This window comes from Rattus norvegicus, chromosome 1, assembly GCF_036323735.1.
Source record: "Rattus norvegicus strain BN/NHsdMcwi chromosome 1, GRCr8, whole genome shotgun sequence".
Classification (NCBI taxonomy): domain Eukaryota; kingdom Metazoa; phylum Chordata; class Mammalia; order Rodentia; family Muridae; genus Rattus; species Rattus norvegicus.
In genome coordinates this window covers 75,180,850-75,252,938 of record NC_086019.1, presented here as the reverse complement: position 1 = coordinate 75,252,938, position 72,089 = coordinate 75,180,850, and the positions used below count along the sequence as shown (strand labels likewise).

At 39.4% G+C, this 72,089-nt stretch overlaps 1 protein-coding gene and 2 pseudogenes across 3 annotated transcripts; all 3 read left to right on the top strand.

The window, feature by feature from the left end:
- On the top strand, positions 13,741–14,287 carry Vom1r-ps41 (vomeronasal 1 receptor pseudogene 41; annotated as a pseudogene).
- Vom1r-ps40 (vomeronasal 1 receptor pseudogene 40) lies at positions 15,153–15,487 on the top strand (annotated as a pseudogene).
- On the top strand, positions 43,227–64,479 carry Nlrp4f (NLR family, pyrin domain containing 4F). 3 transcript variants are annotated; one of them, XM_039095958.1, is made up of 8 exons: positions 43,227–43,503; positions 47,359–48,931; positions 49,983–50,141; positions 50,571–50,735; positions 53,366–53,533; positions 56,226–56,396; positions 58,602–58,772; positions 59,964–60,102. In XM_039095958.1, the coding sequence occupies exons 1-8, from the start codon at positions 43,227–43,229 to the stop codon at positions 60,100–60,102; spliced, it is 2,823 nt and encodes a 940-aa protein (XP_038951886.1). The 3 variants fall into 3 exon arrangements, with proteins under 3 accessions (XP_038951886.1, XP_038951893.1, XP_038951895.1); XM_039095965.1 differs by lacking the exons at positions 53,366–53,533; positions 59,964–60,102 and adding an exon at positions 64,473–64,479 and having other exon boundaries at positions 47,359–48,925; XM_039095967.1 differs by lacking the exons at positions 53,366–53,533; positions 56,226–56,396; positions 58,602–58,772; positions 59,964–60,102 and having other exon boundaries at positions 47,320–48,931; positions 50,571–50,739.
- Positions 64,480–72,089: the final 7,610 nt, after the last annotated feature.

Here is a 72,089-nt window from a genome sequence, read left to right as displayed (position 1 = left end):
AGAAACAACTAATGGTCCCCTCATATGTAATTCTCCCTCAATTGCTCTTTCTAACAAGACCGAGTTCTGGGTTCCAGACATTCTAGTTAGCAGCTGAAACTCATTAATGAACTCCAGAAACTATCCTGCTTTGACTCTTTCCTCTCAACAAAGTTTGGAGACTTTCTGAAAACAAGTGTTGCTCTTTAGACCACTTCTGTCACATGTTTTTATGTATAATTCTCCTAACTTATAATACTTATAAACACGACAATTCTCAGGAGGTTTTGCTTTAAACTTTTTGCTGTTTTTCCTTTGGTCTGAAACCCCAATATTTCAGGTTTCTCTTTGGGAAACACCTGTAAATGTCTGCCCTTACTTCTGTACCAGAGTCATCTGATATGACCAAGAGAAATTGAATCGGGTTGGTTGGAGTGGCCACAGCACAACTGAGGCAGTTACAGGTTTATTAAGAGCAAGTACATTACTTATATATTTACCAGAAACAGAATATATTGGCAATTGCCAGAATAAATACAACTAAAGTGGCAAGGATGCAAAGGTATTTGTAAGTATATAAAGTACACAGACTCATGTTTAAGGACATTTGTCTGTTCAAGCCTTGATGCTTCTATGACTACTAGGGGAACACATAGAGAAATTCACAGTGATCATAATGCTTTACTGCCTAATATTTGTTTCTCAGGAATAGAAAGAAATATTGAGCAAATGTTCGACATCCTTAGTCATGTGGGAAATGCAAATCAAAACAACCCTGAGATTCCACTTCACACCAGTAAGAATGGCTATGATCATAATCTCAGTTGACAACAGATGCTGGAGAGGATGTGGAAAAAGAGAAACACTCCACCATTGTTTGTGGGATTCCAAGCTGGTACGACCACTCTGGAAATCAGTCTGGAGGTTCCTCAGAAAATTGGACATAGTACTACCTGAAGACCCAGCTATACCACTTTTCACATACAGAAAAGATGCTCAACCATTTAACAAGGACAAATGTTCCACTACATTCATAGTAACCTTATTTATAATAGTCCAAAGCCAGAAAGAACCCAGATGATTTCATGAAATTCATAGGTAAATGGATGGAACTAGAAAATGCCACCTTGACTGAAGTAACCCAATCACAAAAAAACCCCTATGGTATGCACTAACTGATAAGTGGATATTAGCCCAAAAACTTGATTTACCCAAGATACAATCCACAGACCACCTGAAGCTGAAGAAGGACGATCAAAGTGAAGATGCTTCAGTATTTCTTAAAAGGGGGAACAAACATATTCACAGGAGGAGATATGGAAGTTTGGAAAGTCTGTCCATTCAGAGCCTTCCATACCTGTTGATCCAGCCCATATATATACAGCCACCAAACTTATACAATATTGGTGAAGCCAAGAAGTGCATGCTGACAGGAGCATGATATATCTATCTCCTGAGAGACTCAGCTAGAACATGACAAATACAGAGGTAAATGCTACCAGCAAACCCTGAAATGAGAACATGGTCCCTATTGGAGGAATTAGAAAAAGGATTGAAGGATCTGAAGGGACTTGCAACACCATAAAAACAACAATACCAACAAACCAGAGCATTGTCTTACTGTCTGTGACAGTGGCTTGACCCTCCTGTAGGCCTGTGTGTTAGCATTCCTGTAGACCTGTTTTCTTTCAGACAGATCTGGGAACAGAGAGCTCTGCTCTCAGGTATGTAGGCACTCCTGGCAACTGGCTTTAAGCTCTCAACGCATACAGAAACCCAAAGGGTCCTGCCCCTGACTGCTTCTAGGTCTCTGTGCCCAGGGGCCACTGATCACACTAGGTGATTTCCTCTTGGGTCAGGAATGTGGGCAGAAAGTAGTTGTCTCCTCTAAGTTCTCAGGAGTGTCCACACTTCTGAGGGTCCAACTCTCTCCCCCATGGGATTTAGACTTCCTGTTAATTTAGCATAAATATGTGGGAATAATTAGACACTTGGGATTCAAATTTCAGTAGCTTCTAATGAGGTTTCTTTGGCCAATTTCAATATCACTTAGTCAGGGCTGATTATTTATGTCTGTGCTGCTGTGGTTTCTACCTTGATCAGCATCTTCTCCTTTGGACCAATGTATTTATACATCACTTATGTTCTCTGACTCAGAGAAAATATTTTCCACTGTGTTTACAGACACACAAAAATTTTTATTTGCCTTATCTTAACACAACTATAATAGAATAATAACTGCATCATTAGTGTTAATTTTTGCCTTAATAAATGAATAAAGTTATCATTGTTGTCATCCCAGTATTGAATGAACATTTTACATTTTTCTCATTTTTCTTTCATTTTCTCCCTCCATCTTTATTAACTTGAGTATTTCTTATTTACATTTCGAGTGTTATTCCCCTTCCCGGTTTCCAGGCCAACATTCCCCTAACCCCTTCCCCTCCCCTTTTTTATGAGTTTTCCCCTCCCCATCCTCCCCCCATTACCACCCTCCCCCCAACAATCACATTCACTGGGGATTCAGTCTTGGCAGGACAAAGGGCTTACCCTTCCACTGGTGTGCTTACTAGGCTATTAATTGCTTCCTATGCAGTTGGAGCCCAGGGTCAGTCAATGTATAGTCTTTGGGTAGTGGTTTAGGCCCTGGATGCTCTGGTTGATTGGCATTGTTGTCGTTATGGGTTTGCAAGCCCCTTTAGCTCTTTCAGTCCTTTCTCTAATTCCCCCATCAGAGGTCCCATGCTAAGTTCAGTGGTTTGCTGCTAGCATTCACTTATGTATTTGACTTGTTATGGCTGTGTCTCACAGGAGAGATCTATATCCAGTTCCTGTCAGCATGCACTTCTTAGCTTCATCAATCTTATCTGGTTTTGGTGGCTGTATATATATGGGCCATATGTGAGACAGGCTCTGAATGGCTGTTCCTTCAGTCTCTGCTCTAAACTTTGCCTCCCTATATACTTCTATTGATAGTTTTCTTCCCCTTTTTTAAAAAGGAGTGAGGAATCCTCATTTTGGTCATCCTTGAGTTTCATGTAGACTGTGCATTCCATCTTGGTTAATTAGAGCTTTTGGGCTTATAGCCACTTATCAGTGAGTGTATACCATGTGTGATTTTCTGTGATTGGGTTGCCTCACTCAGGATGATATTTTCTCATTCCATCCATTTGCCTATTAATTTCATGAGGTCACTGGTTTTGATAGCTGAGTATTACTCCATTGTGTAGATGTTCCACATTTTCTGTATCCATGCCTCTGTTGAAGGGCATCTGGGTTATTTCTAGCTTCTGGCTATTATAAGGCTGCTATCAACATAGTGGAACATGTGTCTTTGTTGTATGTTGGAGCATCTATTGAGTATATGCCCAGGAGAGGTATAGCTGGGTCCTCAGGTAGCTCAATGTCCAATTTTCTGAGGAACTGATTTGCAGAGAGGTCACACCAGTTTGCAATCCCACCAACAATGGAGGAGTGTTCCTATTTCTCCACATCCTCACCAGCATCTGCTGTTGCCTGAGTTTTTTATCTTAGCCATTCTGACTGGTGTGAGGTGGAATCTCAGGGTTGTTTTGACTTGCATTTCCCTGATGACTAAGGATGTTGAACATTTCTTTGGGTGCTTCAAAGTCATTTGATATTCCTCAGCTGTGAATTTTTGTTTTGCTCTAAACCCCATTTTAATAGGGTTATTTGACTCTCTGGAGTCTAACTTCTTGAGTTCTTTATATATTTTGGATATTAGCTCTCTATCAGATGTAGGATTGGTAAAGGTCTTTTCCCAATCTGTTGGTTGCCATTTTGTCCTCATGACTGTGTCCTTTGCCTTACAGAAGCTTTGCAGTTTTATTAGGTTCCATTTGTCAATTCTTATTTTAGAGCATTGGTGTTCTGTTCAGAAAGTTTTCCCCAGTGCCCATGTGTTTGAGACTCTTTCCCACTTTTTCTTCTATTAGTTTGAGTGTATCTGGTTTGATGTGGAGTTCCTTGATCCTCTTGGAATTAAGCTTTGTACACAGAGATAAGAATGGATTGATTTGCATTCTCCTACATGCTGACCTCCAGTTGAACCAGCACTATTTGTTGAAAATGCTATCATTTTTCCATTGGATAAGGTTTTGGCTCCTTTGTCAAAGATCAAGTGAACATATGTGTGTGGGTTGAGAATACTATCAGACATTCATAGAAGACCTCATACCACAATACTGTCCAAACTATTCCACAATATTGAAACAGACAGAGCACTACCAAATTAATTCTGTGAACTCACAATTACTCTTATATGTAAACCATGCAAAGACCCAACAAAAAAGAGAACTTCAGACCAATTTCCATTATGAATATCAACACAAAAGTACTCAATAAAATTCTTCCAAACTGAATCCAAGAACACATCAAAACGACCATCCATCATGATCAAGTAGGCTTCATCCCAGGTATGCAGGGATAGTTCAATATAGGGAAATACATCCAATTAATGCACTATATAAACAATCTCAATGATAAAAACCACATGATCATTTCATTAGATGCTGAGAAAGCATTTGACAAAATTCAACACCCCTTCATGATAAAAGTCCTAGAACGGACAGGCCCATACCTAAACATAGTAAAACTCATATACAGTAAACCAGTAGCTAACATTAAACTAAAATGGAGAGAAAGTTGAAGCAATCCCACTAATACCAGGGACTAGACAAGGCTGACCACCCCCACCCTACTTATTCAATATAGTTCTTGAAGTCCTAGCCAAAGCAATCAGACAGCAAAAGGAAGCCAAAGGGATACAGATTGGAAAGAAAGAAGTCAAAATATCACTATTTGCAGATGATATGATGGTATATTTAAGTGATCCCAAAAGTTCCACCAGAGAACTACTAAGCCTGATAAACAACTTCAGTAAAGTGACTGGATATAAAATTAACTCAAACAAATCAGTAGCCTTCCTCTACTCAAAGGATAAACAGGCTGAAAAAGAAATTTACTAACAACACCTTTCATAATAGTGCCAAATAATATAAAATACCTCGGTGTGACTTTAACCAAGCAAGTAAAAGATCAGTATGATAAGAACTCCAAGCCTCTGAAGAAAGAAATTGAAGAAGATCTCAGAAGATGGAAAAATTTCCCATGCTCATGGATTGGCAGGATTAATATAGTAAAAATGGCCATTTTGCCAAAAGCAATCTGCAGATTCAATGCAATCCCCATCAAAATTCCAGTTCAATTCTTCATAAAGTTAGGACAATTTGCAAATTCATATGGAATAACAAAAAATCCAGGATAGCTAATTGTATCCTCAACAATAAAAGGACTTCTGGGGGAATCACCATCCTTGATCTCAAGCAGTATTACAGAGCAATAGTGATTAAAAAAAACTGTATGGTATTGGTACAAAGACAGGCAGATAGATCAATAGAATAGAATTGAAGACCCAGAGAATTGTTTATTATAGACTTGACCTACATTTGTTTTACTGTTTAAACTTCCCTTTTAACTCTGGTTTCCAGAAGAGTTCAATGATTTCATTTCCTAGGGCAAAATCAGTGCATAAAAAAAAAACATTTAAGGGGTTGGGGATTTAGCTCAGTGGTAGAGCGCTTGCCTAGGAAGCGCAAGGCCCTGGGTTCGGTCCCCAGCTCCGAAAAAAAGAACAAAAAAAAAAACATTTAAAAAAACATGGGTCTTTTGTAGTTGGAAATAACAATATTGAGATTCTAATATCTTACTTTTGTGTAAAAAGTATAGAACACGGAGAGAGAGACCCAACCGCCTGGTCAGGTGGGCACTCCTGAGGCTGCAGAGCGGAAGAGACCACCAACACTGCTCACACCTGCCCACATCCCTGGCCCAAGAGGAAACTGTATAAGGCCTCTGGGCTCCCGTGGGGGAGGGCCCAGGAGCGGCAGGACTTCTGCGCCTGAGACACCGCCGGAACCTGAAAGAAACAGACTGGATAAACAGTTCTCTGCACCCAAATCCCGTGGGAGGGAGAGCTAAACCTTCAGAGAGGCAGACAAGCCTGGGAAACCAGAAGAGACTGCTCCCTGCACACACATCTCGGACGCCAGAGGAAAAAGCCAAAGACCATCTGGAACCCTGGTGCACTGAAGCTCCCGGAAGGGGCGGCACAGGTCTTCCTGGTTGCTGCCGCTGCAGAGAGCCCCTGGGCAGCACCCCACGAGCGAACCTGAGCCTCGGGACCACAGGTAAGACCAAATTTTCTGCTGCAAGAAAGCTGCCTGGTGAACTCAAGACACAGGCCCACAAGAACAGCTGAAGACCTGTAGAGAGGAAAAACTACACGCCGGAAAGCAGAACACACTGTCCCCATAACTGACTGAAAGAGAGGAAAACAGGTCTACAGCACTCCTGACACACAGGCTTATAGGTCAGTCTAGCCACTGTCAGAAATAGCAGAACAAAGTAACACTAGAGATAATCTGATGGCGAGAGGCAAGCGCAGGAACCCAAGCAACAGAAACCAAGACTGCATGCCAACATCGGAGCCCAATTCTCCCGCCAAAACAAACATGGAATATCCAAACACACCAGAAAAGCAAGATCTAGTTTCAAAATCATATTTGATCATGATGCTGGAGGACTTCAAGAAAGACATGAACACACTTAGGGAAACACAGGAAATCATTAATAAACAAGTAGAGGCCTACAGAGAGGAATGGCAAAAATCCCTGAAAGAATTCCAGGAAAACACAATCAAACAGATGAAGGAATTAAAAATGGAAATAGAAGCAATCAAGAAAGAACACATGGAAACAACCCTGGATATAGAAAACCAAAAGAAGAGACAAGGAGCTGTAGATACAAGCTTCACCAACAGAATACAAGAGATGGAAGAGAGAATCTCAGGAGCGGAAGATTCCATAGAAATCAGTGACTCAACTGTCAAAGATAATGTAAAGCGGAAAAAGCTACTGGTCCAAAACATACAGGAAATCCAGGACTCAATGAGAAGATCAAACCTAAGGATAATAGGTATAGAAGAGAGTGAAGACTCCCAGCTCAAAGGACCAGTAAATATCTTCAACAAAATCATAGAAGAAAACTTCCCTAACCTAAAAAAAGAGATACCCATAGGCATACAAGAAGCCTACAGAACTCCAAATAGATTGGACCAGAAAAGAAACACCTCCCGTCACATAATTGTCAAAACACCAAACGCACAAAATAAAGAAAGAATATTAAAAGCAGTAAGGGAAAAAGGTCAAGTAACATATAAAGGGAGACCTATCAGAATCACACCAGACTTCTCGCCAGAAACTATGAAGGCCAGAAGATCCTGGACTGATGTCATACAGACCCTAAGAGAACACAAATGCCAGCCCAGGTTACTGTATCCAGCAAAACTCTCAATTAACATTGATGGAGAAACCAAGATATTCCATGACAAAACCAAATTTACACAATATCTTTCTACAAATCCAGCACTACAAAGGATAATAAATGGTAAAGCCCAACATAAGGAGGCAAGCTATACCCTAGAAGAAGCAAGAAACTAATCGTCTTGGCAACAAAACAAAGAGAATGAAAGCACACAAACATAACCTCACATCCAAATATGAATATAAAGGGAAACAATAATCACTATTCCTTAATATCTCTCAATATCAATGGCCTCAACTCCCCAATAAAAAGACATAGATTAACAAACTGGATACGCAACGAGGACCCTGCATTCTGCTGCCTACAGGAAACACACCTCAGAGACAAAGACAGACACTACCACAGAGTGAAAGGCTGGAAAACAACTTTCCAAGCAAATGGTCAGAAGAAGCAAGCTGGAGTAGCCATTCTAATATCAAATAAAATCAATTTCCAACTAAAAGTCATCAAAAAAGATAAGGAAGGACACTTCATATTCATCAAAGGAAAAATCCACCAAGATGAACTCTCAATCCTAAATATCTATGCCCCAAATACAAGGGCACCTACATACGTAAAAGAAACCTTACTAAAGCTCAAAACACACATTGCACCTCACACAATAATAGTGGGAGATTTCAACACCCCACTCTCATCAATGGACAGATCATGGAAACAGAAATTAAACAGTGATGTCGACAGACTAAGAGAAGTCATGAGCCAAATGGACTTAACGGATATTTATAGAACATTCTATCCTAAAGCAAAAGGATATACCTTCTTCTCAGCTCCTCATGGTACTTTCTCCAAAATTGACCATATAATTGGTCAAAAAACGGGCCTCAACAGGTACAGAAAGATAGAAATAATCCCATGCGTGCTATCGGACCACCACGGCCTAAAACTGGTCTTCAATAACAATAAGGGAAGAATGCCCACATATACGTGGAAATTGAACAATGCTCTACTCAATGATAACCTGGTCAAGGAAGAAATAAAGAAAGAAATTAAAAACTTCTTAGAATTTAATGAAAATGAAGATACAACATACTCAAACTTATGGGACACAATGAAAGCTGTGCTAAGAGGAAAACTCATAGCGCTGAGTGCCTGCAGAAAGAAACAGGAAAGAGCATATGTCAGCAGCTTGACAGCACACCTAAAAGCTCTAGAACAAAAAGAAGCAAATACACCCAGGAGGAGTAGAAGGCAGGAAATAATCAAACTCAGAGCTAAAATCAACCAAGTAGAAACAAAAAGGACCATAGAAAGAATCAACAGGACCAAAAGTTGGTTCTTTGAGAAAATCAACAAGATAGATAAACCCTTAGCCAGACTAACGAGAGGACACAGAGAGTGCGTCCAAATTAACAAAATCAGAAATGAAAAGGGAGACATAACTACAGATTCAGAGGAAATTCAAAAAATCATCAGATCTTACTATAAAAACCTATATTCAACAAAATTTGAAAATCTTCAGGAAATGGACTATTTCCTAGACAGATACCAGGTATCAAAGTTAAATCAGGAACAGATAAACCAGTTAAACAACCCCATAACTCCTAAGGAAATAGAAGCAGTCATTAAAGGTCTCCCAACCAAAGAGAGCCCAGGTCCAGATGGGTTTAGTGCAGAATTCTATCAAACCTTCATAGAAGACCTCATACCAATATTATCCAAACTATTCCACAAAATTGAAACAGATGGAGCCCTACCGAATTCCTTCTACGAATCTACAATTACTCTTATACCTAAACCACACAAAGACACAACAAAGAAAGAGAACTTCAGACCAATTTCCCTTATGAATATCGACGCAAAAATACTCAATAAAATTCTGGCAAACCGAATTCAAGAGCACATCAAAACAATCATCCACCATGATCAAGTAGGCTTCATCCCAGGCATGCAGGGATGGTTTAATATACGGAAAACCATCAACGTGATCCATTATATAAACAAACTGAAAGAACAGAACCACATGATCATTTCATTAGATGCTGAGAAAGCATTTGACAAAATTCAACACCCCTTCATGATAAAAGTCCTGGAAAGAATAGGAATTCAAGGCCCATACCTAAACATAGTAAAAGCCATATACAGCAAACCAGTTGCTAACATTAAACTAAATGGAGAGAAACTTGAAGCAATCCCACTAAAATCAGGGACTAGACAAGGCTGCCCACTCTCTCCCTATTTATTCAATATAGTTCTTGAAGTTCTAGCCAGAGCAATCAGACAACAAAAGGAGATCAAAGGGATACAGATCGGAAAAGAAGAGGTCAAAATATCACTATTTGCAGATGATATGATAGTATATTTAAGTGATCCCAAAAGTTCCACCAGAGAACTACTAAAGCTGATAAACAACTTCAGCAAAGTGGCTGGGTATAAAATTAACTCAAATAAATCAGTTGCCTTCCTCTATACAAAAGAGAAACAAGCCGAGAAAGAAATTAGGGAAACGACACCCTTCATAATAGACCCAAATAATATAAAGTACCTCGGTGTGACTTTAACCAAGCAAGTAAAAGATCTGTACAATAAGAACTTCAAGTCACTGAAGAAAGAAATTGAAGAAGACCTCAGAAGATGGAAAGATCTCCCATGCTCATGGATTGGCAGGATTAATATAGTAAAAATGGCCATTTTACCAAAAGCAATCTACAGATTCAATGCAATCCCCATCAAAATACCAATCCAATTCTTCAAAGAGTTAGAACAATTTGCAAATTCATCTGGAATAACAAAAAACCCAGGATAGCTAAAGCTATCCTCAACAATAAAAGGACTTCAGGGGGAATCACTATCCCTGAACTCAAGCAGTATTACAGAGCAATAGTGATAAAAACTGCATGGTATTGGTACAGAGACAGACAGATAGACCAATGGAATAGAATTGAAGACCCAGAAATGAACCCACACACCTATGGTCACTTGATTTTTGACAAAGGAGCCAAAACCATCCAATGGAAAAAAGATAGCATTTTCAGCAAATGGTGCTGGTTCAACTGGAGGGCAACATGTAGAAGAATGCAGATCGATCCATGCTTATCACCCTGTACAAAGCTTAAGTCCAAGTGGATCAAGGACCTCCACATCAAACCAGACACACTCAAACTAATAGAAGAAAAACTAGGGAAGCATCTGGAACACATGGGCACTGGAAAAAATTTCCTGAACAAAACACCAATGGCTTATGCTCTAAGATCAAGAATTGACAAATGGGATCTCATAAAACTGCAAAGCTTCTGTAAGGCAAAGGACACTGTGGTTAGGACAAAACGGCAACCAACAGATTGGGAAAAGATCTTTACCAACCCTACAACAGATAGAGGCCTTATATCCAAAATATACAAAGAACTCAAGAAGTTAGACCGCAGGGAAACAAATAACCCTATTAAAAAATGGGGTTCAGAGCTAAACAAAGAATTCACAGCTGAGGAATGCCGAATGGCTGAGAAACACCTAAAGAAATGTTCAACATCTTTAGTCATAAGGGAAATGCAAATCAAAACAACCCTGAGATTTCACCTCACACCAGTGCGATTGGCTAAGATCAAAAACTCAGGTGACAGCAGATGCTGGCGAGGTTGTGGAGAAAGAGGAACACTCCTCCATTGTTGGTGGGATTGCAGACTGGTAAAACCATTCTGGAAATCAGTCTGGAGGTTCCTCAGAAAATTGGACATTGAACTGCCTGAGGATCCAGCTATACCTCTCTTGGGCATATACCCAAAAGATGCCTCAACATATAAAAGAGACACGTGCTCCACTATGTTCATCGCAGCCTTATTTATAATAGCCAGAAAATGGAAAGAACCCAGATGCCCTTCAACAGAGGAATGGATACAGAAAATGTGGTACATCTACACAATGGAATACTACTCAGCTATCAAAAACAACGAGTTTATGAAATTCGTAGGCAAATGGTTGGAACTGGAAAATATCATCCTGAGTGAACTAACCCAATCACAGAAAGACATACATGGTATGCACTCATTGATAAGTGGCTATTAGCCCAAATGCTTGAATTACCCTAGATCCCTAGAACAAACGAAACTCAAGACGGATGATCAAAATGTGAATGCTTCACTCCTTCTTTAAATGAGGAAAAAGAATACCCTTGGCAGGGAAGGGAGAGGCAAAGATTAAAACAGAGACTGAAGGAACACCCATTCAGAGCCTGTCCCACATTTGGCCCATACATATACAGCCACCCAATTGGACTAGATGGATGAAGCAAAGAAGTGCAGACCGACAGGAGCCGGATGTAGATCGCTCCTGAGAGACACAGCCAGAATACAGCAAATACAGAGGCGAATGCCAGCAGCAAACCACTGAACTGAGAATAGGTCCCCTATTGAAGGAATCAGAGAAAGAACTGGAAGAGCTTGAAGGGGCTCGAGACCCCAAAAGTACAACAATGCCAAGCAACCAGAGCTTCCAGGGACTAAGCCACTACCTAAAGACTATACATGGACTGACCCTGGACTCTGACCCCATAGGTAGCAATGAATATCCTAGTAAGAGCACCAGTGGAAGGGGAAGCCCTGGGTCCTGCTAAGACTGAACCCCCAGTGAACTAGTCTATGGGGGGAGGGCGGCAATGGTGGGAGGGTTGGGAGGGGAACACCCATAAGGAAGGGGAGGGGGGAGGGGGATGTTTGCCCGGAAACCGGGAAAGGGAATAACACTCGAAATGTATATAAGAAATACTCAAGTTAATAAAAAAAAAAAAAAAAAAGTATAGAACACAAGACATCTGTAAATTCCAACACCATATAATTCTAATGAGATTTCTCTCACTGTGCCAAATTTAGTTTCTCATAGTCAGAGCTAATGATGTGAGATCCAAACTGAACCTCTTCCAGGACCTCTTCAATGAGATCCACGAGGCAGTGATCGATGCAAAAGCAAGAGCAGTTTAATTCCACCATGTCAAGATCATCCCACTTCAAGGGAAGATGACCCAGAGCAGACTCTAACAGGGAGTTATATACCTTGCAAGCAATTGGAGCAGAATTTAAACAATGGTAACTAGACAGGGTACTATTGATGGGGCAAAGCAACCTTCAATCTGACTCATTGTCAGTGGACCATTCTGGAATATCCAAAGGGGGAGGATGGTTGGGAGTCAGGGGGGTCAGTTGGGAATCACAAGTGGCTTTGTTTGAAGTGTGGCTTGCAGTTACTCCTGGAACTAAACTAGCCCTACCCTCCCTAGAAGGGAGGGGTCTTTGTGCTCGGGGGTTTTTCTTGGAATTTTCCCACTGGCCTCAGAATGACCCCAGCTCTGACTCTTTCATTGACATCACTTTTATTTGTTTGTAAGTGGTAGACACAATTTTGTCCTCTGGGTATGTCCTTGGATATATGTACAGATATATTTTGTCCTGTCTCATAGCAAATATTATATATCACATTTTTGTGTATATGTAATTTAATTTTTGGATAACTATGATGTAAAATTGCTATCATCTTCTAGGTAAAATTAATGATGCTTAATTTGGAAAATGTAGGTAAAATTTCTCATAACTGTAATCCTAATATTTAATCACTTTTTATATTTACTGAATTCAATTTATTTAAAATTGATTTTTATAAGATTAGCAACACTTTTGTTAGATCATTTTATTGTATATCTACATGATTTAGGCCAAAAAATATTTAAGGAAACAACAAGATATTTTGCAGACACAGTAAATGAAACATAGAAAATGACAGTCAGATGAAAAACTTAATTTTGAAATTAAAACAAGGACTATATAAAGAAGGAGATGAATGGTACTGTTACATATAATATGATGATCATTATATTATTTGTTGCATATGATCTCAGCCCTGTTATGTCTGTCTCTTGTCATCTTTGGCATGTGTTGAAATAGGGAGACAGAGAGGTGATTTCATGGGTAAAGCTGCCTGCCTTCATAACAGACCATTTTCAATACATTGTTGAAGGGAAGACAGGACACTCATGAGTTGATCTCTAATCTCTGTCATTGTCTGTTTCAGTGCCTCTCTCTCTCTCTCTCTCTCTCTCTCTCTCTCTCTCTCTCTCTCTCTCTCAAATATAATGAATATTTTTAACAATCTTACCACTGGAATATCAGGCACTGGGCTGCAGGGAATAAAAACTGCGAATTGATTGAAGCACTGTTCAACCTGACAGTTAAAAGTGAAGGAAACTGTAAGGTGGAGCTTTCTCCACAGTCAAGACACTTTAAACTCATGAAACTTCTTATAAAATGACAAATTTTCTAATATGCTAGATGCTGGGGTCACAATATTTTTCATGGCATGAAGACCACAGGCCTGGACGTACATCAAAAGTTCACTGGATCTCAGATTATGTGACATCCGCTGAACTATGCCAGAACAGCATCCACAGACTTGGCCATAGGGATTCTCATTCTGTCCCAGACTGTACTGGGAATGTTGGGAAACTCAGCCTTGCTTTGCTGTTTTATTCTCCTTGACTTCACTGGAATCATGGCTAGGCCACCGACCTGATTATCACATATGTGACAGGGGTCTACTTCATAGATCTTCTCTGGAAAGGAATCCCTCAGACAATGGCTGGTTCTGAATAGACATATTTTCTAGATAACATTGCATGTATGCTTGTCTTTTATTTTTATAGAGTTGTCAGAAGAGTATCCATTACTCCACATTCCTCTTAAGTTTCTTTCAGGCCAGTATCACCAACCCAATGAATGCCAAGTACATAAAGTTCCAAGTTAGAACCCCCAAGAAAATTGGACCTTTGTCAATCTATGCTGGGCCTTCACTGAAAAATAAATGGCTCCATGCCTGTAATTGTGACAAACATGTGGATGGATGAAACTTCAATGGATTTAGAGACAAGCTTCAATGGCCAAACCTCAAAATCTAATCTACATCTTACGTGTAATTGTACTTGGCAGTGTTGCAGGGCATTTGTTTGATCGCATTGTGAAACCCAAGATTCTGAAATGGAAAAACCTGCTTCTAATTGTGGAGTGGCTCAGTCCTAGACCATACCTTTACTCTTGTAAACATGTTGTTGTGGTGTGACTCAGCCTTAACACGCACCTTTAATCAAAAAGGTTTTATGTAAACAGGGTTAAATAAAGTCACCCATATGTCAAAGGCAGAGCAACCAGCCAGTTGACTAGTTTTTAACCTAAGGATGAAGAGAGGAGGAACATTGAGTTGAGGGAATTTGACAATGTGAAGGAGAAAAGGTTTTTCTACTTCTGGGACTTTGATGGAGTAGGAAATTTATTTAGGTGCTGTCTCTGCCTCTCTCAGATAGTATACTTTCACCCCAGCATTTGGCTCCTGAGTCTTTATTGGTAAAATTGAACATTTTGAATAGTTGAGGAGAGAGGGGGTAGTTTTACTGGGACAATTGTACAGAGACAGGCTGAGACAGAGAACAAACTAAACACAGACGAAGACAGAATCTTCCAGAGAATGAGAAGGAAACAAACATTTAGATCATATTACCAAAATTAACAGGAGGACAATCAGAGCAAAAATTCAAATGCTGAGAGAAGCAAGATTAAATCAGTGAGCTTGGAAAGAAGCTTGTAACAGAGCCACTGAGTTGAATCAATCAGATGCAATTCTAGAAAGAAGTGAGTACATTCAGCAACAAGTCTCAGAGGCTGAACACATTGTAGGCCTAAGTTAGATTGTACAGTGACTGAAGGCTTCTAGGATGAGGCTTAGATAGCATACAGAAATAGTAAACCTCCTAGATGACAATTATAATAGGTAAATAAAAATTTCTTCTACAGGGCTCTTCTGATGCCACGTGTTTGAGACTCATCATATGAGCCAGTGGTTCCATAGTGCTTATCCTGCTGAAGCATAGAGGGTCAAATCCAAGACATCTGTAGAGTTCTGTGTTCTAGATCATCCTCTGAGAACAGAGCCACACAATCCTTGTCCTATGAGTATTTTTTAGCTCTTTTATATAACATATCCCATCTTAAAGATGTGTTTAAGTTTGGTAAATGGAATCACTTGGTGGCTACTCTTTGCCAGTGTAGCAACAGTTGCATGCTTCTCAGCATTCTGACCCCTCCTGCTCATCAGACACTATATCTCAGTTTCCAGCCTCTTCTGTATTTGCTAATAAAATCAATATCAACCAATAAAAGATAGAATTCAGAGATTTCTAACGCTGCCTTCCCATTTCCTATTTTTTTTCTTCTATTATGTTCCTGTTGATGCCTATTCCTTTTACATAACCATTATACTCATAAGGTGAAATTAAGTTCAGGTTCACAGATTCTACTTCCCAGAAGTAATTATCCATATCTGACTCTGAAATAATCTCCTAATAGTCATAGCACTATGGCTGTATTGCTTAGGTTCTGTTATCTCAGTTCTCTGAAATGCTCCTGATCACTGCCTGCCCATCACCCCTCTTACCTCTTAGGATCAATAAGCTTAAAAGTCAGCTGATGATACTTTGTCTAGTTAGCCAAAATGTAGTACAGCATCCACCTTTGACTTTTGAATTTGATTTTTCCTATTAAAAGCCAGCCGTAAGAACACACTGATACCACAATTAGGCTCCTGAGTCCTTTTTGTGTCCTGACTGATCAGTCTTGGGATATCTGTCCAAGTAACTATTTTTGCATGACTGAGATCAGTGTTTATGTGGTTTCTATGGAGTTTTCTGAACCCCAACACTTCCATTATTTTATCATGCCTATAATTTCATCTTTTATCAGTGAAATACCTAAGCATAATGAAAACATTAAATCTGTTATATATTCTTTATAATAAGCTCATTTTCATTTGAGAAATATGAACATTAGGACTGTATATATCATATCAACTTATTAGATTGTATCTTAATCCATGATGCATCATATATATATATATATATATATATATGTTTTCATATATGTATGCATTATTTACAGCTGTAAAGAAACAAAATAAAATATTAAATATGCAGAAATAAAGATGTAGTTGAAAAATTAGCATGTTTTCTCTCATATGTACATCCTGGTCACTGGCTCTTAAATATGGATATAAATATAGGAGTAAATAAAGAAAGTGTCCTATATGTCCCAATTCAATGTTATAGAGAGGACTATATATCTCAGCCGATGTCTTTTCCTTCTGAATTTTGCAACTTTTCCATTCCTACTTCCATATTGGCCTCTGAGATTCAGTTGTACAGTTTGTATTGTACATGACATGTATCATATGGGACTGGTCACCCTACCATTTGAACCAGTTTTGGAATTCTGTAAAGGGTTTTATCTGCTGTAGGAAAAAGAAAAGCTGTAGGGCAATTGGAACTGAGTGGATTTAGAAACTCCTGTAATTCCAATGTCTGAAAATGGTAGACATTTCATCTACTCTCAAACTAGTTTCTGTCTTGGGGCTTGACATTCTGCATGTTGTTCATGACAACTAGTCATGTAGCATTGAGCAGAGTTCTCCATGTTAATGGAATATCTTGATGGGCTGGCCCTAGAGGTTTAGCCAATAGCTTTCCTTTTCAAACACTCCTTCCTATAAAAAGTATTTAATCTATGATCTAAAATATGTAAGTCATTTTCCACTATAAATATATAGTTTGGACAAGCAAGGACTGTTCTTTCATCAAGAACCACCGTGGTGAGAGGCCTTTTTCATATAGAGTCTCACCTCCTAAGTCTCCCAAGGAAGGTCCCTCTGCACTCCACTCACCCTTGAGCTAAGCTGAAATCTCCCTCCCTCCACCCTCAGCCTTGATATCAGCCTGCTGGGAGTTGGGGGAGAGGGCTTGTTCTCAACTCTTTTTGGTACCAACGGCATCTGGGAATATGGGAACGCCAAAGTCAGCCCCAGCCTGTGTCACTTCTCATCTGAGCTAGGTGTCTCATCTTAAGCTGCATTCTGCCACCCCCTAGGAAAAGTGTAAACTGATGTGAATTAGAAAGTTTCTACATTGAGAAATATTGGTCTATATAGGGATATCAAAGGGAATGTTTATTGCTTTCCTGTGTATTGGTCAACTGTGAAGGAACTGTTATAATTTAATTTTTGTAACATCTTATCAATTGAGAAGTATTTTAGATATAAACCAAGAAAATTTTAAAAGGGAGATATACAAGCATAATTAACATGAGGATAAAATTACAAACTAATTCAACCTGCACACATTCACTATAAAATAAATGTTAATAAAACATTCACATTATGGAATCATATTATGTTTTGAGTATGAACTGTACACTACATGTGTCCATGCTGCATGCTTTTTTCCCAACACATGCTGCTGCACTGACAATATCTCACATGTCAGGGTCATTGTATACTTGCTTCTGAGGGAGGGAAGTAAAGTATGCAAATTTGTACAGAATTGCCTGCATGGTCAATCAATTGTATTCCACTTTGAGATTCTTGGGAGTGCTCCCTAAACAGAGGTCTTAAAAAAAATTATCTCTGCAAATCATCAAGACAATTGTCTAAACCTGTATGCAACTCAGAACTTAACATTGTTCAATTAAATGTTGTTTTAAAGAAAATAGGATGAAAGTCTGAAATCCCATTGCCTCTATAAAGAAAATACCAATTGGACTTGGATTCAACAGCTTAAAAAATGCAAAACAGGCACATTCAAAATCTGAAATAGGGTGAGATGATCTTATCAAAGGTCTGAACTGTTTCCTTAAAAGAACAATATTGAGTTCAGAGACATGAATGGCGATGAGACTTTACCTTTGTGCAATACAAAGTAATAGACCACAAGTCCTTCTATTTCTTCATCCTTGTATGCTGCCCAGCAACGTGACCTTGATGTAGTACATCAGAATTTACTTCTGCTGCCTTTCCAAGAACCATACACAATTATAATGTGTCTATGATCTTTTCTGCTATGGCTGAATCTTCATCCAGCATCCTAGTTCTGACAGTGTCAGGGCCATTGATGCTGCTTCTCCATCAGCCACATATGAGTAATGAAATGGCTAGTACTGAAATTTTCTCTTTGAAAATTCACATCAGGGCCCAATGCTGAGGACACTTTCCATACAGCTCACTGAAGGTAAATGATGGCACCTGCACTGCCAGTGTGTAAATATCAGGTGTAGGTCTGGGGGATTGAAAGAAAACACGTACACGGGTCACCCGTTTTCAGAGAGTGCCATCAAGGCTTTACTGAGATCTCCTTATATACCCAAGGCAAAAGCCATGGAAAAGCAACAAAGCAGGTGAAAATTCCCAACCAGGAAAACTGGAAAAGTCTGTGTGGTGTTAAAGTCCCGGGCCCAATCAGGGGTATAAACAACTTCTTAACAACAACAAGCTGGAAGGCTCGTGGGGAGGAAGGGTGCCATGGAAAGTCCTGGCCCCAAATCAGGGGCCAAGAGCAGCTGCCAGGGGTGTAAACAACTTCTTGCTATAACAGGCTAAAAGGCTCATCAAGGGGGAAGGGAAACACCCCAAGGTAGTGCCCAACAGGAAAAGGGGTACAGCTGGGGTGGGCTTAGACACTTTTCCCCCTACATTCTATTATATTTCAGTCTCCTTAGCCCAAGAATCTACCCTGCAGACTATGGAAAGAGAAACATATACACCCTCTCAGGCAAAAAACCCTGCACTTGCCATCTATCCTGGCTGCAAGAGATGCTAGGACGATGACTGCACAGCACTTTTGAGAGTAACCAAACAATGATTGGTTTAACTTGAGGCCCAACACATAAGAGGGGGTACAATCCCTAGCATGTGAGGATGGCCAGTATTTGGAGACTGGATTACCAAGAGACTAGTGTAGCAACCAATCATGACAGAAAATAAATAAATAAATACATACATACATAAATACATAAATACATAAATAAATACATAGAATAAATAAATCAAAACCTGATTTCTTGTGATAAACTGCTATACTCATAGATTTATACCTTGTCCAATAGTCCTCAAAGAGGTTTCCTCTGTCAGCACATGGGAGCACTAGCAGAAATTCATAGCCAGACTTCATGTTGAGAGAGTTTCTAGATTGAAGATCTCCATTAGCTCTGTTCCTTTAAAGATCAGGGAACCTCCCTGAATATGTGGTTGGGGCAGGATTGTAAGATAAGTGTGAATACCAGAAGAGCATGACACACCAAATCAACTAAGCAGGACTCACATATATTCATAGAGACTAAATTGGCAAGCACAGGGCCTGCATAGGTCTTTACTAGGTCCTTTTTTTATATGCTATGCCAATTAAATACTAGTTTTTTATGACTCTATAAACAGTCGAAACAAATGAATCCCTGACTCTTTTGCCTGATATTAAGACAATTTTCCCCTGATTGGGTTGTCTGTTCAGCCTTGATTGAGGGTTTTGCCCTAGTTTTATTGTATCTTGTTTTGTCCTCTTGGGCCACGATCTCCTGGAAGTCTACTCTTTTTGAAGAAGACATAAAGCAGGAGTATATCTGAGGGAAAGGGGAAATAGGGGGATCTCAGAGTCAAAGGTATGAATGGAGGGGAAATTGTGGTTGGGATAAATTTATGAGAGAAGAATCTATTTAGGGGAGAGAGAGAGAGGAATGATCATCAAGAAAAAAGAAAAGCTGTAGTGATTAATGAATATATTAACTTTTAAGGAATGAACCCCTTAATCAGTTATTCAATAACAAATACTTTAGCACTAAAAATATACATATGGTCAGTACTAAATGGACTTATCAGACTATAAATATTCAAATGTATAATTATATATACACATGTACACACATATGTATGTGTATACATATATACATGCACATACACACATACACATAATTAAAGTAAAAGTGGCTATGAATTTGATAGGCAAAAGGGTAGACAGGGGATAAGTCGGAATAGGTTAAGGGAGTGGAGGAAATTATGTAAATACAGTATCAATACAAAATTCTAAATTAAAAGGGATATCTATGTGACTAGAATAAAAGATAAGAAGGTAAAAAATTAACAAAACAGAATGAAAATGATAATTTATCTATTAGAATATAACAGGGAAGGGGAGACTAGAGATGAAGGGAAAAGAATCAATGAAAATGAAATATGCACTAAGATCTTACATGGAAACTGATAATATATTAAACCAATTAAAAAGGTATATATTTTAAAAATAATTATTGGTCCAATAATCCTGAGGAAGCTGTTGTGTTATTCCCTTTCTGCGATGAAGGATCAGGAAGTTTGTACTCTCTGCATGGCTAAGTTTTTCACCTACTAGAACCCAGCTATGATACAGAAAACAGGTGCCCTCCAAAACTAGAGTGCTAACTGAAGCCTACATCCCATAGCAGCTCAGGAGAAACATCAGGTGAAAATGACATTAACTCACCAGGCCTGTTGAACTGAAGTAAGAACTCTGAAAAGAAAATACAAAGTGAAGAAGACAATAATTAAGAAAGGAGTCCAGATAATGAAGACCCAGGACACTCTAAGGATATTCACCTCACTCTTTTTTTTCTCTCATTATGAATCTAAGTGACCAATATGACAAAAGTGTATCTAATATGGTATAGTAGCTAATATAGAGAAGTTTTGCTTAAACTAGCTAATTCTAAAATGGTCAATAAAAAGATCAATCTCTGATTCACAAGCATTTGCCTTCTAAATGATATTTTTCTTCTTATGGAAGAAGTATTGCTCCTGGGACTAAAAGCTAAAGAGGTCCAGCTAAAGTCAGACAACCTAACGAACAGGTGATGTTTTGCTGAATGAAATGCTCAAACACATTAAAGCAACCCAGCCAACAGAAACTGTGCAGATATGGATTGAGCTACTCACAGGTGAGAAATGGAACCATTTCAAATTACAGTACCAGATGAGAAATGTACAAGAACAAATTACCAAGAACCTCATAGAAAAGGGTAATACTTTTATTTTATTTTTTAAAATTTATTTACATATTTATTTGGATATTTTATGTATTTACATTCAAATGTTATCCCCATTCCCCCTTTCCCATCCCCCCTTCCCATCTCCCTGCTTCTATGAAGATGCTCTCACTCCCACCAACCCAATCCCACCTCAACACACAGGCATTCTGCCACATCAGGGAAACTAACTTTCACAGGCCCAAAGCCTTCTCCTATTGATGTCAGACAATGCCATCCTCTGCTACATATGTGGCTGGAGCCATTAACCCATGTGTACAATTTGGTTGGTGGTCTAGTGCCCAGGAGCTATAGGGGGGTCTGGTTAGTTGATATTGTTGTTCTTCCTATGGGGTCACAAACCTTTTCAACTCCTTCAGTCCTTTCTCTAACTCCTCCATTGGTATACCCTTGGACAGTCCAATTGTTAGCTACAAGCATTTCAAATATGTCATTAAGTCTCTTGCAGAGCCACTCAGGAGACATCAATATCAGGCTCCTGTCACTAAGCACTTTTTGGCATCAGAAATAGTGATTGGGTGGGTGACTGCATAGGGGATGGATCCTCAGGTGGGGCAGTCTCTGGATGACATTTTATTCAGTCCCTATTCTACTCTGTGTCCCTGCATTTCCTCTTGTGAGTATTTTGTTGCCCCTTCTAAGAAGAACTGAATCATTCACATTTTGGTCTTCCTTCTTCTTGAGTTTCATATGGTCTGTGAATTGTATCTTGAGTAATCTGAGTTTTGGGGCTAATATCCACTTATCAATGAGTGCATAACGTATGTGTCCATTTGTGACTGGGTTACCTCACTGAAGATGACATTTTCTAGTTCCATCCATTTGCATAAGAATTTAATGTAGTCATTGTTTTTAATGGCTGAGTGGTACTACATTGAGCAAATGTACCATATTTTCTGTGTCCGTTTTTCTATTGAAAGACATCTGGATTCTTTCCACCTTCTGGCTATTATAAGTAACGCTGCTCTGCCCGGACCTGAAGGGAACCACTCAACAGTTCTCTGCACCCAAATCCCGTGGGAGGGAGAGCTAAACCTTCAGAGAGGCAGACACACCTGGGAAGCCAGAAAAGTCTACACTCTGCCCACATTTCTGACTCCAGAGGAAAACACCTAATGCCATCTGGGACCCCAGTACAAGGGAGATTGGGGAAAGGGTAACACAGGCCCTCCTGATTGTCGCCCTCACAGAGATCTCAAAAGCAGCCCCCCACGAGCAACTTGAGCCGCAGGACTACAGGTAAGACCAACTTTTCTGCTCCAAGCAACCTGCCTGGTGGACTCAGGACACACAGGGGCAAAATTCCTCTGTGACTGGACACTTCCAGTTTTTAGCTGGAGCCCCAACCTCATTGATCCCTGCCCACAGCTACCTGCTCCCAAACCCCGTGGGAGAGAGAGCTCACTACCCAGACAGGTGGGCACTCCTGAGACTGCAGAGCAGGAGAGACCACCAATACTGCCCATCCCTGCCCACATCGCTGGCCCAGGAGGAAACTATATAGGGCCTCTGAGAACCGGAAGATAGGGACACTCGAACGCCAGATCCCCCGCAGTCCAGACACCGACCGACCTGAAGGGAACCAGTGAACAGTTCTCTGCACCCAAATCCCGAGGGAGGGAAGAGTTAAACCTTCACAGGGGCAGACACGCCTAGGAAGCCAGAAGAGACTACACTCTGCCCACATTTCTGACTCCAGAGGAAAACACCTAATGCCATTTGGGACTCCAGTGCATGGGAGCTCCGGGAAAAGGCAGTGCAGGCCCTCCTGGTTGGTGCCCTCACTGAGAGCTCAAAAGCAGCCCCCCACAAACAACTTGAGCTGAGGGACCACAGGTAAGAACAACTTTTCTGCTCCAAGTGACCTGCCTGGTAGACTCAGGACACAGGCCCACAGGAAGAGCTGAAGACCAGTAGACAGGAAAAACTACACACCCAAAACCAGAACACTCTGTTTCCATAACTGGCTGAAAGAAAACAGGAAAACAGGTATACAGCACTCCAGACACACAGGCCTATAGGACACTCTAGCCTATAGGACACTGTCAGAAATAGCAGAACAAAGTAACACCAGAAACAATCTGATAACGAGAGGCAAGCACAGGAACCCAAACAACAGAAACCAAGAACACATGGCATCATCGGAGCCCAATTCTCCCACCAAAGCAAACACTGAATATCTAAACACACCAGAAAAGGATGATCTGGATTTAAAATCACATTTGATCATGATGCTGGAGGACTTCAAGAAAGACATGAAGAACTCCCTTAGAGAAACGCAGGAAAACACAAATAAACAAGTAGAAGCCTATAGAGAGGAATCACAAAAATCCCTGAAAGAATTCCAAGAAAACACAATCAAACAGGTGAAGGAATTAAAAAATGGAAATAGAAGCAATAAAAAAGTACAAAGGGAGACAACCCTGGATATAAAAAGCCAAAAGAAGAGACAAGGAGCCATAGATACAAGCATCACCAACAGAATACAAGACATAGAAGAGAGAATCTCAGGAGCCGAAGATTCCATAGAAATCATTGACACAACTGTCAAAGATAATGTAAAACAGAAAAAGCTACTGGTTCAAAACATACAGGAAATCCAGGACTCAATGAGAAGATAAAACCTAAGGATAATAGGTATAGAAGAGAGTGAAGACCCCCAGCTCAAAGGACCAGTAAATATCTTCAACAAAATCATAGAAGAAAACTTCCCTAACCTAAAGAAAGAGATGCCCATAAGCCTACAGAACTCCAAATAGATTGGACCAGAAAAGAAACTCCTCCCATCACATAATAGACAAAACACCAAATGCACAAAATAAAGAAAGAATATTAAAAGCAGTAAGGGAAAAAGGTCAAGTAGCATATAAAGGCAGACCTATCAGAATCACACCAGACTTCTCGCCAGAGACTATGAAAGCCAGAAGATCCTGGACAGATGTCATACAGACCCTAAGAGAACACAAATGCCAGCCCAGGTTACTGTATCCTGCAAAACTCTCAATTAACATAGATGGAGAAACCAAGATATTCCATGACAAAACCAAATTTACACAATATCTTTCTACAAATCCAGCGCTACAAAGGATAATAAATGGTAAATCCCAACATAAGGAGGCAAGCTACACCCTAGAAAAAGCAAGAAACTAAACATCTTAGCAACAAAACAAGGAGAAGAAAAGCACACAAACATAGCCTCACATCCAAATATGAATGTAACAGGAAGCAATAAACACTATTCCTTAATATCTCTCAACATCAATGGTCTCAACTCCCAATAAAAATACATAGATTAACAAACTGGATACGCAATGAGGACCCTGCATTCTGCTGCCTACAGGAAACACACCTCAGAGACAAAGACAGACACTACCTCAGAGTGAAAGGCTGGAAAACAATTTTCCAAGCAAATGGTCGGAAGAAGCAAGCTGGAGTAGTCATTCTAATATCGAATAAAATCAATTTTCAACTAAAAGTCATCAAAAAAGATAAGGAAGGACACTTCATATTCATCAAAGGGAAAATCCACCAAGATGAACTCTCAATCCTAAATATCTGTGCTCCAAATACAAGGGCACCTTGTAAAGAAACCTTACTAAAGCTCAAAGCACACACTGCACCTCACACAATACTAGTAGGAGATTTCAACACCCCACTATCATCAATGGACAGGTCATGGAAACAGAAATTAAACAGAGACATAGACAGACTAAGTGAAGTCATGAAACAAATGGACTTAACAGATATTTATAGGACATTCTATCCTAAAGCAAAAGGATATATATTCTTCTCAGCACATCATGGTACTTTCTCCAAAATTGACCATATAATTGGTCAAAAAACAGGCCTCAACAGATATAGAAAGATATAAATAATCCCATGCGTCCTATCAGACCACCTCGGCCTAAAGCTGGTATTCAATAACAATAAGGGAAGAATGCCCACATATACGTGGAAGCTGAACAATGCTCTACTCAACAATAACCTGGTCAAGGAAGAAATAAAGAAAGAAATTAAAGACTTCTTAGAAATTAATGAAAATGAAGGTACACCATGCCCAAACTTATGGGACACAATGAAAGCTGTGCTAAGAGGAAAACTCTGAGTGCCTGCAGAAAGAAACAGGAAAGGGCATATGTCAGCAGCTTGACAGCACACCTAAAAGCTCTAGAGCAAAAAGAAGCAAATACACCCAGGAGGAGTAGAAGGCAGGAAATAATCAAACTCAGAGCTGAAATCAGCCAAGTAGAAACAAGAAGGACCATAGAAAGAATCAACAGATACAAAAGTTGGTTCTTTGAGAAAATCAACAAGATAGATAAACCCTTAGCCAGACTAACGAGAGGACATAGAGAGTGTGTCCAAGTTAACAAAATCAGAAATGAAAAGGGAGACATAACTACAGAAACAGAGGAAATTCAAAAAATTATCAGATCCTACTACAAAAACCTATATTCAACAAAACTTGAAAATCTGCAGGAAATGGACAATTTATTGACAGATACCAGGTACTGAGGCTAAATCTGGAACAGATAAACCATTTAAACAACCCCATAACTCCTAACGAAATAGAAGCAGTCATTAAAGGTCTCCCAACCAAAAAGAGCCCAGGTCCAGATGGGTTCAGTGCAGAATTCTATCAGACCTTCATAGAAGACCTCATACCAATACTATCCAAACTATTCCACAAAATTGAAACAGATGGAGCACTACTGAATTCCTTCTACGAAGCCACAATTACTCTTATACCACACAAAGACCCAACAAAGAAAGAGAACTTCAGACCAATTTCCCTTATGAATATCGACACAAAAATACTCAATAAAATTCTGGCAAACCTTATGCAGTCTTGGTGGAAATGTAAGACGCTTCTGCTGCTGTGGGAAAATATGGAGGCTCCCTCAGAAGATTAGCCGATTAGCACAAAATTACTATGTGATCTAACAGCTCTGCTTGGGGTGTTTGCCCTAAAGAGCTGGAAGCGAAACGTCAGAGATCTTTACTTACTTGTCTTTGAATCTGTGCTCTTCACGATAGGAAAAGCATGGAATGTAGCATGACCATTCAAAAGAATAGTATCCCTCCTGCAGAAAAGAAAATTCTAAAATGCTATAAAAGGCAGGGACCTTGAGGACATTATGATAATTGAAATAAGTCTGTCATAAGTTGACAAATTACACCTCTGCCAAGAGACTAAGAGGCTCCTTAGAGACAAGCGGGTGGCTGCCGGGGGCTGGAGACTGGGAAGGCATAGTCCAACCTCAAAGAACAGTGTTTTTCAGATGAAAAAGATTCTGAAGGTGGTGGGAGATGCTGGCTGAGTAACAACTGTCACCTCACTGCATGCTTAACGTAGGTAAGGAAGTAAAACGTGGGGCTGTGGAGATAGTAGCTGTGGAGAGCATTGGCTGCTCTCTGGAGGAGTCAGGTTTGATTCCCAGCACCCACATGACTGGTCTTAACTGTCTGTAACTCCTGTTCCGGGGAATCAAATACCCTACCTACCCTGCCTCCTCAGGCACCAGGCACGCAAGTGGTGCCCAGGCAGGCAAAACATTCATGTACGTGAAACTAACTAAATCTAAGATCAATTTTCCCAAAAGACAGTGTAATCTCATGTGCGTTCTTTCATGTGCATTTTAACACAATTAAAAAAATCATAGCAGAAGAGAGAGCACTGGGCCAGGCTTGGCCAGTGTGTTACATGTCACCCATTACATCTATGCTGTGTGTCACGACGTGCTGACCGTAATTTATTTATTTATTCATCTGTCTGTCTGTCTGTCTATCTATCTATCTATCTATCTATCTATCTATCTATCTATCTATCGATCGATCTATCTATGTACTTAGTGTTTTTGAGACAGTTTCTTACTCTGTAGGCCTGGCTGTCTTGAAAGTCTATAGGCCAGGCTGGCCTGGGACTCAGAGATGCTGCTGCCTCTGCTGCCCAGTGCTGGGATGAAAGTGTGCACCACCACGCCCAGTGTATGCCTTAGGCGAGGTTCAGACAGCAAAAGAGGCAAGGCTGGTGTTCTCCACTGTGACTGAGGACACTGAGTTTTCTGCAACATCATCCTAAAGTTACAATGTTCCAGAGGCTTCCCTCACAGAACCACTCAAGTACTAACCTGCCTTTTAAAAATTGAGTGCACGCTTGGTTGGGGGAAGGAGGGAGCTGGTTTCCTGCCTTCCTGAGGCTGGGCTCTGTTGACCGGAGAGTTCAGTCTGCCTTGCTATTACAAAGCTCAGCCTCCCCCATGCCCATCAGTCTCATAGTTCTTTGAGCACCTAAGTCTCTTCCTAAAAGAGGCAGATGCTTAGCTCTCTGCAACTGATCTCAATTGATATAATCAACCATAAGTGCTGGCGAAATGAGTGTCGGAGGGCTTCAAACAAGGGGCAGAAAGTGTCTGCCACCCCCAGGACCATGTTGGGTGGCCCACAACCACCTCAAACTCCAGTTGCAGAGTCTGATGCCTCCAGTCTCCTAGGCACCTGCATCTGATTGGAAGTTCATGATTGGCTTCCACTACACAGTGAGTTGGAGGCTAACCTGTGGTACATGAGACTCCATGTCAATAAAATGAAAGGAAAGAAGTACACATCAGCAAGCATATGGGAGGTAGAAGCAGGAGGATAGTGGAATCAGGGTTAACCTGGGCTACATGGTGTTTTCAAAGTCAATGTAGTTCATGCCTGTAACCCCCGTGCGTGGGGATCACTGTGCGTTAAAGCCCACATTCTTACAATAATGAGACTCTTTCACATGGAGAGATATACTCTCACTTTAAACCAGGATCTGCATTTTTAACTTTGTTCATATTTTACATTTGTTTTTGTGTGTATGTGTGAGTGTGCATTCACACATGTGTATATGCATATATGCCACAGCCTGCACATGGAAGTCAGAGGACAACATGAGCAAATCCGTTTTCTCCTTCCATCCTGTAGGTCCTAGGAAACTAACTCAAGCTGTCAGGCTTGGCAACAAGCCCCTTTTCCCTCTGAGCCATCTTGGAGGCCCTTAACTTTGCTCTGAAAGCTTGTTCAGAACACAGAATGAGTGTTTGAGTATTGCTGGAAAGTATTCTCAGGCCACAGGTGTGTGATAAAGTCATACACAGACATATACAGGTGTGTGTGCGCACACGCACTAAGAAAGAATGAAATGAAAGAAAGAAATAAGAAATGTAGGATGATGTCATTATGCTGCGAGATAGGTCAAGCATAAGGCAAAGCCTCTCATTGGATGAGAAGGAAGGGGGTGGGGAGTCAAGCAAGGAGGGAGGAAGGAGATCAAGATGGAGTTTATGGAAGAGGATGGTTCAGATTTAGGTGAACGAGATCGATTTTATCTTGTCTAGGTGGGCGGTTTATATCTTTTTCAACTGGCAGTGAATTTATTGTGTGACTGTATTATGGACTGAGTATTTAACATACAAATCTAATTGCTAAATTACAAGTTTCTGGAACTTTGAAAAAAAATTCTGGCAAACCGAATCTAAGAGCACATCAAAACAATCATCCACCATGATCAAGTAGACTTCATCCCAGGCATGCAGGGATGGTTTAATATACGGAAAACCATCAACGTGATCCATTATATAAACAAACTGAAAGAACAAAACCACATGATCATTTCATTGGATGCTGAGAAAGCATTTGACAAAATTCAACACTCCTTCATGATAAAAGTCCTGGAAAGAATAGGAATTCAAGGCCCATACCTAAACATAGTAAAAGCCATATATAGCAAACCAGTCACTAACATTAAACTAAATGGAGAAAAACTTGACGCAATCCCACTAAAATCAGGGACTAGACAAGGCTGCCAACTCTCTCCCTACTTATTCAATATCATTCTTGAAGTTCTAGCCAGAGCAATCAGACCACAAAAGGAGATCAAGGGGATACAGATCGGAAAAGAAGAAGTCAAAATATCACTATTTGCAGATGACATGATAGTATATTTAAGTGATCCCAGAAGTTCCACCAGAGAACTACTAAAGCTGATAAACAACTTCAGCAAAGTGGCTGGGTATAAAATTAACTCAAATAAATGAGTAGCCTTCCTCTACACAAAAGAGAGACAAGCCGAGAAAGAAATTAGGGAAATGACACCATTCATAATAGTCCCAAATAATATAAAGTACCTCGGAGTGACTTTAACCAAGCAAGTAAAAGATCTCTACAATAAGAACTTCAAGCCTCTGAAGAAAGACATTGAAGAAGACTTCAGAAGATGGAAAGATCTCTCATGCTCATGGATTGGCAGGATTAATATAGTAAAAAATGGCCATTTTACCAAAAGTGATCTACAGATTCAATGCAATCCCCATCAAAATACCAATCCAGTTCTTCAAAGAGTTAGAGAGAACAATTTGCAAATTCATCTGGAATAACAAAAAACCCAGGATAGCTAAAACTATCCTCAACAATAAAAGGACTTCAGGGGAATCACTATCCCTGAATTCAAGCAGTATTACAGAGCAATAGTGATAAAAACTGCATGGTATTGGTACAGAGACAGACAGATAGACCAATGGAATAGAATTTAAGACCCAGAACTAAACCCACACACCTATGGTCACTTGATTTTTGACAAAGGAGCCAAAACCATCCAATGGAAAAAAGATAGCATTTTCAGCAAATGGTGCAGGTTCAACTGGAGGTCAACATGTAGAAGAATGCAGATCGATCCATGCTTATCACCCTCTTCAAAGTTTAAGTCCAAGTGGATCCAGGACCTCCAGATATCAAACCAGATACACTCAAACTAATAGCAGAAAAAGTGGGGAAGCAACTCGAACACATGGGCACTGGAGAAAATTTCCTGTACAAAACACCAATGCTTATGCTCTAAGATCAAGAAGCGACAAGTGGGATCTCATAAAACTGCAAAGCTTCTGTAAAGCAAAGGACACTGTGGTTAGGACAAAACTGCACCCAACAGATTGGGAAAAGATCTTTACCAATCCTACAACAGATAGAGGCCTTATATCCAAAATATACAAAGAACTCAAGAAGTTAGACCACAGGGAGACAAATAACCCTATTAAAAAATGGGGTTCAGAGCTAAACAAAGAATTCATAGCTGAGCAATGCCGAATGGCTGAGAAACACCTAAAGAAATGTTCAACATCTTTAGCCATAAGGGAAATGCAAATCAAAACAACCCTGAGATTTCACCTCACACCAGTGAGAATGGCTAAGATCAAAAACTCAGGTGACAGCAAATGCTGGCAAGGATGTGGAGAAAGAGGAACACTCCTCCATTGTTGGTGGGATTGCAGACTGGTACAACCATTCTGGAAATCAGTCTGGAGGTTCCTCAGAAAATTGGACATTGAACTGCCTGAGGACCCAGCTATACCTCTCTTGGGCATATACCCAAAAGATGCCCCAACATATAAAAAAGACACATGCTCCACTATGTTCATTGCAGCCATATTTATAACAGCCAAAAGCTAGAAAGTACCCAGATGCCCTTCAACAGAGGAATGGATACAGAAAATGTGGTACATCTACACAATGGAATATTACTCAGCTATCAAAAACAATGACTTTATGAAATTCATAGGCAAATGGTTGGAACTGGAAAATATCATCCTAAGTGAGGTAACCCAATCACAGAAAAACACACATGGTATGTACTCATTGATACGTGGCTATTAGCCCAAATGCTTGAATTACCCTAGATGCATAGAACACATGAAACTCAAGACGGATGATCAAAATGTGAATGCTTCATTCCTTCTTTAAAAGGGGAACAAGAATACCCTTTGCAGGGAATAGAGAGGCAAAGATTAAAACAGAGACAGAAGGAACACCCATTCAGAGCCTGCCCCACATGTGGCCCATACCTATACAGCCACCCAATTAGACAAGATGGATGAAGCAAAGAAGTGCAGGCCAACAGGAACCGGATGTAGATCTCTCCTGAGAGACACAGCCAGAATACAGCAAATACATAGGTGAATGCCAGCAGCAAACCACTGAACTGAGAACAGGACCCCTGTTGAAGGAATCAGAGATAGAACTGGAAGAGCTTGGAGGGGCTTGAGACTCCATATGAACAACAATGCCAAGCAACCAGAGCTTCCAGGGACTAAGCTACTACCTAAAGACTATACATGGACTGACCCTGGACTCTGACCTCATAGGTAGCAATGAATATCCTAGTAAGAGCACCTGGGTCCTGCTAAGACTGAACCCCCAGTGAACTAGATTGTTGGGGGGAGGGCGGCAATGGGGGGAGGATGGGGAAGGGAACACCCATAAAGAAGGGGAGGGGGAGGGATTAGGGGGATGTTTGCCCGGAAACCGAGAAAGGGAATAACACTCGAAATGTATATGAGAAATACTCAAGTTAATAAATAAATAAATAAATAAATAAATAAAAAATAAAAAATAAAAAAAGAAGGGGAGGGGGAGGGGTCAGGAGGATGTTGGCCCGGAAACCTCGAAAGGGAAAAACAATCTAAATGTAAATAAGAAATACTCAAGTAAATAAAGAAAAAAAGAAAGAAATAAAAGAAATACTCAAGTTAATAAAGATAAAAAAAACCTTTCCCTTTACGATATCATGAGGCAGGCATGGCATGAGTTTGTGTGTGTGTGTGTGTGTGTGTGTGTGTGTGTGTGTGTGTGAGAGAGAGAGAGAGAGAGAGAGAGAGAGAGAGAGAGAGAGAACACTGAACCCATGGAAATAAGAGGATGGTCATCTCAGGTTCAAGTCCCTGCTTCCATCTTCTTTTTACTGGGTCTCCTTTTTGGTTGCTTTGTTACTGCCAGGTTATCTGGACTATGAACTTCTGGGAATTCTCTTGTCTCTCCTATTTCCAGGTGGGAGTACTGAGGATACAGCTCTGGGCTCCTAAGCTCAGCTTTTACATGAGTCCTGAGGTTTCACACTTGGCCAGCAATTACTTTTTTTTTCCTTTTTCTTTTTTCTTTTTTTTTCTTTTTTGTTTTTTGTTTTTGCTTTTGTTTTTGTTTTTGTTTTTGTTTTCATCTTTATTAACTTGGGTATTTCTTATTTACTTTCGATTGTTATTCCCTTTCCCGGTTTCCAGGCCAACATCCTCCTAACCCCTTCCCCTCCCCTTCTCTACAGGTGTTCCCCTCCCCATCCTCCCCCCATTACCACTCTTCCCCCAACAATCACTTTCACTGGCGGTTCAGTCTTGGCAGGAACAAGGGCTTCCCCTTCCACTGGTGCTCTTACTAGGCTATTCATTGCTACCTATGAGGTCAGAGTCCAGGGTCAGTCCATGTATAGTCTTCGGGTAGTGGTTTAGTCCCTGGAAACTCTGGTTGGTTGGCATTGTTGTTCATATGGGGTCTCAAGCTCCTTCAAGCTCTTTCAGTTCTTTCTAAGATTCCTTCACCGGGGTTCCCGTTCTCAGTTCAGTGGTTTAATGATGGCATTCGACTATGTATTTGCTGTATTCTGGCTGTGTCTCTCAGGAGAGAACTGCATCCGGTTCCTGTCAGCCTGAAATTACTTTTCAACACCTAATCATTTCCCCCACCTCATCACTGGGATTCTTGAATTCTATCTACTATAATAGATACAGAAATCTGTCCCATTGTCGTTTTTATTTTCTAATGAATTTGGGTATGTTTTAATAAGCTTGACTTATATCTTTGTATCTTTGTTGATAAAGTATTTGTTTAAATATGTTTTCAAGAGTGGGTCTTACTATGTAACCTTAGCTGGCCTGGAACATGTATGTAGACTAGGTTGGAGTTTACAGTGATGAGCCTTCCCCTATCTTCCAAATGTCTGGCATTAAAGGCCTATGCCACTACACCTCAGTGTATTTTTTACTGTTTTAAATGTGAGTATTTAAAAATTAGATTTTGCGAATTCTTGATATAATCTGTATGTAATTTTTGATTGAAAACTATACTTAACTTGCAAAAATTTCCCCTTTGTCTTTTCATTCTCTTAAGTATTTTTTAAATCAAAACATAACTACATCCCTTCATCTTCCTTTTTATCTATTTAACCTCTTTCTCTGCTCTCTTTTGAAACTATGACCTCTTATTCCTTTAATTGTTTTTATTACATGTATATACTTAAATATCTAAACACAACCTACTGATTCTGTTTAGTGTTGTCTCTAAGGCCATAGCATCTCCTCACAGAAAACATAAGAACAACAACAACAACAACAACAACAACAACAACAACAACAACAACATTTTCACACCTGTACATTTCTGAGCTAGACTGAGCACCCAAGAAATCTTGTTCATTGCGGGTTTTCACAGCATATCCTGATCGAAAAATGGTCCATACCCAGCTGCTAATGTCAGAATTCCTGGGGCATCAGGCAAGAACCTCACAGCAAGACATCTGGAGGGCTCAGAATACAATGAACTTCACCTCACATAATCTCAATTTCATATAGCTAGAGATGCCATAAACTACATTAAGGAATAAAATTTGTCATCACCCGCTAAGGTTCCTTGTAAATCTGAGAGATGACACAAATTCTGTTGAGGGGCAGCAAGATGACTTCTTTGGTAAAGGTGCTTGCCATCAAGTCTGAGGACCTGAATTCAATCCCTGGACCATTATATGGAAGAAGAGGACTGACTTCTGAAAATTACTCTCTTACACATTAAATATTTTCCCTAAAAGTAAGTAAACACATGTGCAATATGAGGGATTATAGTGGTGAAGGAGGTGTAAACAAACTTCCTAGACCAATGTTTTTCAACCTGTAGGTCTCTACCCTTGTTTGTGGTTGGTCAAACTACTTTTCAACATATCAGATATCCAGCCTATCAGATTATGATTCATAAAAATAGAAAAATTGCAGTTATAAAGTAGAAATGAAAATCATTTCACCACAACATGAAGAACTATATGAGAGGACAGCAGCATAAGTTGAGAACACTGATCTAGATCTTTATGCCAGGATTCAGCATTCTAGCATCACCTGGAATCTGTAACCATCAATGAGGACCTGTTCCCACCTGCAGCTGTCTACTAAAAATCAGTCAAGTGTTCTGACTACCATTGGCAACTGTGACTCCTCCCATCATCCACCACAAAGTAAAAATGGTGGTCCTCTCAGAAGACTCAAATAAGGGAAATACAAAAGAAGTAATAGCCTTCTGTGTTCCCAGGACTTTATAAAGTAGAGGGGAAAAAAAGAAACCAATAAAGTGGTCCAAAACTGAAGCAGCAAAAACCTCATGATGAAAGAAAAGATCCTTTAAGATAATACCTTTGATTTTTTTAAGTGTGTGTGTGTGTGTGTGTGTGTGTGTGTGTGTACACAGGTGTGCATGCATGCATGCATGTCTATGTGTGGAGGTCAGAGGACAACTCAGGAGAGTCAGTTCTCTCCTTTTACATAGAGAGTCCCCAGAATCAAAGTCTGTTTCTCAGGGCCCCAAAGCAGCTTTTCTTTTGTGGGGTGGGGGATGATGTGGTACTACAGTGAAGACACTAGACCACATTGGACAGTGGATAGGGTGGAGCTTTAGTTCAATGATAGAGCAGTTGTGAAACACTCAGGGACCAACCATGCTTGAGTTCCACATCCAGCCAGTCATGATTACAAAAAAAAAGCTATAAAGCTGGTTTGATCAATACAAGATATAAAAACGTGTATACATACAAATATACATATATGTAAATATATATAATTTACAGCATATTTACAATGGTCATCAATGTCCATTTGAAGCTGCCCAGCTACATTTTTCCATATATTTACCTACAGAAGTTTAATCTATATATTAGACATAGCAAATCATTAATAACTTATAATATATCTTGTAATATAATTAATGACATAATAAAATAGAGCAACATTAATTATACATGGTGGAAGTTATTTACTAATATTGAGTTCTGCATTTTGAAGATTTACCACTTCATTTTTTTTCCATCTATAAATTGTGTGTACCTGAGTGAATGGATCAGAGGACAACTTGAACGAGTAAATTTCCCTTTCCACCATGAACTCAGGTCTTCAAAGGCTTGATGTTAAGTACAATCAGCTGAGCCTTCTCATTGCTGGCCTTTCCCTCACTTAATATTTTCGAACCCCAGTTGACATTGGGAAGCCTAAGCCAGGGAAAGGAATAGCTTTGGTAATCATAGTTAGAAATTGAAATTTATCCACAAGTGTTGTACACACCTGTAGTCCTAGCACTAAAGAAGCTGACACATGACAAACCCAAGCTCAGTGCCAGCCTGGACTACCTGGGGGTTGTGAGACAAAGACAGAGAGACTGCCTACCCTCCTTTATACACTCTTTTTAAATGTGAGATAGTGATGGTACACATACAATCATAACAACAGGCAAAGGGAATGAAGGAATAAATCCATACAATAAGAAGCCTTTGGGGATCCTTTATCTGGAGTTCATCAGGGAGCCTATATCCAGATTCACTGCAACATCAGCAATCTGTAGAATACCAGGACATGAGGCCTTAGAGTCATACACCCAAGCTTCAACATCAATCATATCCTTCCTTTCTTCAATCTCCCTTGTCCCTGACCAATGAGAAGATGTGACACATTGGCCAATCACATGGCGCCATAGACTTTTTCTACCCAGTTCCAGCTGCCATATATTAAGGACTAACCCGGAAGCCCAAGGGCAGTGAGTTAGCAAATCTTGTCTTCTGCTTCTTTTCTCTTGTATGCTTTTATTTCTTTGTTATTTGAGTAGGGGGCGGGTGCCCTTCATTTGTCTTCCCTTTTTCCTCCCTCATGTCTAGACCCACTGGAACCAGTTTGTATTCTGTCATGGTTAATTGGATTTGTTTTAGCAGGGTAGCCAAGATGCATTATTTTCCTTTCTTTCTTTTTTTAAAGGAAAGAAAAATCATTACTTGTCCAAATCCTCCTACGGTTGCTCCAGCTGGATCCATAGACAATCCTTCTGACTTAATCAGGCTTTTTCTGACTGTGAAGTAAGTAGACTGACCACAAAAGATTGTTAGCTGGGCCAGAGACCTAAGAGGAATAGATGCTCCTGAGGCCTCACAGATACAAAGAGAAAATAAATAATGTGTAGGCATCATGAGGGTTGGACATCTGAGAATGTAGAGGGTAGAGATATATTTATATGTTTATATTCATGGCTGTTAGTCCAGAACCAGGAAAATATGCAGAGAAGCAGGTATAGACACATCCAGTAATTGGTCTAAGGCCTTCACCTGAGTTCACCCTTTAAACACTCCCATTATTTTTCCCCTTGGGTATTAAGCAAATACATGGGCAAGGTTAATTGCATAACAATAAAACTGGTCCTTACTGTTGGATGGAGTGTTGAGTTGTAGGCCCTAAGCTAAACAAATATATCAAAGTCCTGACCTCTAATACCTCAAAAGCTGGCAAAAAAGATTGTAGATTTAATTAATTTTTTAAGGGTAACCATGTGGAGACTGGAACACCAGGAAAATGTAATGTGATAATCAAGGAAGATACCGGAGTTAAGTAGCTGCAAGGACATGACAAAGATTTTCAGCAAAGTAGGGGCTCAGAAGGATCAGGCCAGGACTTCTCTGAGGGAAGGAGTGTGAAGTTGGAGACCCCTGTCTGGAAACAGGGAGGCAATTCAATTTTTAGTGATTTTTTTTTTCTCGGAGCTGGGGACCGAACCCAGGGCCTTGCGCTTCCTAGGTAAGCGCTCTACCACTGAGCTAAATCCCCAGCCCAATTTTTAGTGATTTTGATGTCATTGGAGTTGGTTGATTTTTTGAAAGAGAGTTCCAAGGCATGAGGATTCTCTGAAAAATCACTGTGTAACCACAGATGACCTCAAACTAGTTAGTAATCCACCTGCTTTCACCTCCCAGGTTCTGGTATTAGAGGTGTGCATCTGATTTTCTGTGTTGCTAGGGATGAAACCCAGGGCTCTGTACATACAAAGCAGCCTGCTACTGGTTGACCCACATTCCTAAGTGAATTTTTGTTAATTTAAACCACTTACTTTATGTAATTTTGTTAACAGAAACCCTTGCAAATTTACCTGTAATCTTTATCACAAATAATTAAGGGTTTGTATTCTGAAAATAAAAATACTGTTTTTCAGAATCACAATATATCAAGGTCAGGAAATTAACAGTATCATTTAGTGTTGTCAAACATAAAAACTTTGATGTTCATCCTGGTATGATGATTCATGCCCTAGATCCCAGGACCAAAATTAGATAAAATAATAGTGGAAAAAGGAGAGTCAAAATCAGTAGGATCTATGAAAATCTCCAAAAGGTCTAATTAAAAGGAAATAAATATAAATAAATAAAATTCATCCCAGCACTCAAGAGACAGAAGCAGGCTCTGCGAGTTTGAGGGCAGTCTGATCTACAGAACAAGTTCCAGGAAAGCCAGTGTGACACAAATGAACTGTGTCTCAAACAAAACAAAGCTAAAGAAGCCCAGGGGTTGTGGTGCACCCCTTTAATCTCTGCACATGGGATATAGAGGCATGGGAATCTCTGAGTTCAAGGTCAGCCTGATCTATAGAATGAGTTCCAGGACAGCCAAGGCTATAGAGAGAAACCCTTTCTTAAACAAACAAGACCCATTTAATGCTCATAGTGTATTTTTTTAAATGGTCAGCTGTGTTTTCATATTAAGTGTTTGTTTCCACTTTCAGCATGAAACCTGTGCCTCAGACTCCTGGGGTTCTGGCACAAACATGTGTATTTCTGCTTGATCTGAATGCCCTGCTCCTGTGAGAGGTGTGAGTGTGGTATGTGTAAAATAAGTTCTGGAGTAACAAAATGAATTTGTTTTGACCCAACTTACTGAAGATGTTGGAACTTGAAGTCTTTGGGAGGAATTTGTTTCACTTGGTAAAGATAGCCTCTGCCTTTCCCTTTGTGGTTGATGATGGTTTAACTTGGTGGTAAGCACAGTTGCCTAATCTGCTCAAGGCCCTGAGTTTGGTCTCCTAAACTGGGATCAGAAACATTTTAAATAAACAACAATGGAAGGTGAAGAATGTCTTTTTTCAACAATCTGTATATATGAATAAAATCATCAGGTTGGTGGGTTGAGAAGTTGCAACTGTCCCTGCTTTTAATAACTGTAGGGTATGTGGTGAGGTCTCGGGATGCTAGCTGATGCTTCTTATTTATTTCTTATGCTCTTTTTTGTTTTCTTTCCTGCTTTTCTTTTTTCTTTATCACTGGCCTCCTGCAAACTCAGAGATACACCTGCCTCTGCCTCTGCCTCCTGAAGCTGAAATCGCAGGAAAAAGCATATGCACCACCTGGTGAGTTTCGTTTTGTTTTGTTTTGTTTTGTTTTGTTTTGTTTTTTCTTTGTTTTTTGATTTTTGTTTTTGTTTTTGTTTTTGTTTTGTTTTTGGCTTTTTGAAACAAGAGTTCTCTATATAGCCCTGGCTGCCCTGGATCTTACTCTGTAGACCAGGCTGACCTTGAACTCAGAGATCCACCTCCTCCCGCCTCTACCTCCAAAGTATTAAGATCAAAGTTTGTCACCACTGCCTGGCTTATTTTAATTTTTTAAAAAATTTAGACCCCTTTAGTCCTCAAAGAACCTCCTGATTTTGAGTCTCCTTCCATCTCCCTCTCCCACTCTCTCCCCTTCTGTCTTGCTTTCCCTCCCCCTCCCCACCTCACCCTCACCCCCTCTCCTGCTTCTCACTCATTCTATTTTATTTATTATTATTTTCTTCTGATTTGGGTTCCCCTCTTTGTTGATTCTCCCTTAAAGTATGTAAATCCATCAGGAAGCTTCAAGCCAAGTATATTTCAGTTAATATAAATGCACAGCTTATATTTATTCACTCACTTGAACGCTGGCAACTACCAAGAATGTGCCTTCCTCGTAGAAGGATGGTTTTCCTTCTCTGTAGATATTAATAACCATTAGCTCCTCAGTTAGGAGTGGAGCCTTGTCACCCCTCTCCCACCCATTCTAGAATGTTGACTAGCTTGATTTTGCTCAGGCAACTCCAACCACTGTGAATTTGTGTGTGCAACAACTGTCATATCCCAGACACGGTTTTTCAGAGTTCTCCATCCCATATTCTGGCATTTAAATTCTTTCTCAAATTCCCCCATCATATTATTTCAGGGAGCAAAGCCTCATCTAAAGAATATTCATGTTGAGGACACCCCCCTTTTCTGATTGCACTTCAGTCACAAAGAAGACTGTAACTTTGCAAATCTGCAAACCGCTAGCCACCTGTTAGAGGAGATGGAGGGCCTAGGGTCTCCTGGTTTCAATATGTGATTCTTTGATCTCTGAGTTCAGAGTACACTGAAAATGGACCACAGCAATATATATCTTACAGTGACCATGAGAGAGGAGGTGCTGCTGCAGATATGGTGGCCTGAGCAGGAGTCTGGTCTGGATTTTTATACTTTTCCTCTTCCTACAGTGTCTGATTCAGTTGAGTTGGCACTAATGATAAGAACACAGCCCCACACAACTCTGGTAGCTGTATGGGTATTCTTTTCAGGCCCACCTCCCACCCTTTCCAACCCAAGACAAAACCAGCATATTTGTGGCTTCTACAAAGTAATATGACAAGCCAGATGTGAAGCCAAGTTGGATTTGTATCTTCATCCCTCCTCTTGTCTCCCCTCCTAGTTCACATGCATGTGATTTCTCAACTTATGATGGAGTTACATCTCAGTAAAGCAAGGATTGTGTACTTATAATTTTTATCAAATTTATTGTATTTGTCTGTGGTATACATATAGGGGTGAACACATGCCTAGGAGTGTCCCTGGCATTAGAGACCTGCTCATAATAATTGGTTTCCATTGTGGACTCACATCTGATTCCTAAGTGCAACCAACAGTAGCTTTTATATTACTTAATTCATTCATGTGCGTGTGATGCTAGAACAGAACCAGAGCTGCCTGCTAGTATGCAAGCATTGTACTATCTGAGCCACATCCACAGTCCCTTGCTCACTTCCTTAGATATCTGAGGATATCTCAGTTTTTATTTTCATATTAATGATGAATAATGTTTAGCATCTTTTCATGAATGTGAATGCATGTGTGTGCACAGGTATATGTGGAGACCAGAGGACAACCTCAGATGTCATTCTGCAGGAGCCAGTTCATTTTATTTTGCACTGGACTATGTTCTAGTACCATTTGTTGAAAGGACCCTCCTTCATGTACATCCCCACTATTTAAGTCTATGTCCTTTAAATTGTAGATATGATAGGTGGATATAGGTTAAGATTTTAATATTTCTGGATGATTCTATTTCTGAATCTGCTATCTGGTAAGGGTACTTCTGTGTTTTTGTCTTAGAGATAAAATTCTTGGAGACCATAACTATGTTAAGCCTTCCTTTGAATGGTTTTGTCATAAATGATTGCTTTGTGCAGTACTAAGGATTGAATCTAGTACAGTGCACAAACCACACAAGTACTCTACCACTGGTCCACAAAACAGCCCTCTTTTTATGTTTTGTTTTTATATACTTTGAAAAATCATATCTTATTTATTTATTTATTCATTTATCCTTTGTATGATTGTTTTGTCCGTGAGCAGCATACATGCCTGGTATCCAGGAGGGCCAGAAAAACGTATCACATGCCTTTGAGATGGAGTTACAGGTGGTTATAAGCCATCTGATATGGATGCTGGTAACAAAACTCAGGTCCTCTGCAAGATCAGGAACTCTTAACCCTCAAGCTTAGCCACTATCACTGTAAGCCACCATGTGGATGCTAGGATAAGAAGCCAGGTTCATTGGAAGAGTAGCCTGTGCTCCTAAACACTGGCCATCTCTCCTGCCCCACTTTGAGACTCAGTTTCACTTAGTTTTCCAGACTTGCCTTGATGTCACTGTGTTTGTAGACATCATTGAAATTGTAATCCACCTGCCTTCAGCATCTGAAGTATCTAGGATCCCAGGTCATGCCACTGGACCCAACTACTTGATTATATTTACAGCCGTATATGCCAGAAGAGTATCATGTACCATAACACTGTTATCATAATAGCATCCTAAATACTGTTCTGGATTAGCATTGCACAGATTATCACCAAGTTAGAGGTACCAGTAATTCTTTTAACATTTATTTATGTGTATACCTGTGCCTGAGAGTATGTAGGTACACCACATGTGTACTCTACCTGCAGAGACCTTAATAGGGTGTCAGATCCCCTGGAGCTTAAGTTACAGCCAGGTATGAGTCCCCAAGTATGGGTACTGGAAATCAAACCTGGGTCTTCTTCAGGAGCACAAATTATTAACTGCTGAGCCATCACAACAGCCCCATCAGTTATTCTTTAGAGTAGTAAATCTCTTATTTTTCAAGTATTATTGCAGTGGTCTTCAACCTGTAGGTTGCAACACCCTTTGGGGGTGGGCAGGCAATGACTATCACAGGAGTGAGCTAAGATCATAGGAACACACAGATATTTATATTTGTATTCATGAAGTAGCTAAATAGCAGTAATGAAAAATCAGTGAAAGTAACATTATGGTTGGAGGTCACCAAAACATTTGAAACTGTATTGCATGGTTTAATCTTTGAGACCATTGAGAACCAATGCAATATTGCTTTAATTATTCTTTCAATGGGGTGACAGATAGAATGAGCTTATACTGAAAAGCTTCCTGCTCTTATTTAACACCCATAATGAACACAGTACTATGTGATAAATTAGTGAACAAATGTATATATTGAGATAGGCAGTGGGGTGTCTGTGTGGAATCCAGATTTGGACATCAGGTGTCTTCATCAATTACTCTTGATTTTAGAGAATGAATTTCTCAGTAAACCTGGAGCTCATCAAATTTGGCTAGGCAAGGTGATCTGAGGTCCAACAGTCCTTACTCCTAGTGCTAGGATTCCAGGGTTGTGCCATCACATCCTGCTCTTTTTGTTTCTTTATCTATATTATATCTTGACTTCAGTTTCTCCCACCTCCCTTACTCCAAGTCCCCTCCAACACACACACATTTTCCCTCTTCCCTATATCCACTTTTCCCTCCTTGTCCTTAAAAATGAATGAATAAATAAATAAATAAATAAATAAATAAATAAATAAATAGTAAGCCTCGCAGAGATAGCAACTAAAAGCAGCGTATCTTATTGCAATAAGACAATAAGACTAGGCACTAATCCTCACATCAAGGCTGGATGAAGCAACCGACTCCTAGGAGGAAAATCTTTCCAGGTATAAGCAAAAGAGTTAGAGACAGCCCCTGCTCCCTCTATTAGGGATCTCACGAGAACACAAAGTTACACAACCATAAAATATAAGCAGAGGACATAGAACAGATTCCATGCAGAGTCCATAGTTGTCCCTTTAGTCTCTATGAGCCTCTGTGAGCCTGACCTTGTTCACTCTGTGAGATGTGTTCTCATTGTGTCCTTGACCCCTCTAGCTTCTACAGTCCATCTTCTCCTCTTCTGTGAGGTTACCCTGGCTTGACCTATTATTTGGGTGTGGTCTCTACATCTACCTCTCTCAGTTGCTGGATGATGCCTCTTAAGACTATTAGCACATGAAACAATTTATAAGAATAGCAGAACAATCATTAGGAATTATTTCATCGACTTATTATTTTCTTTTTTTCCTTTCTTAATTTTTTTCTTTATCTTTTCTTTCATTGTTTGGTATTTTGTTTGATTTTTTATTTGGGTCTATCCTTGATGTCTTTGATGACCAGCCTCTGGTTTCTGGTCATGGGCTCCCTCTCATGGTGTGGTCCTCCAGTTGAACCAGTCATTGGTTGGCAACTTCAAGTTCTGCATCATCATTATCCCAGCACAACTTGAAGGCAGCATATATTATAAGTTGAACGTTGTGCGGCAGCATACACTACTTCTTACAAGAATGCTGAGGATGCAGCTTATGTCCCTACACTTGTGAAGCAAACAGTTCAACTCTACCACCTTCCCAGGTATTTTCACCTCTGCCCCTCTTTTTATAACTCAACCGCTTGCCTGATTTTCTCACAGATTCTGTGTCTCTCTTCCTGAAGACAAGATGGCATCTTTCAGTTCAGATTTCAGCCTTGTATGGTACTTGAAAGAACTAAACCAGAAGGAATTCATGAAGTTTAAGGACTTTCTCATACAGGAGATTCTGGAACTGAAGCTGAAACAGATTTCTTGGACTGAAGTGAAGAAAGCATCTCGGGAAGGTCTTAGCAACTTACTTCTGAAATGTTATGGGGAGAATCAAGCCTTGGATATGACCTTCAAAATCCTCCAGAAGATCAATAGAAAAGATCTCACTAAGAAGGCAACAAGAGAGATTGCTGGTGAGTTGGTAAAAGCGGCTTTAAAGAGAGTGAGGTTTCTGTGATACTTTTGATAACTATTTTTCATGCCCATCTACCATAGGGCCAGCAGGTTTGATGGAGCATTATTCTCCTTGAGGAAAGAAGCAGTTTCATGTAGATACGTTAGAACTAGGCTACGGAATCCAGTTTTGAGTGTAGCATGTCCTAACCTAGATGGTTAAACTTTTGCCCAAGACATTAGTATTTCCCTCAAATCTAAGTGGAAGAATTAGCTTTGGAGTGAAATGGCGCATGGTGTATTTAGGCTACCATGAACAAAAAAACCCTTGCATTAAATCACATTTATGGGTTCTAGGAAGATGGCTCAGTTTGCAAGTTACTTGCTATATAAACAGGAGAATCTGACTTTGTATCTCAGCAAACACATGAAAGCAAGACATGGTAGCAGTCTGGCCAGTTAGCTTAGCATGCCATCTTCTAAACTAGCTGAAAATAATTGTCTCAAACAATTATATGAGGAGGGGGTGCTGGAAAGATTGTTCAGTGATTAAGAACATCTGCTCTTACAGAGGACCTCTATTCAATTGCCAGAACCTACACATTGTAGCCCAAAGCAATTTGTAACTACAGTTTCAGGGTGTTTAATGCCTTCTTCTATCCTCTGAGGGTAGTATACACATCTGATGTACATATATGCATGTAGACAAAACCATCTATTCACCAAAATTTTAAAAGAGAATATCTTTTTAAAAGCAGAGAGCAACTGAAGAAAGTACCCAATGTGAACCTCTGGTCTCCACATGCATATACACTGTACTCCACCCCACTTATCCTCCCACATATATATCATGAATGTATTTGAGACAGATATGTAATACAGTATGAAATAAAATTTCTCAGTCTTTGTTATTGTTTTAACAAGCAAAACTTATAAGATCAAAGCCATGTTTCATGAATACTATGATCCTAAATTTCACACTTTTATTTATCCTGGTATAGAGACCATGGATGCATTAAGGTTTAGTTCATTTCTTTGTCTTTGACATTACAGTGTCTTACTATGATAAGCCTATATGTACATTTTCTTATTTAATGTTTTTCCTAAGTTCATTCTGCTTGGAATTCATTTTGTGGCTAGAATAGTAATTCAGTCTATATTTGTTAAAAATTTGTCTCAGTGCTGTTCTTTCTATGCAACCTTCTTCTGGGATTCTAGTCCCACATATTAAATCTTTAATTCATGATCAAAATATATGAGAACAGTTAGAAACTATATTATGTATATGTGAGAGCACCTGCATGCATGCATTGCCTCATATTCTTGGAGGCCAGAAGACATCAGATTTTCTGGTACTGGACCTACAGAAGGTGGCTGCTACCATGGGAATGCTTGGAACTAAACCAGGTCTTCTGGGTGCTTTTCATCACTCAGTCATCTCTTTACCCTCATGTATTATATCTTAATATAATGCCTTATGTATATTTCTTTTTAGTTTTCCTCTGAGCTTTAGGCTGGATTTTGTTTCTAACTGTCCTTAGGCTCTTCATTCCATGTTCTCTTTCTCATCAAAAACAAAATCAAACTGTTGACATTTTTTTACTTTTCTCACATTTATTTTTTATATGTACATATATGCACACTTGCATTTACCATCGTGTAGAAGTGGAGTCAGAGAATAACTTCTGAGAGTTAGTTCTGCTTCTGTTATTTGGGTGTCAAGGACCAAACTTAGTTCCTCAGACTTGATGAAAAATGCGCCTAAAACAACTTACCAGCCCCATCCATGGATTTTTAAACTTTGTTAAGACCTTTTAGGAAGGTATACAATTTGCCTTAATTATCCAAAGTTCCCCCTGATGCTCAACCTCCCTTTTATGTTTTTTACATACCTTTTAAAACTTAAATTGGTATACTTGGCTGACAATGTGTTTAAGTTGGTATGTGTTTATCATTGTTCTCTCTCTCTCTCTGTGTGTGTGTGTGTGTGTGTGTGTGTGTGTGTGTGTATCATTGTGCTTTGCTTACAGTGTTCCCCCACTGTGATTCTCCATTTACTTTTTTTCCCTCCTCTTAGTTCTCTTTGGGCTCCCTAACAATTCTTTGTTTTGTTTTCTTTTGTTTTCATGCCGTATATATGGGAGATTGTTTATGTTGAAATTTTTAAGGTATTTTTTCAAAGATTGCACATGTATGTGGGAGAGGGGCAGTTCCTGCAGAGGCCAATCCCTCGGAAGCTGAGTCATAGGCAAATGTGAGCCACATGACGTGTGTCCTAGAAACCATTCTCAGGACTTCTTCCAGAGTTTCCAGTGCTTTTAACTCCTGAGCCATCTCTCCAGCTCCATTATTATATATTTTAATGGAAGTGTGATGGTACCTGTTTTCATTAATATGTAGTCAATCTCTTGTTAATAGTAATACCATTTTTCATTTTTGTGCTGTCATGGAAACCATGTGTAACTACACTCTGTTAGGTGTATAGATCTGAAATGTGACAGGGGTTGACAGGCACTGATGTTTGAGTTTGTGGAAGCAGTGCAGTCTGCCACACCTGCTTTGTGTTTCTGCTGTCCTAGTAGAGCAGCTGTGCACAGCACAGTGTTGTATTTGGCCCAGAGTATTACTTATGAAATCCATACTTTTGAATTTGAATGAATACACTTATTAAGTACATAGCAAGTCAAACTAAATAATAAATAGCAAATGATAGAGCTAAATAGTAGGTAGTTACTTGAGTGAGTGGATAGGTAAATAGATAGATGATAGATAGATAGATAGATAGATAGATAGATAGATAGATAGATAGATAAATGGCTGGATAGATAAGCCAATAGGTAGATAGACAAACACATACATACATACATACATACATACATACATACATACATACATACATATTTAGACACATAGATAGTAAAATATCAAAATTGTCCCTAAAAACTTCTGGTATAAATTGATTGGGAGATACAAATCCTCTTTAAGGCAGTCAACTGCAGCACAGAGAATATCCTAAGAAATGATATTCCCTAATAAAAAAGCAAATAATGGTAAGAAGTTACATTTTCAAATCAGGATCTCTTAATGTCAAAAAAAATTTTGCTCTCACAACATCCAACAGAAACCAGATAAGGAAACTGGAGCCAGTTAGAGCCTTCAGTTGAGCTGTCTCTCCATGGCTGAGTGTCCCACTTTTCTAGTGCCTACTACTTTTCCCAATGCAGGCCATTTTATATCATGAAGCATACAGTCATAAAATCTCCTAGAAATGGTTTATGATTTAGCTGATCTCTAGGGTGTGATACTTTTACTTTTGAGCCCTTTTGTTCTCTACACTTCCTTTTATGGAGTTGGGAATCAGCCTGTTCCCAAACAAGAATCCAAGGAGGCACTGGTCTTACACATGCTTGGGTCTGAAATGGGAGAAACGGCAACCCCACTTCAAGCGCTAGCTTCTGAAACATTACATAACAGTTTAATAGTATAACATTCCTGAAACACACAGAAATGCAACTGTGATCCAGGAACAGTAAAAAGCTCACATAAACAAGCATTGCTCTGGGCCCACAGCTTACATACTCCTAAAATCATACGTCATACAAGGGCTAAAGAAGTGACTCAGTGGCTAGGGGCATGTCTCACTCTTGCAAATGACCTCAGTTTGGTTCCTAGTCCATGTAGTGTTTGTTGCTCATGGACAGAGTGTATTTAACACCTCTGACTTCCACAGGGACCAACAATCACATAATTAAAAATAAAAAAATTAATAGTACATTCTGAGAATTAAACTATTGAAATCAAACAATATTCAGGCGAATGTTTAATTTAACTTTGATACGTTGTAGATTCTTCCACCCTTGGACTCACTGACTCAGAAAACTCAAAGCTTTATCGAGAACACTTGAAGAAGAAGCTGTCCCATAATTGTTCCAAAATGTTCAACATCAATATTCAAGATTTCATTCTGGAGACAGTCATTCAGGATGACTATGATACTTTTGAGAACCTTCTTGTATCAAAGGGAGATGAAAAGAAGCCACACATGGTGTTCCTGAAAGGCATGGCTGGAATTGGCAAGACGCTGATGTTGAAAAATGTAATGCTGGCCTGGGCAAAAGGTCTGGTGTTTCAAAACAAATTCTCATACACCTTCTACTTTTGTTGTCAAGATGTGAAGCAGTTGAAGACAGCAAGCCTTGCTGAACTTATCTCCAGAGAGTGGCCCATCTCCTCAGCTCCTATAGAGGAGATTCTGTCCCAACCTGAGAAACTCTTATTTATCATTGACAGCTTGGAAGGGATGGAATGGGATTTAACCAAACAGGAATCGGAGCTGTGTGGTAACTGCACGGAGAAGCAGCCCGTGAGTTTACTGCTGAGCAGTTTGCTCAGGAGGAAGATGCTCCCCGAATCCTCTTTCCTCATCTCCGCTACCCCAGAGACTTTTGAGAAAATGGAGGACAGGATTCGGTGCACAGATGTGAAAACAGCAACTGCATTCAATGAGAGAAGTATTGAGATATGTTTCCACAGATTGTTCCAAGATAGGAACACAGCCCAGAAGGCCTTCAGTTTGGTAAGAGAAAATGAGCAGCTATTCACTCTGTGCCAGGCCCCTCTGCTCTGCTGGATGGTGGCCACCTGTTTAAAAAAGGAGATAGAGAAGGGAAAAGACCCAGTCTCCATCTGCCGACATATCACTTCCCTGTATACCACTTATATCTTCAATTCATTCATTCCCCAAAGTGCCAAATATCCAAGTAAGAAAAGCCAAGACCAGCTGCAGGGCTTGTGTTCTCTAGCGGCCGAGGGCATGTGGACCGACACATTCGTGTTTAGTGAGGAGGCGCTCCGGAGAAATGGAATCATGGACTCTGACATCCCCACACTATTGGACATTGGCATGCTTGGAAAGATCAGAGAGTTTGAAAATTCTTACCTATTCCTCCACCCATCGGTTCAGGAGATCTGTGCTGCCATCTTTTATCTGCTAAAGAGCCATGGAGTCCACCCTAGCCAGGATGTGAAAAGTGTAGAGACAGTCTTGTTTATGTTTTTAAAGAAAGTAAAAACACAGTGGATTCTTTGGGGCAGTTTCATCTTCGGCCTTTTGCACAAATCAGAACAAGAAAAGCTAGCAGTGTTTTTTGGCTACCAGTTGTCCCAGAAAATACGGCATAAGTTATATCAGTGTCTGGAAACAATAAATGGCAATGTAGAACTCCAAGAACAAATAGATGGCATGAAATTGTTTTACTGTCTGTTTGAGATGGAAGATGACGCCTTCCTCGTGAAAGCAGTGAATTGTATGCAGCAAATTAACTTCGTGGCTAATTATTATTCTGATTTTTTTGTTGCTGCCTATTGCTTGAAACGCTGTTCTACACTGAAGAAACTATCCTTTTCAACCCAAAATGCCCTGAATGAAGAATTAGAACAGCAGTATAGGTGAGTCCATCCACTATCTTTCTTTTCAGTCCGATTTCCTGAGTCTGTCCATGTGTGTTTATGCTTTATACAGACACATTCAAAACTCACCCACACTGATTGTCCAATGGTGAGTTGTCAGCCTAAAATCTACTGACACACAAACAACAAAAACAGACTCAACAGGTCGTGTGGGTGTGTGTGGGTGTGTGTGTGTGGGGGGGGTATATATATATCTATACTGTATTATGTTTGCATATCCATAAACACATATATATGTATGTATGTGTAAACAAACAATAAAAATGCTGTTAACTTGATTGTTAGTGGCACAGAATATTTCAATTAAATTTTTAAAAATGAAATAGCACTCATAAGAGGAAACAAGAAATTCACCTGTTTTAGCAACAGTTTCTATTTTTTTTAAGATTCACTTTTATTTTGTGTGTTTGTGGGTGCGTGTTAGTATGCACACATGTGAAGATGGCCTCAGTGGCCAGAAGAAGTCATCAGATCCTCTAGAGCTATAGTTAAATGCCAGATGACTAGCCTGGTCCCCAATGCATAGGAAGCTCAGAATCCTCTGGCCTTTTCCCAATAGGTATTAACTGTATCTCTACGTTCACACACTATAACAGCTAACCTCACACAGACCTCGCCACTGGTCTAAGAACTGCAAATGTCAAATGACCTTAGGTGACTACAATTACTTAGTATGGGAGTCCAATTTCTACATTTATGTGTTGTGAATGGCTTAACTTTTTATCAAAGAGTACAATCTAAAACCTCTGGCAGTTTTATCATCTGTTTATTAATATTTTATGGGTCTGAATATTTTTGTCTACATGTGTGCATGCACATGGTGTGCATACTGTAACCATGGTGGCTGGAAGAGGTGTTGAATAGCCCTGGAATTGGAGTTACAGATGGTTGTAAGCCACCACATTGGTGCTGGAAACTGACCTTAGGTCTTCTTCAAAAAGCACAAATGCTCTTTACTACTGCGTGATCTCTCCTTCCCCTTGAATTAACTTTCTAACAATGAAATATATTATTTTCTCCTCTGTTACAGGGAAAGGCTACTCATTTGTTGGAATGATATATGCTCTGTGTTTGTAAGGAGTAAAAACATCCAGACACTCCAAATAAAAGACACTAATTTCAGTGAGCCAACTTTTCGGGTCTTGTATGAATCTCTGAAGTACCCAAGCTTCCCTCTTAGCAAACTTGTGTAAGTTAAAAGTAGATTGTGATTTAATCATAAAACCAAAGTAACAGTCTAGCCTTCCTACCATCTCTCAGCTAACTGCATAAATGAAGGCTTGTATAGTCTAAAGTGGAATCTCACTGTCTTGACACCTCTAATGTTTGTTGCTGACCATTCTTCATTGAGGGATGTCCCAGGAATTTTAGGATGATGAGAGCATGTGCAGGGCTCTGCATTCTAGATGCCAGTAGCTTCCTCATATGACAGCCAACCTTGCCTCAATATGTTTCTCAGAGTCCCACATGGAAGGGAAAACTTACCCAGTTTGAGAAGCACTGAGATGGTACCAGGCTACAAAATTAGAGTTATGTGGCCAGTATGGATAGAAGATCTTGTCAAAGACAAGAGCTCAGACTAGATAGAAATTAATGGATACTTTTCTTCGCTCTGCAGGGCAAATAATGTGCACTTCTTTGGTGATAACCACATGTTCTTTGAGTTGATTCAGAATCACAATTTACAGTACTTGGACCTCAGCTGCTCATCCCTGTCCCCCAATGGAGTGAAACTATTGTTTGATGTCTTGAACCAGGCAGAGTGCAACATAGAAAAACTTATGTAAGTTTTTGTGTTCTCCTAGCTCACTGACACCCCTCAAAGGAGGCATCTTAATTTTGATCTATCTTTCTGTGACAAAAATGGTCTGAACTAAGAAGTAATTAAAATAATCTTTTACTGGATTCAAATTATCAGGTTATAGGCTGTTGCTGTGGGAAGCCAGGGGAGTGAAAATGGGAAACATCACATGAACAATCAAAAGCAAAGAGTGGTGGATTGATGCACCCATGCTAGTACTCAACTCACTTTCTTCACTCCTATATAGGTCAGTGTCCTGCTTCCTGATGAATGGTGCCCTCCACAGTGGGCAAGACTTACCACTATAGTTAACTTAATTTGTCCATAAACATGCTCACAAGTCTTCCTCATCTAGAGAACTCATCATTGAGACTCCCTTTCTATGTGATTTTTAGATTGTGTCAGGTTGACATCAAAACCACCACAGGACAACAGCTTTTAATTTGTGCACTTGTGTCCTATTTTTCTACTGTTCATGTATAGATGTACTCACTTTAGGAACTGATCACAACTAGTCAATGAGATGGATCAGTGGATTAAGGAAGTTGCTGCCAACTTCAACAATCTGAGTTCTATTCCAGAACTCACATGGAGAGAACCAACTTCCACAAGTTGTCTTCTTTTGTTCCACACTCACCACATTGTCTTTTGTATGTTATAGCATATGTACTTGAACATGCACATACAATGTGCATAATTGCAATTGATAGTAATTTTAAACACTGGGTTGTTATGACAACTTGTTGCTCTATCAGAGGACCACAGTTTAATCCTCAGCCGTGACTGTCTGTAACTCTAGTTCCAGAGTTCCTTATACCTTCTGATATCTACAGACACATGTTATACAGTGCCCAGACACATGCAGGCAAAACACTCCCATGTGAAATGAAAACAAATAAGTCTAATTTACATTTTATTTAAATTGAACTGGTTATTGAATATGAAAATTAATTTCTAGATGGGTAATCTACTTTGGAAATCATGGATTTAGTTCAGATTTCATGGCTTCTGACCTACCTAAGAACTCAGAACTCTCACTGGTACATATAAGGTCTATGGTTACATGACTCCATTTGCTCAAAGATGGGTGCTTCCTAAACTATTCATGCCAGGTGTTCATACCTGAAAAGTTGAAATTCTGACTAACTATAAGCTGGTTGAAAAACCCATGGCTATTGGTTATATCTAGATGGATCTCAGATATTGTTGGTGGCACGAATTTGATTCAAATGGGTGTGAGGTGCTTTACATATAAAGTTCAATGATGAACAGGGTTGTAGTATTAGAGGCAAGGATAGTGTTTCTTGGTTTGCAGCTAGTGACAGAAAGACAGTGCTAATGAATATGGAGGACTACAGTTCTAGGTATGTACACTTTCATTCTATTTTTCTGTCCTGGGCACTGTTATTCAGTATGGTTCTATGATAACTATACTTTGTTTTCCAACAATTAAATTTATTGAGCTTTACAGCAAAAAAAAATTTTAAAATAGTAGTAAGTAACAGAAAGTAACCACAAATAGCTAGCAAATTATCACCAGATCATCACACATCATCAGAGTCTAGGATACCCCAATGAGAAAGAAAACTAGAGAGATCCTCATATTAGAGGCTACATATATCCAGCAGAAACTGACTTGGGAAACCTCACTGAAACAGTCAGAGAAAATCCTGATCACCTGATCTGAAATGAGGAACAGGGTGTACATTTTGGACCCCAAGTAAAAGAAGAAACAACAGCAGATAGGTAATATCGGCAAATAGCATGAATAAGAAAGGTGCTTCAGATCATGCAGCAGAAATAACTGGGTAGCTCTTGACACAGCCTTGCTGGAGTTCCCCATTGAGAGTTCCAGGTAGAGTAGAACATTCTCTCCACCCATGAGTTCCTTCCTTTCTTCTCTTTCATAATATATGCCATTATCATGCTGTGGTATAAACAATAGTAACTTTGGTTGGTACTGGCTTACCATACAGCCATTCTCAGGAACACAGTGGTTTTACTCTTGGGCTATACCATGTGACTTTTATCTCTACTCCTTATGAGAGATCCAGAGGGGCCAGTTCATCCCTACAAAAAGTGTTAGAGGACATTCTGGGAATTTTGGCTGGGAAACCGGGAAAGGGAATAACAATCAAAATGTAAATAAGAAATACCCAAGTTAATAAAGATTTAAAAAAAGAGTTCAATTTCAGCCAGCTTAAACAGCACATCAAAATTTACTGAGATAGCATATGTTATATATGGTATCTTAAGGTATTCACACACATACACACCAATAAATAAATTAATTTTAAAACTGAGCTAGAAATATGGCTATGTAGGTTAAGAGTCCTTGCTCCTCATGCAGAGAAGTATTCACACTCTGCGCCATAGCTTACAACCTAGTTCTAGGGAATATAGCACTCCCTTCTTGTCTGTCTAGGCACCAGCCATACATTTTGATGCATACATAAACATGTACGCAAACATTCATTCACATTAAAAATAAACACTTTTTTGTTGTTTAATAAAGAACATTGTCAATTTCTGAGAGGTCTCAAACCTTCATGTGGATAACAAGAAAAAATGTCATGAAAACAGAGAAAAATATGTTATCCTTTCCCTTACAGGGTAGCACACTGTAAGCTTTCACCTGATGACTGCAAGATCTTTGGCTCCATCCTGATGAGCAGCAAGACATTGAAAATTCTTAATTTGGCATCCAACAATTTGAACCAAGGAATATCCTCATTGTGCGAGGGTTTGTGCCACCCAAATTGCGTTCTGGAGTACTTAGTGTAAGTGGTGTAAGGAGGTGCACCCTGGAAGAACTGTGGAAATAGTATAAACCTTGCCTTTGTTTACTAGAATCTGCCAATTTTGTAGCTGAGAAAAAAGCCTCAGTGGGTAATGGTACATTCTATGCTGATAACAGCAATACTCAATATCTGTTATTGTAGAGCTGAGGACTGAGGATAGTTGGGTCCTAGAACTTAAGGATTAGCCTTATTGCTGAGTTCCAGTATCAAAACAGGGTAGAGGGCCACTGAGGAAGACATTATCATCATTCTCTATCCTCCAAATAAAAAAGCACACATGAAATATACACATTGTTAGATTTCTAGACATCACAGACATACAAGGGACAGGCTAAGACACTGCACCCTAATCCAATATTGTTTATTCCACAATAGTGAAGGACAGATCATTTCTTGTGGGAAAGGGATACCTGTGAAGGATGGCTATGATTCTTAATGGTGCTGATGTGAAAATATTGTTTGCACCCTAACAGGCTAGAACAATTATCCAGTCTTTCTTTCCTCGGGCTCAAAATGCTGCCAAAGTGTGCCTGAGAAGTTCTGCCTTCTTTTGTCCTACAACTGTCATAGATTCTATGTTGACCTGCTAACTTGAAGAAGGTCATCTATAGTAATCCTGTCCAGAGACCAAGGCATTTTCTCAGACATACATAGACAAATTAATCAGTTATAATATCTTCCCATTGATGCAATCCCATTGCAGAAATTTCAAACACAAACCTAAGAAACATAGAAAAGTACTTGGACCTGGAGAGATGGTTAGATGGTTAAGAACACACACATTCCAATTCCAGAAGACCCATTTGTTTCCTAGTATCCAACTTAATAAACTTGTACTAGCTCTATGTCTGAAGAATCCAACAAATTTCACAGGCTCCCTCACTAACATGGACAGACCAAACATAGCATTCACAAATGAACATAATTAAAAATAAAATATTTAAACCATGTACTCCTGCATATATACATCATGGTTGGTTTCGCATCCCTGTAGTTACTACTATGCAGAAGGCTGAGACAGGAAAATTTCAAATTTAATTTCAATCTTCAAAACAGTGCACATAAAGGTGGAAGGAGAAAACCAACTCTACAAAGCTGTTCTGGGGCTGGAGAGATGGCTCAGCAGCTAAGAGCACTGACTACCCTTCCAGAGGTCCTGAGTTCAAATCCCAGCAACCACATGGTGGCTCACAACCATCTGTAATGGGATCTGATGCCCTTTTCTGGTGTGTCTGAAGACAGAGACAGTATAATTAATATATAATAAATAAATCTTTTTTAAAAAAAGTTGTTCTGACTTCCACAGGCATACCTACCTACACACCACATGTCATATACACACATATAAACAAAAATAATCATTTAACTTTTTAAACTGGTTTTGAACTTAATACTTTTAGATTTTTCTTAGTTATTCCCTCCTCAACATGGTAGAACAGTTAGTTGGTGTTTAAATGTACTGTATATTATAAGAAAACTGGAGGATTTTGAAACCAGTACACCTTGTCCAAAGTTTGGACAGGTTTGGACACATGTTGAACTGAACTGCTCTTGAGTACATGTTGATTTTTACATGCACAGTGACTCAGACCCCCACATGCATGCATTCTGCTGATACCCATACTTACCAATCAAAAGATTGTAGAATAGACTAAAGTTTGTATAGCAGGTACATAGCACTGTGTCAATAAATTGTTCTTGGAATGCAGAATGGACTCTCAACTGGGACAGTCACTGAGAACAATGCCTATGAATCTATTGACATCATTTCATACTGAATGTACCTCCCTTGTAACTATTGTTAAAAGGAATGGGTAGGCAAACATAGGAGAAAATTAAGGTCTTTTATACCTCATCAGAGAAAGATGATTTAGAGATTTAGATGAGGCCAAGTGATTTCATATTGACAATACCTATATATTTCATATGATGATTGTTAGTGTTACCTGTCAACTTGGCACAATGGAGAATCACTTGAGAAGTGAGTCTCAATGAAGTAGTGTTTAGATCATGTGGGCCAGTGAACATGTCACTGAGGAATTGTCTTCACTATGCTAATTGGTCTGTAAAGACTGAGCCCCTGGTGGACAACACCACTACCCTTAATTTGGGCCCTGTATTATTTAAGAATGGAAAACATAAATGTATGAATTCTCTGTATCCTTGTCTCTAGATATATGATAAGCTATTTGAAGTTTCTGCCCTCTTGTCTTCACACACTGAGAGAGTACAATCTGGAATAGTGAAAAACTTAGAGCCTCTCTGCACAATTCATTTTGTAAGGATAATTTTTATAACAGCAACAAAATTGAAACTAAATCACATACACAATGTTTTGCAAAATATACTTTTCATACTGTTGATTACACAAGATAACATTGATATGGCTACCTATACTACAATAATGACATGGCTTTAAAGAGTGTCATTAGAGTCAGTGACTGAGGCATTATTAAGATTTTATGTTAAGGTCTTCCAAACCTAAGCATGTTCAATAATTTACCCAGTTACAATACTAGTTCTGACATGAGTCAAAAGAAACAAAGGGTGATGTGTTTGGATAAACCAGAAGTTCATCCTCTTGCTTGAATATTTTATTATTGTTATTGTGTGTAAAGTTGTGGAAATGTTACATTTTCACCCTTTACATGCCCTTCCTTTCCTCCTGCAGTTTGGCCAACTGTTCCCTCAGTGAGCAATGTTGGGACTACCTTTCTGATGTTCTTAGGAAGAACAAAACTCTGAACCATCTAGACATCAGCTGCAATGACCTGAAGGATAAAGGAATCAAGATTCTCTGTAAAGCTCTGACTCTCCCAGACTGTTTCATGAAGTCACTATGGTAGGTTTCTTCGAGCTTGGTCTTAGAAGCCCTGTTTAGAAGTCAAGAATTTTCAGGGTAGAATCACTCCTCTCTGGTTCCTGAAGACACTTCCTAAGGACAGATCTGTACCTTGACATCTGTGTCATGGTTTATTTGTGACTATATTCTGAGTGGCTGCACATAGTGGGTGCTAGAAGATAAATAGTGATTTCCTTGTAATCTCTGTGACAAAATATCTAACACAAGCAAATTAAGGGATGCAGGGTTCATTGTAGATCATGTTGAGGAATGGTCTAATCTTTACTATTAGAGAAAAGCTACAGTGATAGGAGTGTGTATAAAAATTCTTCTCATCTTTGTGGATCAGGAAGCAGAGTGTGGAACCAAAATCAAGGTCTAGGATATAATCCATAAGCCCACACTCAATGGTCCACATCTACTTGTTTGATGTCCCCAATATTCCATAAATACAACAACTTCCCAAAACAGTGGCTCCATCTTGGAAATAAGTGTTTAAACACAGGAGTCTGTAGAAGATATTTCAAGTCCAAAGAAAGAGTAAAACATGGAAGAGGGTATTTTAAAATACGTGTGTGAATTAGTGTAGTTGACAATTCTACTTTGAAAGAGTAAACTGCAGTGTAACAATAATAGGAAGAGAAATGACAGAACTCTTGATTTCAAATTATAGAATTGAGAGATTTGGGGGTAATTTAAGGTGGTTGTTGTTTTGATCATGCCAAGTGTTGCAGGATCAAATGGCTTTGGGTGACAAATCCAGATGTGAGGGACTTGGGAGAACACTCTTACCTCATCTGTTGTGAAATCTCAGAGTCCCAACGTTTTTGTCCTCTCTAAAAAGAGGAAAAGGAACAAAATGAAGGCACATGTATAGTGTGTTTTCCCTCTTATGATGGCTTTCTAGAGCCCACTAAGATATCATATAGGATATATTTTGAAAACATTAAAGGTATCTATGAGAGAAAGAACTGGAAGAGCTTGAAGGGGCTCGAGACCCCATATGTACAACAATGCCAAGCAACCAGAGCTTCCAGGGACTAAGCCACTACCTAAAGACTATACATGGACTGACCCTGGACTCTGACCTCATAGGTAGCAATGAATATCCTAGTAAGAGCACCAGTGGAAGGGGAAGCCCTGGGTCCTGCTAAGACTGAACCCCCAGTGAACTAGACTGGTGGTGGGAGGGCGGCAATGGGGGGAGGGTGGGGAGGGGAACACCCATAAGGAAGGGGAGGGGGGAGGGGGATGTTTGCCCGGAAACTGGGAAAGGGAATAACACTCGAAATGTATATAAGAAATACTCAAGTTAATAAAAAAAAAAGTATCTATGATTCCCTTGAGCTGTAAAAAAAGAAAAGAAAAGTTATTTTAAAAATATAAATCACTTAATTATTCTCAAAATTCTGAATATTTATTTAGAAATTCATTGGGAGAGCAAACATCAGTTTTCCCCAATGGAATAAAACTTAGTATATCATCAATGGTCTAGGGTAGGCCTCATAATCAGGAATAATTGGCCAACATAAAATGGACTGTTTCTTGTGCTTTACTTGTTCAGTTGGTTTAGCCAAACTAGGCTAGACTGAAATAACATGTTTTCTTACTTCCCTTGATGTAAGTATAAACCTTGAGAGATACACATTTATCCCTCCTACCCCTGCCTTATACATGTTTTGGGTTAACTGTAATGCCAGACTCAATTTTTATGAGTTACCTATATTCAATTATTGTTTTAAGTGTTATTTAGCATAATATTATTTTAACTTTTGAAATGATTTTTTTGCATCACCTAATATATATGTGCTTCTGAGTGTTTGTGTGTTCACGTGCCTGAGGAGGCTTCAAGAGGGAATTGGATCCCCTGGGACTGGAGTGAAAAGTGCTTGTGAGATGCCTGACATGGATTCTGGAAACAAAACCTGGGTCTTCTGCAAGAAAAGTGTAGCCTTAACCTCTGAGGCACCTCTCCAGCCCTCTGTTTTAACTTCCATTACAGTGTAATGTACATCATATTATATGACATTTTAAATATCTGAATATGCCTGGTAAACTCAGTGTTGATGGCCTATGGATCACTGAGAAGATAATGTTTTCTGAATCACTGAGTGCTGTCTTCAGTTTTAGGCATCATTGAACTTTGTGAAATGCTTCCTCTTCAGATCAGGGAGTAACCAAAGTATTGTGATCTTTCTCTTGAAGTTTGAAACATTGTCAAATCACCACTAGGGGCTGCCAGGACCTGGCTGAAGTACTGAGGAACAACCAGAACCTGAAGCACCTACATGTTTCAAACAATAAGCTAAAAGATGCTGGAGTGAAGCTCTTGTGTGATGCTATAAAACATCCCAACTGCCACTTAGTGGATCTAGGGTGGGTATTATCAAACTTGTACCTGTCTCTTTGAGAATGGCAAAAGGGAGGTGATTAATACGCACCAAAGTAAATTAAAATTCACTAAAAGTAGTTAGGAGCATTGACTGCTCTTCCAGAGGATGCAGGTTCAATTCCTTGAAACCACATGGTAGTTTCACAGCTGTCTATGGTTACAGTTTCTGGTACCCACTACCTTCATACAGACATACATGCAGGCAAAATACCAATGCACGTAAAATAAATAAAATTCCAAAGGGAAAATAGAGCAGTTAGCTGTGGTGGGTGGGTGATTGATGGTTGCAAGTATAGATGAATGCTTGACTTCATGGATGGAAGACTGCATAGATAAATAGATCTTACTTGGGATGGGAACATATATGGATACTGGATGCATGCACAGATGGTTGTATGCATGCAAGGATGGATGTCCACCAAAGATGACAGGAGTGACTAGATCACATCCCATTGACAAATTTGGACTAATGGATGTGACAACTGCTTTGGCTGCCATGGCAAAAATAGACCGAGTGGGTCATATAGTAGGGGTTTGTTGATAAAGACAATTGCAGATGCTAGTAGTGAGATTATGCATCAACAGGGATGGTTCCTTTAGATGATCAATACAAGAAATATACTCCCGAATCTTTCAATGATGTCAAAATGGTTATCTTCTCCCTGTATTTTCACAGTTATACAAGATTAGATCCCACCTGGTAGTCCTCATTTTATCTTAGTTGTCTCTGTGAAAACTCTATCTCCAAATTTAGTACCATAGGACACTGGGGATTAGAACTTCAACACATGAATTTCGATTGTATGTAGTTTAGTTTATGGCAGAACGAATCTCAATGGTTCAACTCAAAAGGTTTCAAGGTGCCTGAGATTGTAGGTTTAGACCTTCCCAACCCTTGTTTCACTGTATTACCCAGTGCAAGGCCCAATGTTATCCCATGTTCTGGGGCTAGAACAGCAAACTATTAGTTTACCACAGACACCAATAATGAGAATAAGCTATTGTGGTCACATCTGCCAATGAAGGGAAAATTTATTGTTATGAACACTGGGCTTTTGAGAGACTGTCCAGTCCACAAAGGCTACGGACTGGGCATAATCTAAATAACTAAGTCACCTCCCATTCATATTCCTTCTCACCATGACATAGAACTGTTACCTTTTTGTTTTTTATAGGTTGGAGGCCTGTGAGATAACTGGTGCCAGTAGTGAGAACCTTTCTTTTGCTTTTATCCAATGTAAGACCCTGAAGAGGCTCACCCTGAAGGGGAATGCCTTCGAAATCAGTGGGATGGTTTTCCCTCCAAAGTTCTAAAACAGCAAGTGTTCCATTCCTTCACTTGGGTAAGCTGGCCTTTGTTCTTCTTGATAAGATGAGTCCTTGGGGATAAGATGGGATGAACTGAGATCTGAAATGTACAGCTATTAATATAATCATTGAAGACAGAAATAATAGCTGAGGGAATGTCTCAGTCCATAGAATGCTTTTTATACAAGCATAAGAATCAGAGTTGCATCCCCAGAAACTACCTAAACCTAGTTTTAAATTTCCCATTGTAATCCAGTACTGGAGAGGTAAATATACGAGGATCCTAATGTTCACTGGGCATCAGTCTAGTCAAATTGGTGAGTTCCAGAACCAATGAGTGATCTCACCTCAAAAAATCAAGAATGATACCTGAGTTTAGCCTCTGGCCTCTGCCTGTTTATACACAGTAAATAAAAGTAACTCAATAATAAGCTATTTGGTTGCACCCATAATAATCCTGCAAATACCACACCAGTAGGCATACCTTATCACCAAACTTCACCTCTCCCTGAAGGAGTATGGGGAGTTAATTGGTGTTTGGGGAGGGAATGCCATAAAGGATTATTAAAATGTAAACTAAAATATATTCAAGAAACATTTTCTCACTGCCTGAAGGTGTATGTAGCATGACTATTAGATTAAGCCCTTCCTTTCCCTGTGACTGGTGAGGCCCAATTACTGGTGATAGTACTATTATAAGGATAATGGAGAAATATACTTGTAAATATAACTTTGTTTATGCAAATAGTCCTGACTTAAGATTGTTTAGATCTACAATAGAAAAACATGCCTGGTCATTCACTTTTTTTCTTCCAACACAGTACTGAGCAATTATATGAGATGACATATTAACATTTTAACATTTTAATATAAAATGGTCTTTGTTAGGTGATCTGATTTTCCTACCGAGCCTAATGTTAGGGATCTGAGAACATTTAAAATAGACTAAGGGAACTAGGGTGGTCTGATTTATAGATAGAAATTTACATTATGTATTTATCATATACATGGGATTCAGATTACTTTAAGCATAAGGTATTTTATAGGTATGATATACGCTATATAATTTTATTTTAAAAAATCTTCAACATTCATCCCTGTGATTCATTTTTCCCACTATGGTCTTCAAATCCATATGAGATCAAGACAATTTCAGTGAAAGCATGTAAGTGCAGGTGAACATGTATACACATGGATTATGTGCACAAATGTGGAGAGTAGAAGACAACCTCTAATGGCCATCTATCATCAGATGCCATCCACTTCAGTTATTTTTGATATGGAATCTCTCACTGGAACCTGAGACTAACAAATTCTGTAAAGCTGGTTAGCCATCAAATTATAGGGACCTGTCAGTCTTTGTTTCATTGGTTCTTGGACCACAGTCATTTCCAGTTTTTTTTTATGTGAATGATGAGAATTAGCCTCAGGTCCTCATGCTGGTATAGCAAATATTTCCTGGGAAAGTCATCTCCCCTGGCCCACAAGACCAGTGTCATTTTAAATAGTTATTAGCCACTCATTTCTAGGAAAGTGAAACCTTATCAGAATGTCCAAACTTTTGACATTCAAAATGGCATACCACCCCCTCCCACATGCACACATAATTCAACTGTGTAGTTGGTTTACAAAATAATCTTATTTTTCTGTGTAAACTTATTCTTTTGTGCTAGACCTTTTCATAGCTGCAATCTTCTACATGTGGACCATGAGTTGCAGGTTGAATATGTCTATCAGATGTTGGATTAAAATATTTATAACTGTAGTTGTATCTCCTGGGAGAAAGCACAAGTTCACTTCCTTAAGATTTACTCTTGCAACACCCCCTCTGCCCTGGAAATGTTGAGTGCCTATAAGATTTCTTTCTTATTTTGTGTTGGTTGGAATTTGAGAGGGTACAAAGCTGGAGTGGTAGATACATAAGGGAGTAGAAAGAGGTGAGTTATCTGGAATTTTCTGAGCTTTCCAGGTTTTTACTTCTTTCCAATTCAGTCATGTTTACTCTGCACTCTGGGGCAAGGTATCAGTTCCTCAGATTTGATCTTCAAAGTATCATTATTTGACATGAGAAATTAAAAAAATATACAGGTGTCAGGTAATGTAGTAGATATTATGAAACCAAGTAAGTTTCTATGGTGTCCTCTTGCCCCACCATGGATAGTCTCAGAAAGACATATACTACAATTAATATATGCCCTAGGAACATGGTTCATTCCTATAGGACAAAGCTACTTGAATCATAAAAATATACATAATGTGATGATTTGAATAAAAGCACCTCTCATAGTTTTAGAAGTTTGAATATTTGATCTGCAGCAGATGTTGCTATTTGGGTAGGTTTTGGAAGTGTGACCTTGCTAGAGAAAGTATGTCACTGGGACAGGTTTTGAGATTGCAAAGCTTCATAGTGAGTTTTCTCCACATCACGCTTATTTCTCAAGATGTGATTCAGCTTCCTGCTCCTCCTGTCACTCTTCCCTGCCACCATGCAGGTAGACTTTTTCCCTGCTGGAACTATAGGTTATTTTAGGCAAATAGGCCTTTCCTCCTGAATGTTAATTAGTCATGGTATTTTACTTCAATGATAAAAAAGGAATTAATACAGACCAAAAACAGAGACAGTAAGCAGAGAGAGAGAGAGAGAGAGAGAGAGAGAGAGAGAGAGAGAGAGAGAGAGAGATCATGCATGAGAACAGTTAGCTAAAGGGCTAAGACCAGACAGTCAAATTATGAAAAGAATTATTGTTTGGGACTTAAATTTAAAAAAAACCTCAATCATTTTTCAAGTCATCTGTGCAAAACCCTAAGGCTTAGATGGACTCATTGGAATCATTTCACCATTCTGGATGTTGGCATCAAACTGAATAGACTACAGTCGAACAATTGAGGTACAAAATTCATAGCATAGAGATGGTCAGAGCAGAAACTGCTCAGAGACTCAGTTAGGTAACATTCTTGCAGCAGAGTAGAAGAACCTGATCTTCAGCATCCACCTAAAAATTATTGATTGTGGTCTCATGTCCATAATCTTAGGGCCAAGGAGAAGGAGGTTCCCTTAAGGTTATTGGTCAACCAGACCATTGGCCAACTTGAATGGCAGGTTTATTGAAAGACAATGTCTCAAAAACATAAGGTAATAATAAGATAATTGAAGAGTCCTGATAATTGACTTCTGGCACACACACACACACACACACACACACACACACACACACACACACATACACATAGGCAAACCAACATATTAATATTTTTCCTTAATTTTTAAAATTTTATATGTATAGGTAATTTGCCTGCATGTATATTCTAGCTTTGAGGACAGAAGAAGGTATGAAATGGCTTGGAAAACCTAGGTCCTCTACAAGTGTAGCCAGTGCTCTTAACCACTGAGCAATCTTTCCAGTCTCCAGATCAATTTTTATGAAAGAGTATGGATGTTGAACACCATCTCATAGCATGGATATGTCACCCCATTTAGAGAGAAAATCATCATCTCCTTAACTTGGCCTTAGGAAAAAAGTATAAAGGGAAAAAGAAATTGGGAAGCGCAAAAGGAAGGGTAAGGATCTAGGGAAATGAGTCTTCAGTTAAGAACACTTGCTGCTCTTGCAAAGGACTCAGCCTCAGTTCCCAGCACCAACATGACCGTTCACAACTGCTGTAACACTGGTTCCAGGGGATCTGGAGACATCTGACTTCTACAGGCACCTCCACACACAGGGAACACAAAATAAACTCACACACACACACACACACACACACACATACACATAGGCAAACCAACATATTAATATTTTTCCTTAATTTTTAAAATTTTATATGTATAGGTAATTTGCCTGCATGTATATTCTAGCTTTGAGGACAGAAGAAGGTATGAAATGGCTTGGAAAACCTAGGTCCTCTACAAGTGTAGCCAGTGCTCTTAACCACTGAGCAATCTTTCCAGTCTCCAGATCAATTTTTATGAAAGAGTATGGATGTTGAACACCATCTCATAGCATGGATATGTCACCCCATTTAGAGAGAAAATCATCATCTCCTTAACTTGGCCTTAGGAAAAAAGTATAAAGGGAAAAAGAAATTGGGAAGCGCAAAAGGAAGGGTAAGGATCTAGGGAAATGAGTCTTCAGTTAAGAACACTTGCTGCTCTTGCAAAGGACTCAGCCTCAGTTCCCAGCACCAACATGACCGTTCACAACTGCTGTAACACTGGTTCCAGGGGATCTGGAGACATCTGACTTCTACAGGCACCTCCACACACAGGGAACACAAAATAAACTCACACACACACACACACACACACACACACACACACACACACCTTTAAATCATAAAAGAGTGAATTAATTCTGTTTATTTTTTTTACATCATTTAAGACTGTGAATTACTGACTTTGATAATGAATTCCAGGCATTTCTGCTCTCTGAGGAAAAGAAAAATTACTTTTTGACCATCAGAAGCAGTGTGGAAGCAGAAGAAGAAAACAAGGGTGAAAATTCTGATGCAAGAGCCATGGATGTATTATAAATTCAAAGTATTCCCAGAAGAAAAACAGGAGGATCTTTATTTTGTTTTATTGTATAAAACATTACAGCTCACTAACATTCCAATGAGATACGATTTCTTTGTACCTTATTCAGATGTGTTTTGCAAGATAGATATGGCTTTTTGTTTGAACTACAGTTTCAGACAGAGCATTCAAAGATATTCTTGCTAAAATGACTTCCTTATAATGACCTTTCTTTTCCCCACACAAGTTTCTTAGCACTCAACAAAATGTTAAGTATCTTTAATTAATGCTTTAGAACTGCTTAACAAGAGTTTTGCCTTTTGTTGGATTATTGGAGCTACAGTGTAGGTCCAGGCAATAATGATTTTGAGGAAATGGTTTTTGGGGAAATTTTATTTGGCTATGCATGATAAGCCTTCAGCAGAGGGTCATAGACTGGATATCCAGATAATGGAAATTGCTGCTGTTTTGTGTTTTCTATTAAAGAATAATGTAGTCATTTTCCAAATCTACTTACTGCTAGTTTCAAATGTTAATGCACAGATAGTTCTTCCCCACTCTCTCTCTTTGTGTGTGTGTGTGTGTGTGTGTGTGTGTGTGTGTGTGTGTGTGTGTGTGTGTGTGTACATGAGCATAGATACCTGCAAAGGCCACAAGTAGACCTCAGATCCCTCCAAGTTCCAGTTTCAGGCAATCATAATTTGAAATAAATCAATATTTGAAACTTGAACTTAATGTTCAAGAAAGTATGAGCTTAACTGCTGGGTCACCTCTAAACTCTCATCTGTCTTGACTTAGAAAGGTGATAGAATTACTGAGAAAAGGCTGATATGACTTGATTCTTAGTCCTACTAGCAATCTAATTCAGACTTTTTCTCTTCTGTTTCTGGATGAAAGCATTTAAAAAGCACATTTTTACATTTTATTATTTATTTGAGGATTTCATACCATGTGTTTTGATCATATTCATCCTCCCTCCCCCCCCCTTAACTCTTCCCAGAACCATCCTCCTTTTTCACTAACTTTGTGTCATCTCTATCTTTCCCACTGATGCTAATATGTGTTATTCAAGCATTATTGGAAATGTGGTCTACCAGAGTGTGGCAAGGGGCTGTACTTAAGAAAATTGACCCTTTCTTCCGGCAGCTAACAATTACAGCTCCTTAAATAGGGATGGAATTTCATGCCCAACACCTCTCCATGCTCAGATTTCATTTTAATTTGGCTTACATAGGTGTTATGCATGTGAAAAGCAGATTTTTATAGAAATTACTCATCTCTTCTACCTAACAATACAAATAAGAGCAAATACACTTTTAAATTCCAACCCAATTTATTGCGTTCTCCATAAATTCGAGGAGTAACCTTGTCATAAGACAAATGGAGGACTTTGAATCACCATTCATATATATTTAACCAAGTCCTTAAATGACATAACATTGAGATTTTTCTGTTATGTAGACGATATTATATCTTCAAGTTGTCAGCATTGTTGGTCTGGCCCTATAGCTACTTGTATGTGCCTATCAGCATAGATAGAGTGGAAAAAATATCCATTTTTAAATGTATATATGCACATGTGAATGTATCCCTGCATGGCTGCATTAAAGCAAAAGTAAATATGAAATATATATGCATGAATTTGTACCATTTTAGTGATGTTTTAAAATGTTTAAATGGGGGTCAATATGATGGCTCAGTGGTGAAGTATTCTTGCCACTAAGACGGATCACCTCAGCTCCCTGTCTGGCACATTCTCTTGGTAAAAGGAGAAAATTGCCTCCCCTAAGTAGGCCTCTGACCACACACAAAAATACACACATTTATAAAAAAACAAGTTCATGTACTCAGGTATGGTCTGACATATCTGTGATGCCAATACTCTGGAGAAAGGCACACAGCTCAGGACTTTAAGGTTATCCTTGACTGCATAAGGAGTTTAAGGCTAGGGTAGTCTACATGAGACCCTGTCTCAGGGTAAATCCCAACTTAGGGGAGGGAGGCATGAATTACCTCCTCTAGTTTAGGATCTATTGGCAACTGATAGTTTCTGAGAGAGTGTCAAATTTCTTTAAAGGTGTGGGCAATTGTGAGGTAAAAGAACAATCATCCAAGAGTTTGGGGAAACAGCAGAAATGGTACTTAAGGCTATTCAAAAACTGGACATAGTTTAGTGCCAAAGTGTTGGGTGACCCCAATTGTAGAGAGACATGAACTAGTTCTACTCACCCCAGAGAGAGGGACCAATGACACAACAAGGAATGTACCACCTGAGTCCAATACGGGTGAGCCAGTGATTTTATTGGGGTTACTCAGAGAAACAGAAATGATGCAAAGTCTGATATATCTCAAAGCCTACCCCAGTAGGGGTGAGAGCTCACATCCCAAAGCTAGCAACCTGGATCTCTCATTGCCCAGACTGCAGGAAGCTGTAGAGGTTGGAATGTCCTTTCCAAACAGTCAGCTGGTCTTTATTTCAACTAGGCAGTTCTGCTGGTGTCTACCTCCGAGTTGTCATGCTCTCTGATGGTTGTGGGTTGGGAGTCAGGGGCTGGACTCTGCATAGTCTTTATTGTTACTCTTCAAAAGGGACAGAGGACACTAATGTATCTGGTCCTTCTGGAGCTATTTTGAGTCACTTACTTTCTTTCTTAAGGAGCTGCAACTGGGTGGAGTGTTTCAGCTTCCCCATAGAACACTCTTCTTGTGTCACTTCCTTGAAAAATCCTGTCCTAAAAGATCTCTTGTTTTAAGCTCACTTTCACATCCGGTGCTTCAGGAAGTTTCTCTCTAAGGTAACAGATTTTCAGTCTTTGAGAAAACTGCCTCACAGCAGTATTGCAGGGAAAGCTGGGTCTATGATGAGTTGTGGGAGATCAATATGATCAAAACACATTGTAAGAAAATATTCAAAGAAGTAATAAATGAGAATAATGTTTCTATATGTATTAACCCTTTTTTAAACCTGGCATGTAGAATACAGACACTAAATTTTCATATCTATTTCCCAAAGTGTTTAGGTTTTTTTTCTTTTCTCATTTGGTTTTGGTTGTTTGTGTGTTGTTTGTTTGTTTTTGTTTGTTTGTTGCTGTTGTATGTTTACAAGACAAGTTTTACTTCTGTAACAACCCTCACTTTCTTGGCACTTACTTTCTAGACTAAGCTGACCTCAAACTCATAGACAGCCCCCTTGTTGGATCTACGTGATGAAATCTGACAAAATAACAGCATGTGACTGGTCTCCTGAAGGACGTTTACTAATGTGAGGGGTTTGGAGCACAGAGGCTGCATATCTGTGGAGGAAGGAAAGAAAGAGTGGTGTGAGGAGAAGCACAGCTTTTATTAGGAATGTGATGCCTGTACAGGAAGACATGAAATGCTAACTGACAATGAAAATGTGTCACCTCTGTGCAGCTGGTGATGACTAGTTCTGTTGTCACAGGTTCCTTTGGCCTGACCATGGAGTTGCCTGATGATCCTATTAATATCATGCACCTTGGCCTGGCCATGGAGGTGACTAATGACCATGTTGTTGATGGGAACCTTCAGTTGGCCATGGAAGTGCTTTATTGCCAACACTCCTGCCTCTGCCTTCTAAGTGCTGTGTGTTTGGAAAAGAATCAGCTCAGGACCCTCAGTACCAAGTTCTCAGCACGAGAGAGATTTATTTGCTCCCTTGGGGAAATGAAGTGAAGTGAAGAAGGAAGTGAAGAAGATAAAACTATAGAAATAGAGCTTGAATGAGAAAAGAAGAGGGGGGAGGTATATTTGTCCCAAGGACAGGGGTTGTGGGGAGACAAAGGACTGCCTCTGCATAGAGAGAAGACAGAAGTGGTCCATAGGCAAATGCCATTTTATAAAGGTAAAATGGAATAAAACCTGGTGGTAGGGTGAAGTGATTACTTTTATCTGGGCACATTAATAAGGTAAGCCAAGGGGGCAGGTTGATTGTTCTACTTAAATACTTTAATAATTGGACCTCCATAGTCAGGCTGAGCAGGAGGAAGTAGTCAAATCAAAGGACTAAATCTTGGTACATAGCTTTGAGAATGTAACCTAATGGTTTTAAACAAGGCAGAGAGAATAGGGGAGAAGGGCAAGGCCTGCCAGAGTCATGCTTGCCATGCTCACCATCCTCCAGCTGCCCAGACTCCTTCCATTCCTACATTTTTGTTTTGCTGAGTGTTGGGGCAGTGGCCTTCGGTCTCTCTGGCTGATACTTGCTGACATTGGGGCATTGTTGTAAGGAGACCCAAGGAATCTGTCTTGTTTGTCAAAGCCAAGAAGAGTAGACTGTGTCAGTTGGTGTTCAGGTTCTGTGGAACCATCTGATACTAGGGCAATGTAATCGGTGAAGCATGTAGATTCTAATGAACCAGGATGTCATTTCCAATAAAATAGCTGGGTGTGGCCCTGTATTTGTAAGAGCAGTCTGGAGTTGATTAGAAATCTGTTGGGACAAATATCCTAAGGACAGAGGTGAAGTTAAGGAGTTAATTTAAAAATGTTCATAGATGTTCATTTGAGACTATATGGTTCATGGCCCTTGTAGCTGGGAAGAGGAGTCCAAAGAGCAGGGAAAGGGGAAAGGAGCATGGCAAAGGAGAGAGCCCACCCTTCTGAATAGGCAGCAAAATTTAGATTGGTTGTATAGATTATTTGGTAAACAACTGTCATCTTAAAACAGGTCTGGTTGTATTGGAGAGAATTCAGTTTCAGAGGCATTTGTTACCTCCAGACAGTCTTTCTTTTGGTATCCATGTAGTTCATTTCTGATATTAAAATATGTTAGGAACAGGAATAGTTAAGAAGGCTCTTGACAAACAGAGGGACAGTCTGCAAAATATTTTTGCATTTACTGTGTAAACATTGAGAGAATTTGCTTTTGATTCCTTGTTAATGTTCTGGCTTACTAAGGATGAAGACAGAAGAAAACAGAGCCACAGCATGATGAATTTAGTCTTCTCTGGAGCAAGGGATTAGCCTCTCAAGGACTGAACCCTAAGAGATTCCTATAAACTCTTTATATTGTTATACAATAAGGCATCTTTCACAAGTAAGTTTCTGCATACCAAAACTTCAAATCTGATCTAGGGGTTGTCTTGAAAGACCCATCACCAAGCAGTTCTCAGCCAGAGGAGATATCCTGGTTTGCCAGGCCTGATGCCAGACTAAGTTATGCAAAGGCTCTGAAACTTCTTCAAAAGAATGAGTAACTCTATAAAAGTTAAGATAACAAAAAAAAAAGTTGAGGTAACAATCACTCTTTAAAGGCTTCTTCAAGCATAGCCATCATTCCATATTCAAAGCCAGGTACAAGGGTTCTCCAAAATGCTGCTATGATCAAGAAATATGGACAACCATCTACTATCATTCCTATGCACATCATAGCTATGATGTACATATTCCCTAAGTGTCCATCAGCTGATAAAAGAGTAATGAAAATGTTGCATAATTACATGCTAGAATATTTTCACCTGTTAAGCAAAATTAGGACATTCATAGTTAAACTGATTGAGCTGAAAACACTCTGAGTCTGGTAATGAGATGAAGGAAAACAACTTTTGCCATTTTTCTTTCATTTGTGGATGGCAGCTTTGGTTCTTTGGATGTATGCTTAGTGTAGAATAACGTTAGTAGTCATAAATTCTCTAAGAGACAATATGGTGACAGGTTTTCAAAAGAGTAGAGAAAATATACTATGGTTAAAATATTAAAGGAAATAATGGGAAATAGGGAATTTGGGTGCAGTGAGAGGTTAAGGTAGAGGAGGGACTACAAAGATTGATAACAAACACTAGTAGTGTTTTGAAACATGATATAGATACTTGCTTCTATGGAAATTACCAGCATATTTTCATTAACATATGCATATTAAAGTATTACAGAGCAATAGTCATAAAACCTGTATAGTATAGGTACAGAGACAGGCAGATATATCAATGGAATAGAATTGAAGACATATAAATGAATCCATACACCTAAGGTCACTTGATCTTTGACAAAGGAGCTAAACCCATCTAATGGAAAAAAGATAGGATTTTCAACAAATGGTGCTGGTTCAACTGGAGGTCAGCATGTAGAAGAATGCAAATCGATCCATTCTTAGCCCCCTAAACAAAGCTGAGGTCCAAGTGGATCAAGGACCTCCACATCAAACCAGATACACTCAAACTAATAGAAGAAAAAGTGGTGAAGAGTCTCAAACACATGGGCACTGGGAAAAAATTCCTGAACAAAACACTTAGATCTTATGCTGTAAGATCAAGAATCAGCAAATGGGACCTCATAAAACTGCAAAGGACAAAGGCAAAGGTCACTGTCATTAGGACAAAATGACAACAAACAGATTGAGAAAAGATCTTTACCAATCCTACATCTGATAGAGGGCTAATATCCAAAATATACAAAGAATTCAAGAAGGTAGACTCCAGAGAATCAAATAAGCCTACTAAAAAATGGGGTACAGAGATAAACAGAAGATTCTCAGCTGAGGAATTTTGAAAGGCTGAGAAGCACTAAAAGAAATGTTCAACATCCTTAGTCATCAGGAAAATGCAAATCAGAACAACCCTGAGATTCCACCTCACACCAGTCAGGATCGCTAAGATCAAAAACTCCAGTGATGGGGTTGGGGATTTAGCTCAGTGGTAGAGCACTTGCCTAGCAAGCACAAGGCCCTGGGTTCGGTCCCCAGCTCCAGAAAAAAAAAAAAAAAACTCTGGTGACAGCAGATGCTGGCCAGGATGTGGAGAAAGAGAAACTCTCCTCCATTTTTGGTGGGATTGCAAACTGGTACAACCACTCTGAAAATCAGTCTGGAGGTTCCTTAGAAAATTGGATATTCCCCTACCTGAGGACCCAGCTATACATCTCCTGGGCATATACCCAAAATATGCTCCAACATACAACAAAGACACATGCTCCACTATGTTCATAGCAGTCTCATTTATAATAGCCAGAAGCTGTAAAGAATCCAGATGACCTTCAACACAGGAATGGATATAGAAAATGTGGTACAGCTACACAATGGAGTACTACTCAGCAATCAAAAATAACGACTTCATGAAGTTCAGAGGCAAATGGAATGAACTAGAAAATATCATCCTGAGTGAGGTAACCCAATCACAGAAAAACACACATGGAATGTACTCACTGATAAGTGGATATTAGCCCAAAAGCTCGAATTACACAAGATGCAATCCACAGACCACAGGAAGTTCAAGAAGAAAGATGACCAAAATGCACATGCTTCCACTCCTTCTTAAAAGGAGGAATAAAAGTATCCATAGGAGGGGATATGGAGGCAAAGTTTAGAGCAGAAAGTGAAGGAACAGCCATTCAGAGCCTGCCCCACATGTGGCAGATGGATATATATATATATATATATATATATATATATATATATATATATATTACTGAGAGACACAACCAGAGCATGTCAAATACAGAGGTGAATGCTAGCAGCAAACCACTGAACTGA

Excerpts from the sequence above, each read along its gene's own strand:
- Nlrp4f (XM_039095958.1), top strand. The coding sequence starts at position 43,227 with ATGGCATCTTTCAGTTCAGATTTCAGCCTTGTATGGTACTTGAAAGAA. Across the intron at positions 50,736-53,365 it reads TGCAACATAGAAAAACTTAT|GGTAGCACACTGTAAGCTTT; the intron begins GTAAGTTTTTGT and ends TTTCCCTTACAG. Across the intron at positions 53,534-56,225 it reads TGCGTTCTGGAGTACTTAGT|TTTGGCCAACTGTTCCCTCA; the intron begins GTAAGTGGTGTA and ends TTCCTCCTGCAG.